We start from the raw sequence: 70,620 nt of genomic DNA, 5'->3' as shown, positions 1-70,620 counted from the left end.
AGATCCAGGCTTCTGCTCAAAACACAGTAACTAGGAGGCAGCCAGAGGGAGTGTACCAAAGAGTGGTTTCAGACACTGGACATCAGGCAGTGAAGGACAGTGGTCAGTCCCCGAGAGAGGGAGCCAAGGAGCTGAGCTGAGTTGAGAACCCACAACTCTACTGCGTTTTCATGCTGTGACATAGGGAGGGGACTGAGGCAGAGTGGAGAGGGGGCACCCAGAGAGGAGGAGGTGGAGGTGAAAGGGGCAATTAGCAGGCCAGAGTAGTGGAGAGGAGAGGCCTGGAGAGAGGCCAGCCCCAGATGAGCAAGAGGGTGTGTGGCAGAGCAGGGCTTAGCGTGTGTGAGAAAACCTCCCTTCGCTGGAAAAGCCGATCTGAGAGGATTTAAGAACAGGGCCTGACGTTCACCAGGGGCTGGGACTTGTGCCTGTTTCCACCAGCCAGACTGGAAAAATTCCTCAAGTGGCATTGTGCAGAATGCTCAGGAAGGTCTTACTTTAATCATGGTGCATAATGAGCCCCAGACGGAACACTCTCCTGGACCTGCTTTTGAAAAAGAACACAGTTGGACAGCTGACTCGACCTGGTTTCAAGACTTATAAAGCGATAGTAATCAAGACAGTGCGGTGTTGGTATAAAGACAGATAGATCAATACCAGAAATAGACCCACATGTATACCGGCAACTGATTTTGGACAAAGATCCAAAGGAAATTCAGAGGAGAAAGAAGAGTCAAAAAGAACTGTGATCTGTATATCGCAACCATACACGAAAATAAACTCAAAAAATTAGAGATTTAAATGCAAAACTTAAAAGTATAAACTTTCTAGGAAAACATATTTGTGAGGCTGTGATCTATAATCCTATAATCCGAGCAACTGGGGAGGCTGAGGCGGGAGGATCTCAAGTTTGAGACTGACCTGGGCAACTTAGCAAGACCCTGTCTAAAAACAAAAAATTTAAAAAGGGTTGGGCATATAGCTCAGTGGTAAAGTGTCTCTGGGGTCTATCCCCAGTGAAACTATTGTGACCTTGGACTAGGCAAAGATTTATTAGATATGACACTGAAATCAGGATTCGTGAAAAAGCAAGTTGATAAGTTGGACTTGATCAAAGTTAGGACTTCTTTTCAAAAGACAGGAACATGAAAAGGCAAGCCACAGACTAGGAAAAATATTTGCAAAACACATTGTTGGAAAAAGAACTTGTATTCAAAATACACAAAGAACTCTCAAAGATTAACAATAAGAAAACAAACCAATTAAAAAATAGGCAAAAGCTCTGAACAGACACTTCCCAAAGAAGGAACACAGATGGCAGATAAGCCGAGAAGAGCTTCGGCATTAGATGCCGTCAGGGATGTGCAAATTAAAACAGAAATGAGATACAATTACACACCTATCAGAACGGCCAAAACTTCAAAAGTGACCATGTCTACTGTTGACCAGGACACAGAGCAAAAGAAATTCTCATTCATTGTTGGTCGGATGCAAACAGTGAAGCCACTTTGGAAGACGATTTGATAGTTTTATATAAAGCTAAATCTATGTGACCCAGAATCAGTGCTCCTAAGCATTTACCTTGCTTTCAGCAGCTTTGTTTGTAATTGCCTAAAATTGGAAGCAACCAAGATGTTTCTGGAAGTGAATGGATATACAAGCTATGTACATCCATCCAGTGCAATATTATTCAATGACAAAAGAAAAGGCATGGATGGATTGTAAGTGCATACTTCTAAGTGAAGGAAGGGTGGGGGTGACCAGAGAGAATACAGAATGTGACAATCCAATCTATCACAGAGGTATGAATGATCTCACTAAAGGAGGTAAGGAGAAAGGTGCCCATCCAGAAGAATTTGAGAATTCTTCAGCAGCATCTGTAATATTAAAGTCAAGAGAAATTGTACTGAAGCGCTACACTCTAGTCAATAAAGACATTTCCCACGGGGGTATAGGTAGCAATCTGACACCACCATACATTTGTCCTAGAGTTAAACAATCATGTAAATGGTGGGAGCCAGGTTTCTCACAGTTCAGGGGTAGTTATAGGTGGGCAAGGAGAGTGGGTGAGAAAGACAGAATGATCTAAAGATTAGAAATGAAGACATCAGGCTGGGGATATAGCTCAGTTGGTAGAGTGCTTGCCTTGCATGCACAAGGCCCTGGGTTCTAATCCCCAGCAGCACCAAAAAAAAAAAAAAAAAAAAGAAAAGAAAATGAGTGTAAACTCATAAAGATGAGATAAATATAAATACAGATAAAGATGCATATGTGTATTTCCTTGCTCTGTCAGCTGAGAAGGCCTAGAAGCACCCATACCCTATTAGAAATGAGCCTACCTAGTGCTTGTTAGAAACCTATTTGGTTAAGGGGCTGCGGTTGTGGCTCAGTGGAATGGGCTCGCCTAGCACGTGTGAGGCACTAGGTTCCATCCTCAGCACCACATAAAGGTGAATAAATAAAATAAATGCATTGTGTCCATTTAAAACTTAAAAAAAATTTTTTTTTAAAGGAAACCTATTTGTTATTTTTTTAAAAAAACTATTTTTTTCTTTCCTTTTTTTTAGTTTTTGGTACTGGGGATTGTACCCAGGGGTGCTTAACCTCTGAGCCACATCGCCAGGCCTTTTTATTTTTTAATTTTGAGACAGGGTCTCTCTGAGTTGCTTAGCACCTGGCTAAGTTGCTGAGGTTGGCTTTGAACTTGCGATCCTCCTGCCTTAGCCTCCTGAGCCCCTGGGATTAAAGGCATACACCACTGCACCCGGCCCTATTTGGTTTCTAACAAATAATTCCAATGAGGAATCCTTGGAGAAATGGACAGGAAACACACAAGATGTGCCTGGAGCATCTTGCAGTGGCAAAGAGCAGAGATAAGCAAGCAAAACAAACAAACAAACAAACAAAAACCCCACAGTGGTGGGGATACATCCAAGGAACACAGGGACCAATGGAAAGAACTTCTGAAGAGAGCTGCTGGGCCAGGGTGCAGCTCAGTGGGAGAGCACTTATCTGGCATGCTCAAGGTCAAAGTAAATAAACAAAAGATTTCCCCCAAGAATCAAAGCTGAAACAACTTAAGCAACAAAATAAAGGAGTATTGTGTTAAAACCCAGTGTATAAAATAAAGATCTGTGAGTCTTCACTCTGCTGTAAATAAATGTTTGAATAAATAAATAAATAAATGGAGGAGAGGAGACAAACCTCTGGTATGGAAGAATTTCAAGTAATATATGTAATATATTACTTATATTATTTATGTATAATTTATATAATATATATGTAATATATACATATTATATTACATATAATATATGAACATATTATTATCTAATATGCATATTATATATGCATTATATATAACAATGTACATATTATTATGTAATTATATGTCATATAATTATATTGTTAATTATATAATTATTATATAATATATATTGCATATATATTATTATATAATACATATTACATATATTGTATATGTGTGGGTATATTCAGTCTGCCCTTCATATCCATAGTTTCTTTAATCTATGGATTAAACCAATCACAGATTAAACATATTTGAAAAACTTGTGTCTGTACTGAACATGTGCAGACTTTTTCTTGTCATTCTTTTTTTCTTTTTTCTATTAATTTTTAAATTTGTTCTAAGTAGTTATACATGACAGTAGAATACATTTATGCATTTTGATAAATCATACATAAATGGAATATAATTTCTTAATTTTCTTATTGTACGTGTTGTAGGATCACATCGGTCATGCAGTCATATATGTACATGAGGTAATAATGTCTGTTTCACTCTACTATCCTTCCTACCCCCATATCCCTTCCCCTCCCTTCAATCCCCTCTACCTAATCTAAAGTAACTCTATTCTTCCCTAGTGACCCTCTTATTGTGAATTAGATTATTTCTTAATACACCATAACAACTATTTATATAGCATTTACGTTATAATGGTTTGGATGTGAGGTGTCCCTAAAGCTCATGTGCGAGACAATGCAAGAAGGTTCAGAAGAGACCCTTGAGTTATGAGAGTCTTAACCCAATCAGTGAATTAATCCCCCTGATGGGATTAGCTGAGTGGTAAGAAGGCCACTAGGGTGTAGCTGGAGGAAGTGGGCATTGGGGGCATATCTTTGGGGTATATATTTTATATCTGGCCAGTGAGACCCCCCCCCCCCCCGTGCTTCCTGATCATCGTGTGAGCTGCTTCTCTCTGCCACAATCTGCCAAGATGTTCAGCCTCACTTTAAGCCCTGAGAAACGGAGACTGCTGGCTATGAACTGAGATCTCTGAGACTGTGAACCCTCAAAATTTCCTCCTCTACAATCGTTCTGGTTGGGTCTTTTAGTCACAGTAGCGAAAAAAAAAAAAAAAAAAAAAAAGCTGACTAAAACAATTTTATTTGGTATTGTAAGTAATCTTGAGATAACAAAGTCTACAGGAGGACATATGTAGGTTGTATGCAGACACCAAGCCATTTTATATAAGGAACTTGATCATCCTTGGGTTTTGTATCTGTGAGGTGTCCTGGAACTGATCACCCATGGATACCAGGGGGCAGATGGACACCACTCCTGAGCTGGAGCTTAGCTTTCTTCAAGCTTCTTCCAAGGAGTACAGCATGGAAAGGGGAAAGGAGTAATTTGGCAGTGGAATCACCTGACAAATACCTCAGCCAGGTGATCAAGGTCAAAGTCAACAGTGGCAAACACTGTTAGTGGTATGTACTCTGGATATGTGGTAAAAATGGCCCTGGCTGTGGGGTGTGGTGGTGCACATCTGTAATCCCAGCGGCTCAGGAGGCTGAGGCAGGAGGATCATGAGTACAAAGCCGGCCTCAGCAACTTAGCAAGGCCCTAAGCAACTCTGCCAGACTCTGTCTCTAAATAAAATAGAAAAAGGGCTGGGGATGTGGTTCAGTGATTAGGTGCCCCTGGGTCCAATCTCCAGTACCACAAAATAAAATAAAAATAAAAATGGCACTTCCTTCCCCAAGCCCATAGCCCCGGACTAATCATGAGAAAAACATCAGACAAATCCCAATGGAGGAACATTCCACAAAACCAGTACTACTCAAAACTGGCCAAGGTCATCAAAAACAAGGGAAGTCTGAGAAACTGTCACAGTCAAAGAGGTCTAAGGAAAGATAACTACTAAATGTAGTATCCTGGATAGAGTAGCAAAGGAAAATAGGTAAAAACCTTAGGTATTCAATCTGAATAAAGCAAGGACTTTAATTACTATCAATGTACCATATTGGTTCATTGCACCAATGAAACAAATGCACAGTATTAATGTAAGATGTTAATAATAGAAGAAACTGGGTATAGCTTACATGGGATTTACTGTCTTTGACATTTTTCTACAAATCAATCACTTATCTAAAATAAAAATCTTATTTTATTCTTTTTGGTAGTAGAGATTGAACCCAGAGGTACTTTGCCATTGAGGTAAATCCCTAGCCCTTTTAATTTTTTATTTCGAGACATGTTCTCACTAAGTTGCTGAGGCTGGCCTTGAATTTACAATCCTCCTGCCTTAGCCTCCTAAATCACTAGGATTACAGATATGCACTACTACATCTGTCTCAAAATAATAGCCTTAGTTTTTAAAAAGAGATAAGCTGTAGACTGAGAAACTATATATATATACACACACATATATATGTATGTACATATATATTTATATTTATATATGTGTACATACATATATACTATATATTCTATATATGCATATGTGTATGCACATACATATATATACTAAATAAATAAATAGTAAATACAATGGCACAACTTACCTTGTGGCATAGCCATTCCACTCCTGTTTATCCAAAAGAAAAAAAGACATGCACGTCCATGGAAAAACTAAACACGAATATTCACAGCACCTTCACTTTCGATCGACAAAATCTGGAGGAAACACAAATGTCTCACAGAGCAACAAGTGGATGAGTGACCAAGTGGTGGCACATCCTTACAATGGAACACTATTCAGCAATGAAAAGGAATACACTGTTGATCAAGGCAACACAGTGCGGATAAATTCTAAAAAAAAAAAGAAAGAAAGAAAGAAAAGAAATGCAGTGTGAGAGAAGCCAGACCAAAAAAGTGCACGCTCGATGATTCCTTTCATAGAAAACAAAAACTAGCTCATAGTAACAGAGAACAGCCCAGTGGTTGTAAGGGAAGGAGAGAAATTACAAAGTGCAAGAGGAAACTTGGGGGTGACAAATACATTTGCTATTGTGTTGGTAGTGAATTTCACAGAATTATATATATATATATATATATATATATATATATATATATCTCAAATCTACTGAATGATAGGGCTGGTGGTGTAGCTCAATGGTAGAGCATTTGCCTGGCATGTGCAAGGCCCTGCGCTCAATCTTTAGCACCACACAACAAACAAAACTACCAAACTGTATACTTTCTGTGTAGTTTATTATGTCTATTGTAGCTCAATAAAAGAAAAAAAAGTCTTAAAATTCAAAAAATCCTTCCGTCGAAACTTCTAATTAAAACAATTCATTTAAACTTTTTGTTTTAATTAAGTAATGAATGCATTTGGGTTAGAAAATTAAATAGCCCAGCAGGGATTAAAGTAAAAAAACAACTCCCTGTCCCATCTGGCATCCAGCTCCCCAGGGAAAACTTTTAACCGTTTTTATTTTTAGAAATTCTGGTGATTACCTTCTTATCTCTAATTTTTAATACAGTTTAAAAATTTTTTTTATTTACTTCTCTTTCTGGACTTGTCAGCGTTAAGCCTTATGGATTGATTGCCTTTGAGATTGAAGAGTTAGCTCTCAAACCCTGGGTTCCTCTTCTCCTCCCCCCGTGTTTATACGCCGTTGTTCTCAGACCCTTGCTTCTCACTCTTGCTATATTCACATCCAGCATCACATAGCAAAACCTCCATTTCTTGCTCAACCCACCATCAGCAGTATCTCTTTCATCTTCCCTTTGGAGGTGGAGTGCTGTTCCCATCTCCCCACTCTCCTTTCCACCTCCCAGCAAAGGCATTAACATTCGCCTTGCAGGATATAACCATGTACCCATCTCCTGTGATTTGTTCAAAAGTTTTTTTTTTAACTTTTTTTTATTAGTTGTTGATGAACCTTTATTTATGTATTTGTATGTGGTACTCAGAATCAAATCTTGCTAGGCAAGCACTCTACCACTGAGCCACAACCCCAGCCCCATGTTCAAAAGTTGATAGTGCGTCCTCCTTAAAAATAAATTTAAAAACAGCATTTAACTATGTAAATGTTCACTGCTGAGCCAAGTGTTAAGCTATGATGACAACGTGACGGTCACAACCAATCCTCATCATTCTGTGGTTGGGGAAATTGTGATCAGAGAGGTTCTGAGTCTTGTTGAAAAACACGTAGCTTGAGAGTGGTAGGGATATAAAAACTTTTTGAATCTCCCCGTTATGGTTTAGATGTGGTGTTCCCCAAAAGTTCACGTGTGAGATAATGCAAGGTTTGCAGGAGAAATAGTTGGGTTATAGCCTTAACTTAATCAGTAAATGGATCCCTGATGGGATTAACTGAGTGGCCACAGGAGGCAGGTGGGTGTGGCTGGAGGAAGTGGTTCACTGGGGGCGTGGCTATGGGTATATATTTTGTGTCTGGAGAGTGGAGTCTCTTTCTCTGCTCTCTGATCATCATGTGAGACACTTCCCACTGCCACACTCTTCCGCCATGACGTTCAGCCTCACCTTGAGCCCCAAGGAATCGAGTCTGCTATCTTTGCATTGAGACCTCTGAAACCGTGAGCCCCCAGATATACATTTCCTCCTCTACAATTGTGCTGGTTGGGACTTTCAGTTGCAGCAGTGAATAAGCTGACTAAAATACTCCCCAAAACCAGCTTCTAAATCCTCAATTGCCTTTGCGGGAGGGAGACTTGAATCAAGATAGTTGCCATTTGCAGTTTTAGGTAGAGGAGAGGGAGAGTCAATGATAACCAAGATTTTGAGCCTGCTTGGGTAACAGGCAGTACTAAAGAATAATAGGCCTGTATGTAATGAAATTGGATCAATAGTTAATAACCTTCCAACATACAAATCACCAGGCCCTGTTGGGTTTACTGGTGAATTCAATGAAACATTTAAGGACGAAATTATACCAGTTCTCTACAGTGTGCTCCAAGAAGTTAGAAGCAGAGGGAATTATTTCTAACTCACTGTAATACCAAAATCAGACGAAGATATTTCAAGAAAAGAAAAACTACAGACCAATATCTTTCATGAACATAGATGCAAAATTCTCAACACTATATTAACAAAGTGAATCCAACAATGTGTAAACAATCTAGTGGAATTTACCCCAAGGATACAAGACTGGTTCCATGTTTGAAAATCTGGTTTTTGTTATCAGTGTTTTGGCACAAATGGCAAGTAAAAGATGTTTATATGAAAAGATGTTCAAGGTCGTGTTTCATTAGGGAAACACAAATTAAAACTATAATGAGATACCACTCCACACCTCACAATTTAAAAACATAACATCAAATGCTGTCAAGAATGTAGAGCAACAGGAACGCTCCTTCACTGCTGGAGGGAATATAAAAATGGTACAGCCACTGGGCAAGGTGTCACACGCCTATAATCCCAGTGGCTTGGGAGGCTGAGGCAGGAGGATCGAGAGTTCAAAGCCAGCCTCAGCAATTCAGAGAAGCCATAAGCAACTCAATGAGACCCTGTCTCTAAATAAAATACAAAATAGGACTGGGGATGTGGCTCAGTGATCAAGTGCCCCTGAGTTCAATCCCTGGCAGCCCCTGCCCCCACAAAATGGTACAGTCACTTTGGAAGACTGGTGGGTTCTTAAAAAAAAAAACAAAACACATTCCCACCATATGATCCTGTCAAGTGAACTGAAACTTGTGTCCACACAAAACCTTCACACAAATGTTTATAACTGTGTTTTGTTTTTGTTTTGTTTTGTTTTGTTTTTGTTTTTAATGATGCCAGGGATTGAACCCAGGGGCACTTAACCACTGAGCCACATGCCCAGCCCTTTTTATTTTTTATTTTGAGATAGGGTCCCACTAAGTTGCTTAGGGCCTTGCTAAGTTGCTTTGAACTCTCGATCTTCCTGCCTCAGCCTCCTGAGCCTCTGGGATTCCAGGCATGCGCCACTGAGCCCGGCTGTTTAGAGCTATTTTATTCATAATTCCCAAAACTTGGGAGCAATCAAGATGTTCTTCAGTAGGTGGGAATGGGCAAGCTATAATACATTCAGCAATGGACTATTATTCCTTGCTAAAGAAATGAGCCTCCAAGTCATGAAAAGACATGGATGAAACTTAAATGTTTATTACTAAGAGACAGAAGCCAATGTGAAGAGGCTCCACACTGTATGATTCCAACTATATGACATTCTAGAAAAGGTGAAACTACAGCAACTGACAGGGGGAGGGAGAGAGAGGTGAAGAGGTATAGCCATGTAGTATGGGTGTTCTGTAGAGCAGAGAAACCATTCTGAATGATACTCCAGTGGGGGTAGAACTCACTATAGGTTTGTACAATGTACTTCCTGCTTCATTTTGCTGAGTCTAAAACGTGCTCTTGAAAAATAAAGTTTATTAAAACACAACCACAGAGCACCAAGGGAGGAACTTTTGCGCTTGTTTTGCTTTTACAGGGGCGATGCGGATAAAGCATGAACTCTCACGGCATGTGGAACATGTTGGGTTTGAGGTGTATCTAACAGGCCACCAGGAAATTAGGTCTGGGGAGAGGTGTGCCCAGGTGGTGGGCTTGGGAGCAATCTGGAGTGAGGAGAGGGGTTGCTAGGTAGTGGGTTACTGTTACCCAGGAAGGCACTATGGCCCAGAGGGAATAAAAGGCCAAGAAGAGCCCTCAGAATCTCTGGCCTTCTGTGGTGGGCAGAGGAGCAGGTGAAAAGGTGACTGTGTCCTGGTGGCTTAAGATGAGATGGGAGCACTCAGGCCACCCAGGCTTGGGCTGGGAAGGAGGCTTGGGGGTCTTGATAGGATTCCACAAGGAGAGGGCCCAAGCTTGGGCAGGAGAGGAGTGCCAGGGTGTTGGTTGAGGGGGACAATGGGGTGAACCTCTGTTTTCCATAGTCTGGATTTGGCAGTCGAGGCAACTGTGACAGAAGTTTGAGAGTGCAGAGCTCAGGGAAGGTGTTTATAGGATGAGGGAAGTGGGATCGTGTTTATAGACTGACGGGGAGGGAGTCCTCGGAGAAGCCAGAGCGCAGGTGGAAGGAGTAAGAGCCTTTTTTCGTGGATTACTTGGATTTATTGTAAAAAATGTATTACACTATTAAAAGGGAAAGGGAGAGAGAAATTGAAAACACCCAGAATTCCATCTCTGGATGACCCGCTCAATGGTTTGGTTTTATCCTGATGTCGTCTTTCCTGGCAAAGAAGGGGAAGGGAATCCAGGAGGTCCGCCTGCTACTGACCAGGAGGCACCCGCGAGGGGCAAGGGGGACACTGGGCTGGCGAGAGGGGGTTTCACGACGAATCCATCAGAAATGAATGAAGGATTGTCCTCCCCTCTTCCCCGGCCTGGCTGCACGTCTGTTCCCCTCTCGCCTCCCCTCTTCCCTCCAGCTGCTCCTTCTGGGGAACCCATCCTGACCCCCCGCGCGTGGAGGGGGCGCGGAGGGCCACGACGGCAGCGCAAGTCGGGGAAGCTGGGCAGTAATTGAATCCAGGGACCTCTAGACAGGCAGAGGCCGATGGCTTTTCCCGGCCTAATTAGAGGGATTTTTTTTTAAACCCAGGAAACAAATCCATATGGTCTGCGATTCTTTTCTCAGGCTCTTTACCCTCCTGAAGTCGTAAATGTCGTGGGCTTTTTAGCACCGGGGGATTGGGAAGGGGGAGGGCCCACAGGCTAAGGTTTCTCCACTGGAGCTGGGTCCAGGATCCCGGGCCTCCAGCGCCAGGGTCTTTACCCCCCACCCCCACCCCAGCCCCTCAGCTCCCCCTGCTAGGCCTGGCAGGCAGCCTCCGTCCCCCACCCACGCAAGCCTCCCCTCTTCCCAAGGTCGCTTCTCAAGCCAAAAACTCTCCCTTCAATCCAGTCCTTCTTTCCCTATCCACCCTTGCGGCTGGTACATGTCACCTTCTGTCTGCCCCTACCCCCACCCACCACCAGGCACTGATGCTTAGCCTGTCTCTCTCCCCTCCTCCATGTGACCTGTTTCCATCGTCAGACTGGGAGCCTCTCCCATCAGTTTGGGGGGCTTAAAGGTTGTTCAGAGCAGTGTTTATATGCTGTAAATAGCAGAAAGTAGGAGGTTAGACCTGAGGCAGGTAAAAGGGAGTGTGCAGAGCTCTGTCATTTCTCTGGTGATGGCTCAGAGTGCAGAAAACAGTAGAACCTGGGACCAGAGTCCTGAGCCCGCTCCAGGATGCACGGTGGGCTGGCCGCACCTTCAGGTCTGGGCTCCTCTGCAGAAGCAGGCAGGGCAAGCTTTGAGTAAAACCAGGAAAGAGAGGCTTCTCTGATCAGTGACCGAGTGACTTTGCTCAGAGCTTTCTAAGCTAGGAGGTCACTACTGGAGACCTGGGGGTGTGCACATAGTGAGGAATGTGTCATCTTTCCAATTCTGAGTCCTCCAGAGCTAGCAAAGCTTTGGGAGTTTATTTGCAGAGTATCTTACCCCTGAGACCTTCCTCCCACCCCATGCACACACACAAGGACATTGTGAGAAAAATCCAGAAGTTCCTAGGTATCCCTAGAGGATTAGTCCTAGGACCCCTGCAGATACCAAAATCCATGGATGCTCAAGTCCCTTAGGTAAAACGGAGCAGCATTTACATACCACCTATGCACATCCTCCCGTATACTTTAAATCCTCCCTAGATTGCTTATCATACCTCATACAATATAGATGCTAAGTAAATGTTTGTTGTACTCTATCATTTAGGGAATAATGTATGTTTTAGGGAATAAGGTTTAGGACTTGTGAAGTTTTTTAAAAAATATACTTTCAATCCATGGTTCGTTGAATCTGTAGATACGGAACTCTTGGATATGGAGGGCCGACTGGATATCCACGTGCTCAATGGGTTCCCACTTCTGTTGTGCATCCATGATGTGGCCTAGGGAAAGTCACTGTGCCTCTTTGAGCCTTGACTTCCTCATCCGTACAATGGGGTGACTGTACTAATAGCATCCATCAGGTGCAGCATTGAAGTGGAGGATTAATTAGTAAAAGCCAGTCCCGTGTTCTCAGGAGTTGCAGGCGAGATGCTTAAGGGACTTCTCTGCAGATCTGATGGAGGTTGGAGTGGGCGCCATCAGGGAAGGGCCTCGCAGAAGGCAGACAGGTGTCTGAGGCATTAGCCTTTAGCCCTGTCAGCTGCCCCAGGCTCAGCAGACCTCCCTTTCCCAACCCCCAGCCCCCAGGCTTCCTCCAGTTCCCGCCTGGAGGCCCAGGCTGTGTCTTTCTCACAAATTGGTGCCTGTGGGTGGCTTCTTCTCCATGTCAGCCAAGAATGGGGGAAGGCTCAAGCTGCTGGCCTGGCTGGAGCCGGAGGGACAACCGTGAATGGCTTTTGCCAAACCGTGTCAGGCTGGATTAAGTCACAGGACTGCTCGCCACCCCCCTCGGTTACTATGCTTTTAGCTCTCTGCTGTCCCTCTTTCTTTATTTGTCTATCAGAGCGCAGTGGGGTCTGGATTCTCCTTGAAAGGCAATGCTTAGTCTTCTCTGGCTTACAAAGCCCTCCTGGTGTGAAGGCTGGGGTGGAAGTGGACCAGCAGGCAGGAGGGAGCTGGGCTGGGCTTGTTCTCTGTGGAAGAGGACGATCAGCATCCCCAGGCTTTGGAGCACCTACAGAGCTTGGGGCACTGGGTGGGGAGCTTTGGGGGTGGGGAGGGTCACAGAGATGAGTTAGCATATAACTAAATAAAAGATATAAGGCAAGGATCCAAAAGAGAGTAGAATCTTTTCTATGCGAAGTGCTAAGGAGGTCCCAGAGGCTAAGCGAAAGGCAGGCCCAGCAGGCTTCCCTGAGGAGCCACAGAGCTGAGGTGGCTGAGGAGACGGCTGCCATCAGGGAGGCGTGACAGTAAAGACCTGTGGGACTGAGCTTAGGGAACAGGGTCACCAGCCTGGCTGCGGAGAAGCGTCTAGGGAGGGCAGGGTGGGCTGCGTATGGGGACCTCTCATGCCAGGTTGGGAGTGACAATGATTCAAGTATAATTTAAAATGATTATATTAATCAATATAATTTGACAGGGTTGTGCTAGATCTAGCCTCATATATACAGTATTAGTTTTAAGCTTTACAGCAAATTGCCAAGGTAGCTCCTGTTTATCCCCATTTTACAGCTTAAGAAACAAGGGCTCAGATAGGATTTGTGACTACCAGACCCAAGACTCCAGATCCAGTAAGTGGCAAGGCCTGGCTTTGAGTCCAGGACTGACCGTGTGACTCTTAAGGCCCACATACTTTCCCCTTGTGTGTGTGTTGCGGGGAGTGGATGGAGCCAAAATAACCAGCAGGGAGATGGGAAGAGTGTTCTGGAGGGTGGGCCTGGAGACCTTTTCTCAGGGGCCTGGGGAGGGTCCCTGTGAGGCTACCCAGTAGGATCTAGCCTTGACCAAGGGAGAAGGGGTGGAGGGTCTTGGAAAGGCAGACTTTAGGATCCCAAAAGAAGGTCTCGGGCACTGGGGAGGCACTGTGCACAGGCAGAGTGGTAGGCGAGTGAGGACGGGAGGAATGGTCCCCCAAAGAGTCGAAAGGTGGGAATCAAGTGGGGCTGACAGCATGGCCGTGCCAGTGTTGTCCTCTGGCCCTCCCCACTAGGCCTGGCCTTTGTGGCTCTGTGCCAGGCTTCCAGGATGTCAACCTCCTGCGGAGGCGAGGGGGTGCTGGTAGAGGCATCGAGGTTAAGGCGCCAGGCTCTGAACTGGGATCCCCTTTCTCTTTCCCCTCATGGACTCCAGCTGTCCCTGCCACTCTTTGATGGAGGGGCAGGGGACACTGGAAGGGGAAGAAGCCTTTGGCTACATTGAAGTGGAGTCAATTTATCCTGGACCTCCACCCCCTTTCTGAATTCCAGTCCTCGCCCCAGCTCCCCACTCCCCTGATCAGCTCCTGGCCTCAGCTCTCATCTTTACGCCACCTGCCACCCGGCAGCTCTCCCTCCACTGCCACCCTCAGCCTGTTGGTAGCAGAGTGGCCTGGCCTAGGGCAGAGAGCAGGAGTTTAGGATGCTGGGAGGCTCACTGGGTTTCCAGGCGGGCTCTGTCACTTATTCTTAGGTGACCTTGGACAAATCTCTGTGTTTCAGTTGTCCTGTCTGTAAAGTGGGCCCAGTGATACCTCTCTGGCAGGACTAATGAGACCATCAAATGAAACTGCAGCTGTGACAGTGCTTTGTAAACTTTAAGATGCTGGATAAACTTTATCTGGTGTTTTTTGTGGTGCTGGGGATCGAACCCAGGGCCTTGTGCTTGCAAGGCAAGCACTCTACCAACTGAGCTATCTCCCCAGCCCCTTATCTGGTATTTTTAAGCAGCATATGCAGGGGCCTCGATTTACAGGCATCTATCTTAACTCCCAGTCCCTGGGTTTTCGGGCCCCTTCCCCTCCCTTGAAGCCAGACTCTGGGCCCAAATGTAGGGAAGAAGGCTATAGATCCCACTGACAACCTCTTTCTGTTCTCTGTTGAAGGCCTAAAGGAAAGGGCCCCAGGCCTGGATGGTGGCTACCCTTCTGTCCTCCACAGAGGGTCTCATCTTTGGAGGGCTGCCTGAAATTGAGGCATCAAGTCCCTGTTGGGTTGCATGGGACAGCCTCTATGCCTGTCTGCCAAGCTGACTTTCCTCCTGCCACTTTCCCAGATAGGCAAGCCACGCCTCTGCCCCCATGGAAGGTACCAGTCCACCATGCTCCTTCTCCTGTCCTTTGGCTAGCCAGGCACTTGGTGGGGTGGGTGTCACAATCTGGCCTGGATTAGAGCCTTCCCTCACAGCTCCCACCCCTCACTGAGTCACTCTTCTGGGTTTGCCCAGCTCCAGGGCTTCTGGCAGCTTCCCGGGAGGAGCGTGAGGCAGGTCCTGGCCTGACAGGCATGTGGCACTCTCTGGGCACGTGCTCAACCCATGTGTTACCCCAGGAAGGGGGAGCTTGGTGCCCAGAGCTGCTGAGGTGGCTTCTGCATGAACCTAATGTGATCCTGGCAGCTTTCTCAGTCCTGCACTGGCTTCTGGCCAATCATCCACCCAGAAGGGATGTCGTGAACGTCTCCCTGGCTGGCAGGGCCTGATGGCTGCTTATTCAGTCTCAAGTCAAGTCTCTCTCTTTTTTTAAATTTAGTGCTCAAGATTGAACCCAGGGCCTCATGCCTGCTAGGCAAGTGCTCTATCACTAGGCTACATTCCCAGGCCAAAGAGGTGGCATTTGACAGGGGATCTAGGTCATGGTTCTTCTGGCAGAATGCAATTTCATGGAGACCTTTAGATGATTTTTCTGTGTTAAGTAAACTTGGAGCTCCTAGCTGCTCATTCCTGCAGCAACAGCAGTGGAGGGAGGAGCTTGAGGGAGGAGCCGGGCTGAGCAGGCAGGGTGTGATGGCCTGGGTCATAAGAGTAGGATCCTGGGGACCAAAGCCACCCCACTTCCACTCACTGAGCCCCTGAGGCTGTGGAATTTAATGGACTGCAGAATCCAAGAGAGAGGGCGTGGCTCAAGGTAGCCCCACTCTACTCCCCCCAGGACCTGTGTGGGGAGGGAGTAGGTACCCTCAGAGGTGTGAGCAGGCTGGAAATAAAAGCTAGGAAGTAACATTAAGAAATCTACACAAAAGGGCTGGGGTTGTGGCTCAGTGGTAAAGTGCTTGCCTAACATGTGTGAGGCACTGGGTTCGATTCTCAGCACCACATGTAAATAAATAAATAAAATAAAGGCACACTAACAACTAATAAAGTATTAGAAAAAGAGAAATAAACACAAAAGACAAGAATTTTATATATAATAAATAATTTTGATCCATATATATATGGATCAAAAGACCTAATGGGTCTGATCCTAACAAAGCAAAGAACCATGAATGCTTTATTTATAGTGGAACATGCCAAAGGGATTCAGTTAAGAAGCTTCTTCAGGAAAACAGGATAAGAGTGAGGCAGGCAGGTTGTTTGGGGCTTGGCAGGTTACGCCTTCTGCCGTCTCTGGGTGACTGTGCTTGAACCTAGGGCTGTGAGCTAAGGCAGGGCACCCCAGCATGATCTGGGCTTTCTCCACCTGGGGAATTTCACCTGGGAGTTCCCAGAAAAGCAGCCTCCCTGCCTTATAATGGCTCAAACAAATCCATAGTTCACATATGACTTCCAACACTTTACAACCAGAAGCTCGCTGACCATCAATCCCATTCTCCCTGGCTCTCCACAATAGGTCCCTCCTCCTCTCAGGGAAAGCCCTACCTCTCTCCTTTCCTTCTCGGAGAAGTTTCTAGAGGGAGACTTATGCACAGATGCCTCTGCTGTCTCACCGGTCACTCTCCCCTGACCATGCCATCTGTCTCCTGTACCTTCTGCACAGGACAACCAGTGGGCTCAGGCCAGCTCTCTTTCTCCTGGGCCCCTGCACTCCCTGCTCTGGGGATTTCCTGCTACCTCCTTTTAGAAACTTCTCCTTTCTAAGGCTTCCTCCAGGCTGCAAGATCCACCTCCTGCCCAGTGCTTTGCGATCATCTGCCATGTCTTTTTCCTCTGGTTACCTAAGCAGACCTATCCCAATGTAGCAGAATGGAGGTGACATTTGTTGCTTGTGGAGGGACCACTTTTGGTAACCTTACCTTCTCTGTCACGTGGAAACCTCACTCAGTGGCTGAAGAGGATTCAAAACTGTTCCACTGGAACCCTGGAATTCCCCTGAGCTCCTGACAAGCCCTCCTGCCCTTCGCCCCTGCATGGCCCCCAGCTCCTCCACCCCAAAGTGGAATTCTCAGTCTTCCCTGAAAGCCTGCTCCTCCCCAGGGCTCCCTGTCTCTATGAACAGCTCTGCCAACCCCTCCATTGCCAAGGTTGAAGCTTTTACTGTTTCCCATTGGAGCCGGTGCCAAGGCTAGTTCATTGCCTCTTCCTAATGTTTCCTGAATGGCTTCCTGCCTTCCTCCCCACCGCTGGCTCCTGTGCCTGAAGCACCAACCTCACAGCTGGTTTCCTGCTTCTAGCTCCTTCCTTCTTCCACTCTCTCTTGTTCAGACAACCTTAACAGCTCCCATTCATGTCCGAATTTCTCGGCCTGGCACTGAGACCTGGCCAAACCTGGCCCCGTTCCCTGCCTTGTTCGCATGACTCTTTCTGCGGGTCAAAACTAGCTCCTTCCTTCTCCCCTTCTCATGCCTTTGTTCCAGCCGTTTCCTCTGCCTGATGTCTTCTCCTGGCTCTTCCACTTCACAACCCAAATCGTGACCAACCATGAAGGCTCAATTCAAGTGCATCCCCTGCAGTATCCTCCCTGAGTCCCCTGAGCCATGACTTCCTCCATCCTTGGAGCCCCCTTGGTGCTCTTGCATGACAGTATCCATGAGGTTTTCTGGTGATTCTGACTAGAAATTCAAACTCTCAGTTTGCCTGGTGAGAAAGAAGGAGCCCAAGTGTTGAGCTAGGATGGGGCTAGCTTTGTCGTTTTGGGGGACCCCTTTTGGTAACCTCACCATAGTTTACCCCTCTCCTCTCGCAGTCCTCAGGCAGTGGGAGTGATCATCCAGGGATGAAGTGTGTGACTGACACCTTAGCAAACTGGTGATCACCTTCCCTGATCACAGGGATGGGCCCATCAGAACCAAGGACAGCTGGGGATTTGCTGGGATTATTAGGACCAACCCAGTCTCTTCTCCACAGCCTTGAACTTGAAGCCCAGCAATGGAGCAGCCTTTATGAGCAAATGGAGGCAAAAGGTGGAGAGAAACCTGTGGAATCAGAGAAAGCGGGTCCTGGGCATGCTGTTTGACCCAGTCTGCCCTGGAATTTCCACTTCCGATGAACAGAAGATTCCTCCAAATTGCCCCCGGTTGGGTTTTCTCCTTATTGCAACAGGAAGATTCCTAACTAGTATACAGGGTGAGGAGAGGGGAGCTCCCGCGCGGCCAGCTTCTGGGCTCTCTGCAGGAGGTTCATGGTGTGGCCTCCCTTGGCTCCAATACTGAAAGATGGAAGCCAAGTTGCTCTGTGCCCTGTTGCACATCCTGTGAGAACAATGGCATCCCAAGGTCAGTAGGAATTGAATGAGAACCATCTGGACTGCTGATGGAAGCCTGAGGCCCTGGGGTGGGCCTGGGCCCCCAAAATGTGGGTGCTGAGCCCCAAGCCAAGGGCTTCTCAGGCCCTTGAATGCTGAGTGACTCAAAAGGACCCTTAAATTCTGAGATTTGCTAGAATATGATAGGGGGATGGGAGCATTCCTAGACTTTTTCAAAGGGAACACTCCCAGTCAAGGGAGGAGACCCAAACCCACCTCTCTCAGGCGCCCCTTGAGAATGTTGCCGGAAACAGTTGGAACAAAGATTGCTGGGAAGGGAGCACCAGGATTGGAAAGTGCCCAAATGTGGTGGGAAGAGGGCAACGCTGAGTGTCCTGGGAGAAATAGAGGATGAGAATTGGAATGTTCCTGAATGTTCTTCCATGATGGAAGCTGTGGGAAATGTTCCTGCCCTATCTCTTGGGTGGTTGTGGGACTGGAAGAAGCAGATGCCCCAGCTGGAGCATCATAGCAAATGGGGATTACTGTGTAAAACCCTGTTGGGTCTGGGAAGAGACCCTGATGAGAGCCACTGGGGTCTGAATGGGGTATGCACTGGAGCCCCCAAGACTGTGTGCTGAGGATGCCCAGCCCACTCTGTGGAAAATGGAGGGCAAGCTGGGTCCAAGGTGCAGACTGCAGAGGGGGCTCTGGTGTGGCTGGGAATGGTGAGCAGGAGGGCCATGGTATTGGGAGGAGCTGGGGGAGGTGTAGGGACAGGAGGCTGAAGGAGAAGCCTCCTTGCCTCAGCTCTTCTGTAGCCAGACGCCTGGAGGCCCAGTCTTGTCCCCTGGCCTTCTGCCCACCAGCTGCCACAAAGCTGAGGAGGAATCTGCTTTGAATTATCAGAAGAGCTGCCTCCCCCAGGCATATGGTCGGCAGACCCCCAGTGCAGGGCATCATGGGAAATGTCATCTCTTGACCCCAGCTCTGGCCTAGTTCCTTCTTCCCCTGGAGCACTGGCTAGGGGTTCTGGGCCCCCCCACCATGGCCCTCCCCTCTGGATGCTGAGGCCATTCACGTTATTCCAAAGCCCATCTCGGCTCCACCTCCCTGACTGAAAGAGGGAGAAGGCACAGGGGAAGGGGTGGGGCCCTGTGGCTGGCAGAGATGAAGAGCTTTGGCCTCCAGCCCGGAGAATGAGGGAGGCAGAGAGCTGAGGGGAGAGACACCTTGGAGGTGGTGGGCAGAGGGCAGAGGACAGGGGAGCCAGAGGGGAGGACTATAGGCCTGAGGCCTGGGGACACCAATGACACAAGAAGAAGCAAGAGAGTCTCCATCTGTTCACTGAGCACCCTGAGGGCTCAGAATGAGTCCCTACCCTGAGAGGGACCAAATCAAACCCTAGAGCTGAGCTGCCCAGTATTGTAGCCACCAGCTGTGGTGGCTATTGAGCACTTGAGAGGTAGCTGATTCAAACTGAGATGTGTTATAAGAATAAAGCACACATAGCATTTTGATGATTTGTGGGACAAAACACACACACACACACAAACAAAAAAACCTTAAAAAAAACCAAAGTATTTCATTAATAATTTTAAAATATTGATTATATGTTGAAATAATACCTTAGATCTTTTAGGCTAAATTTATTAGTAAGTTCATCTGTTTCTTTTTGTGCAATGTGTCTACCAAAAAATTTTTTTAAATTAAATGTCATTTTAATTACATTTATATTGGACAGAACTGCTTCAGAGTGCACTCATGCGTTTTTTCAGTCTTATTGTGTTGAGTGCCAGCTATACGCCAGGCAAGGTGCAAAGGGTTAGAATGTGAGCAAAACCAGAGCTTGTATCTGGTTTACAATAATCAAATAATCACTCAGAAGGGTACCTAATTACAAAGGGAGATTAAGTGAACTAACAAAAAGGAGTAGAACACAGTATTCTCTGAAGCTGGAATCAAGAAACATGATTTGGGCCTAGGTTGTGTTTCCCAAAAAAGCACTGGACTGGGCAACTTGGGAACAAGTGTTTTAGACAGAAGGACAGCACATGCAAGGGTCCTGTGGCTAGAAAGAATAGTAACGTTCGAAGAATTATAAGAAGATTGGTTTGGGGAAGCAGAGAGCAAGGAGGATGACTGAATCAAGGTGGTAAATCTGGGGAAGTTGGCAGCTCTCTGAGACCACAGCAAAGATGGAAAGGTAATAAAGCGTTTTAGCTATCGAGGGGGAAATAAAGGAGGGATAGAGATTAGACTGAGAAGGGAAAAAAGGGTTTCTCTACACGTTGGGGAGGGGTGCAGAGGGACTGTCCCATACCCCTGAGAGCCCTGGGCCTGTGTCAGTCACTTTCTGCCCTCTACCCTCCGCGGTCCCAAGGGCTCAGAGGACCTGTCATAGTGAACCCTCTGTTCCTTGACTTCCACTTCCTGGTCTGTCCTGCCCCGCCCTGTCTACCGCTCTGCAGCAGCAGCTAATGCTTCCTAAAATGCAAAACTGGAGGCTGGGGTGTGGCTCAGTGGTAAAGCTGAGGCCCTGGGTTCAATCCCCAGTACCACAAAAACAAACAAACAAACAAAAACAAACAAAACAAACCACTAAAAAGCGGAAAACAAAACACAAAAAAGGCAAATGTAAGGGCAGCAGCTCACCGCTTGCACCCTCTGTCATTCCTAGTGTTCCAAGAATGCAGTCCAGACCCCTCAGCCAGACTCCTCATAAGCCCTGGCCCATCTGGCCTGCTGCCCTCCCTCCCTTCACTCTGGGCTCCACGCACAGGAGCCTTCCCAGGCCAGCTCTGTCCCCTCCACCTCCAGGGCTCTTGCTCCAGCTGTTTCCTAAGCCAGAAACACTCTCCTCCCCTGGCTTGTTAGCTCACTTATCCTCAGGAGCTCAGCTTCCATGTCCCTTCCCTGACCCCGGGTGCGGGTAGGTCTGGACTGAGACCCCCCCAATCATCCTAAAATGGCAGTGATATCACCCAAGGCCCTTCTGCTCTCTATCCTCCTAAAGAATGTAGAGTCACCCTCTGGCTTGTTGGTGTGTGCCTAGCAACGTGGGAGATTAAGGCCGGAGGATCACTGAAGCCCAGGAGTTCAAGGCCGGCCTGAGCAACATAGCAAGACTCCCATCTCTAACTAACTAACTAAATAAGCAAACAAACAAATAAATAAAATGAGCTGAGCCACAGTGACTTGCCTGTAATCCCAGCAACTCGGAAGTCTGAGGCAGGAGAATCACAAGTTCAAGGACAACCTTAGCAACTTGGCAAGGCCCTGAGCAACTTAGCCAAGACCCTGTTTCAAAATTTAAAAATATTAAACAGAGTTGCAGACACATGTAGCTCAGTGATGAAGCACCCCTGGATTCAATCCTCAGCACCCCGCCCCACAAAAAAAAAAGGCACAGGCAGGGTTGGTATAACCCTACCCCACTGTTCAGCATCTGGCCAATCCCTAGCAGACAAGAGGCTCCTTCAAGGCAATGACTATATTTCTTTCATGGGAGAGTGGGTTTCCCTAAGGACAGGAGTCCTGCCTCTCTCATCAGATCAGAAATATCCTCAGGTCCGAGACTCTCTCCTCCATCAGACACGAGGCACCCTCAGGACAGACTTTCCCATCACACTGGGGTGTTTCCAAGTACCAGGATCCTTTCTCTTCCTTCGTCTGAGTCCCTGCCTGCCACATCCAGGTCTTCCTCTCCTCCCTCAGTGTGGCTGAGGTGGGAGACACAAACCTTCCCCTCCACCCTTTGGCTGGACCTAGCTGGCCCCTCTCCCTGGATCTGGAAGTCAGGAAGGCTTTGTTGTTCTTCCTTGAAAGAACAAGACTCCCAGAACTTATCCCCGTGACCACAAGCCAGTCCCATGAGAGGACCTGGACAAATGACCAGCAGAAACTAAGCAGTTCTGACGACCTGCGCAGCCAGCCTCAGAGTCCCGCACAGGCCAGGGGCCAGGAACCTACAGCCCCAGGAGCTCCCAGGCCTGAGCCAGGCAGGGCCCACAGCCAGGCAGGCAGAAGCCTGGGGCTAGGACCTGCCTAGGAGAACCGGGAGGGAGGGACCTGCCTATCTGACTCCAGGCCAGGCCAGACTGCCTCCCACTAGGCCATCTGGAGCCAGATTCTGTTGTGTGTGTCTCACAGGCCATGTGGGTGGCTGGGAGCTGTGGGGTTGTGACCTGGCCTTCTTAGCAAGCCCCTGGCTCTCCTGTGGTCAGTTTTACTTCTGACATCTGGTCAAGTTCACAGCTGGCCAGCTTCCTGTATGGCCATTTTTACTTTCCCTCTCTGTGATTGGGGGGTCAAAGGGCCTCCACTCCTCCCCACCCCCACTGAACTGAGCTTCATGGCTGTACATGTGAACTTGTGGATTCCTGATAAAACTTCCCCATTTGTTGGAGACACGGCACAACTCCAACCAACTTCAGCCACGGAGAGTCCCAGGAAATCTCTTGGCACTCTTTTTTTTTTTTTTCTCTTTGCTATTTAATGTTCATCACTTATGTTTTCGGTGTAGATTTCAGGAGGGCCCAAGAAATGATTACACAGGATGCAAAGAGGAGGTGACAGGGAGGGTGACAGGGGTCTGGAGCTCAGTCCCCAGCTGGAAGGTCAAAAGGGTTTAATCCCAGCCCAAAGGGAGGCAGGAGGGGCTCCAGAACCAACTCATGCTAAAACATACTGGTGGCTCCCCACCCCCTCCCCCCCGCCGCCAGGAAGGAAAATAAATACATTCCAACTGTCCCTCTCCCCCAGGTGCTCAGGTGAGGAGGGGCCAGCAGGTGGGGTCCCTCCTCTCATTGCAGATTGAGGTCCTCGAAATGCCATCACGTGCAATGCTCCCAGTCCCTTAGGCAGGGTCGGGAGAACCCTGGATGGGAGAGGGGTGGCGGTCCCAGCGCACCTTGCCTGGGGCTCCTTCATGCTAAATATAGGGGGAGCCACACTCATTCCAACAGCAAGCAAAACACAAAAGGCCAGGGAGGGGTGAGGACGTCCGTGAGACCTCGTGGTCCCTTTCTGGCTACACTAAGGAAAACATTCCCTCATAGGGTCCCCCAAACATGGGAGAAACCCCTTATGGGCCCCAGTCCCACGGGGTCCCTTCTCGTGGCTTTGGCCTCCTGGCCCACTTTTCTTCACTGCAAGCTTCTGGGCCCAGCCAAACCCGTGCTTTGGAAAGGGGAGGACGGGGGTGCATTCCTCCACGCACAGGCCCCTGGAAGTCAGACGCCAGCTCCAGCCTCCGCGGTCTGTGGCCCGCCAAACCTGAGGGCACAGGGAGACCGCCCCAGCAGAGCGCGCTCCCTCTCATACTTCTCTGGCAGTGGCCCCGGCAGGGTTCAGTCTCAGCTCAGGAGAGAAAACTTGTGGAGAAAAGCAAGATGACCCATCCTGTGTGTGTGTGTGTCAGAGAGAGAGAGAGCACACGCACATTGCAAAGAGGGGGTCCTTAGTCCTTGACCCCTAGGGCTGATTCTAGGGGCCAATGTTGGCTCCAGGTCTGTGCCAGGATAAAGGACACCAAGAGACTAGGGTCACTTCACATGGACAAGCCTGAGCGGAGACAGGAAGAGGAGATCAAAGGCCTTTTCCCGGCCCAGACCTGATTCCATGGGGATGTCAGTGGACAACTGTGGGCAGGCATCCCGTCTCCACAGAGGTCCCACAGCGGCCTGGAGATGGTGGAGGCTAGAATGAACTTGGCTTCAAGACATTTCCCTGAAGGTCACCTGATCCCCCTCACCCAGCCTCAAGTAAAACCCAAGGTCCCTCCTTCTGAGAGGGTGGTGTGAGCCTGTATTTGATCTCACCATTGCTGGGTGGCTTTGGGCAAGCAGCTGCCTCTCTGGGCCTCACTGTCCGATATGTAAAAGGGAATGGACTGGTTTTCAAACCTGCTTCCAGCACAGACAGGATTCTGATCCTCTTCCTCTTGGGCCAGAGGGGAGGAACAAGGGGGCTGTTTGGGGGGGGGGGGGGCTTAGGCCACTAGAATGCTCCCTCGTTCCCCAAGTTCACAGTGTAGAGTCCATGGCTCTGGTTCCTTAATACCTCCTCCTGAGTCTCTGGGGGCTTGTCACCACCACCAATACCATTCCTGGTGTCAGACCCCCAGATAGGACACCTGCTAAGGTGGGAGGGGCTGGCCCACCCAGCAGTGGGAGAAGGAAGCGAAGGCCTAAGATGGTGAGAGGCAGGGGTGGGGAGGCTCCCCTCTCTTGCTCGGGAGGGAATGTGATCAGAAGCGCGGGGGCCACACAGGAGCAGTGACAGGGCTGTGGTTTGGGGGCCTGGGCTCGAGGCCCTGCCCAGAGGAGCTCAGCTCTGCCAGGCTGGCCCACCCCAGAGGGGATGGGCTCCATGGGGGTTGGCGGGAGCATCCATCCTCAGAACGTGGGGGCAGGGCGGGGGCTCCCTGTGGGCTCACACAGGGGACGTGGCCGTGGACTCGCTGCACAGGCTCTCGGCAATGTCGGAGCGCTCGATGCGGTGCAGGGCATCCAGGAGGGCATCGAGGGTCGCGCTGTCCTGGGCAGCCCAGCTGGCAAGCAGGGCGCGGACAGGGCAGGCCTCGTGGGTGAAGGAGTCTATGTGTTCAGGCTGGTAACCCAGCTGGCCCGCCAGGTGCCGCCAGGTGTCCCCCGCAGAGCCGTTGAGCAGCTTCTCCACCTCCTCCCTTTTGGCTGGGGGCAGGCTGCTGTAGAGGCCTCCGTCCCCCTTGAGTGCTGCCAAGAACCCAGAGCAGTCAGGTCCTGCCCCAACGCCCCCACCCCGTGGGCCTGGGGGCCTAGAAGACATGCTCACCGCAATCTGGGGCGAGAGGCAGAGGGATGGCCAGGATGAGATCCTGGGAAGGGGGCAGGGCCAGGAGGGGGCTGGGGGATGCTGACTCACTGTCCCTTCCTCACCCACAGCTCCCCTGCCCCCCAGCCCCTTCCCACCCCGCAGCAATTAACCAAGGCGGAGCGGGAGACAGGACTCTTCAGCTCCAGACAACTGCAGCAAGTGCCCTGGAGCCTGGCTGTGGGCCACTAATTAGGGGACATACTTAACCACTTGTTCCCCAGAAGTCCAGGGCAGGAGGCTAATTGCAGCTACTTTGGGCAGTAATTAGCCCCCAGGGGGGACAATTAGCTTGATGAGTCTGAATGTTCAACTAGTAAAAGTCTCCATTTCCCAACATGCCCCATTGGAAAGGACCTCTCTTTCCCATTCCCCTTTCCCAGCCTCTCCTAGCCTTCTACAAAGGCAATTAGCCAGCCCCTCTGGCAGTCCCTCCTGTAGTCTAATCTCAATCATGCCAGGTGTCTTGCTTGCCTCAGTTCCCCACCTGCCCTGCTCTAACACTTACCGGGGCCTGAGGCTGTCTGTGTGTGGGGCTGCTGGTCATGTAGGCTCTGGCTGTCCACAGAGATGCCACTGTCACTGTGGAGTTTTTCTCCTTCCGGTGGGGGTGTCTGGTTCACCGGCCGACTGTTAGCTCCCTGCTTGTTTTGCTTACAGCTGTTCCACCTGGAGCCAGGAGAAGCCCACACCTCAGGGTGAGTGGCTGGACTAGCCAGTGTGGCCGAGGTACCCTGATGTGTGGAGATGGATGTGGGGACACGATAGGTCCCCACAGTGTCCTTACATATTTGCCCCCCACAGACACAAGGAAAGCTCCAAAGAGCAGGAGACATTTCTGCAAGCATCCAGTGAATATTCAGGAATCAACGGGGCAGACATACATGACTTTCCAGAAATTCTACTTTTCCCAATCTGCCCTTCTAAAATACTGTGAGCAGTGATATGTACCTGGATTTCCTCTGCATTTATAAGCAATAACAAAAAACTGGAAGCAAACCCAATGTCCATGAAGAGGAAACTGACTAAGTAAATGACCGTCCATCCATATTACTGAATGAGTGGTTACAAATGATCAGATAATCTATGTCCTGAGGAAAGTTCTCCTGAGGAGGATTAAGTGAAAAAGTACATCATAGAATATGTAAAGTTCGATTCCCTGTGGCTTTAAAAAAAAAGACAAAACCCTGTGTGTTTACCTGCAATTATAAGAAGTTGTGTGTGTGTGTGTGTGTGTGTGTATAAACATAATGCACAGAAAATGGTTGGGAAGGGTACATTCCAAACAGATTCCAAAGAGGAAAGGAGTAGAATTTTAGGGAGATAATGAAGGGGGGTTACCCTTTGTTTTAGGACATACTGGTCTTTTTTGCAGTTTTCTAAACAAACCTGTATTACTCCGGTTTAAAAAATGGAAAATATAGTTAATGCTTTCCAGGAGTTCTTATTCTTCCTAGGTTCCTGGATATGAGAGCCACAAAAGCCCAAAGGTGACACAAGAAAGGGAAGAGCCACATGCATACCCAGGTAGCTTTAGCCAGAGTGGGACTGGGAAATAAGGACACCAGCAGTTGGGGGTGGGAGGAGTCAGGGAGGGAAGGGAACAGCTGGGAACGGGTGGGGCCACTGGAGCCAGGACACCACAGGGGCATCCCTTTCCCTCACCCTCCTGACCTACCATGCCCTGCTTTGGGACAGTGGTAGGTGAGTGAGGACGAGCTTGCTTTGGGGTTGAGACAAAAGGGTTCATGTGCCAGGTGCCATGGCGCACACCTGTAATTCTAGCAATTTGGGAGGCTGAGACAGGAGGATCAAAAGTTTGAGGCCAACCCTAGCAACTTAGTGAGGCCCTAAACAATTTAGCAAAATCCTGTCTCAAAATAGAAAATAAAAAGGGCTGGGGATATGGCTCAGTGGTTGAGCGCCCCTGGGTTCAATCCTCAGGACCCACCCCCCCAAAAAAAGGGTGTGTGTTTTCAGATCAAGAACAGAGAAATCCCTCCTTGAGGACAAATGTCCTTGCTCTCTGTCCCCTGGTGACCCCCTCACCTCTTGAAGGCGATATAGGCCACAAGGCCCACAACCACAGCGGCCAGGATGGAGCAATAGACAGGGATGAGGTTGTCGGTGGTGCCTCTGGTCAGTACGGGTTGGGAGCTGCCCATCACTGTAGTCACCACATCTGCCACCGTGCTGGCTATGAGGTCTTGTTCTGGAGGGACCTCGGGCTCCTGGGTGCTGGGGGCTGTGCTGTCTGAGCCCTCTGGGGGCGTGGACCGTGTAATCCAACGACCAGGGATCTCTAAAGGAAAAGGGCACAGGAGTGAAGGCCCTCTCCCCTCCAGACCCTTCCCCTTAGGTCTGACCCACTCCATTGCTTCTTTCTGAGGCCCCACCCTGGGTTCTGGGTGCTTGGGCACCGAGCTGTCATGCACCAGGGTGGGAGCTGTGCATGATGTCATGCTGGTGGAGAAAAGTGAGAGCTACAAGCCAGGAGATCTGGATCCCCATCTGCTCTGTCCCTGGTGACACCTCAATTTCCCCACCTAGAGAATGGGGCCATTAAGAGGAACAGTCACTAAGCGCCCTTGTATCTTGGGTTGTGGACGGAGAACTCTATTCTGCCCCTCCTGAGCACCCTGAAGCCTGGTGTGAGGTGAACACACAAAGATGCCTGAGCCTCAGGGAAACATCAAACTGGCCCCAGAGTGCCTAGATGACCACAGCCCTAAGGAAGGACAAGGGCACTCAGGCCTGGGTGGGGAAGTACACCTCCCAGAGGGGCCCGCTCAGCCCCTTCCTGTCTCTGAGGCCTGGACTGGGGGTGGGGTGCAGCTTCTCTCCAGCCAGCCCTTCGTCAGTGAGTAGCCTCTGGTTCCTGCCCTGTCCCCACACAGCCTGGCCCTGCCACCCAGAGAAGACTGTGTCAGGTAGCCAGGACCCTCCTTGGCAGGAAGCAGGCTGCTGGTAGAAAGAGGTCTGCAAGGCAGGTGCTATCCACTGCCCTAGGGGAGGGAGACTGTGCCCAGCCACCCACTGAGGCCTTCTCATGCCAACTAGGCACTGCAAGCTTCCCTGGCAGGGGCCTTGGCACCTCCTGGCAACAGTGGGTGGGATTTTCCATTTCACCGCCCATCCCGGGCCAGTGCGAGGGGTTGTGGCTCTGGACAGCCTGGGGGTACTTGTCTGGGCAAAGTTGCCTACCCCATCCATCCTCACTTCCCACGCCTGGGGCAGGGAAAGAAAGCAGACGGGGCATGCCAGCGGGGTAAAAGGGAGGGCACCTTGCTTTCCAGCTCAGCCCCACCCAGCCCCCTGTGTGCCCACCCAAGTTGGAGCCTAAGCTGTCCACCAGTCTTCTGGGCCTCCTAGGCTCAAGACCAAGATGCTTCAAAGGCCTCCAGATGTGAGTTTGGGACCCATCTGACTGGCAGCGGGGGAAAGGGATGCCATCTGCCCCTCCATCCCACCCCTCCCCCATCCCAGTCCTGGGAGTGGGTGGAGGGATGGGGGTGGGACGTGGAGAAGACACAGCCTGTCTTCTGGGAGTCCCAAACAGGGTGTTGGACTGGGGAAGGTCTTCTCATGACCTGTTAAGGGACCTGGGCAGACCGGGTGGCAGATGGAGCCCAGGAGCCGCAGACACAGCTCAGCTCAGGTGGACACCCTGGACCCAGAGGCTGAAGGTGCATGAGGGTAGGGTGGGGGTGAATCGGGCCATTACAGAGATGAGAGAGTAGCTGGGAGAGGGCAGTAAAGGGACAAGCCAGGCTAAAGACAGTGCTGAATGCCCAGGGCACTTTCCCTTGCCTCATGATGGGGGTGGGGGATGAGATCCAGATGTGGCCAGTCCACTAGCATTCCAACCCACTAAGCCCTTGGCAGGTCCTGACAGCCATTTCCGGAACTGGAGCTATCAGACTTGGGGGTGGAAGGAGGGACCAGGTTACCTCTCCTAAACTTCACTGGGAGCCTTCTGCCCTGAGGGTGGGTGAGTCACCTTGTTGATACCTGAAATGTATATGCAGGAAAGTATGGTATACTGGAGGGGAGGGGGAAACCAAGCCAAGAATCAAATTCCATTTCCTGAAACAGACCCTCTGCCCTGGAGCTGACATTTAATTCAGCAGAGGCTGGAGCTGAAAGAGGACCAGAGCAAGGAGACCCCTCAGGGGCACCTGCTCCCTTCCATGACTGGGAAAGTGGGGTAGCATCTGGAAGGACGTTGTGAATGTCCCAGAAGGCAGAGCTCACCCTCTTCCTGCTGTCACCTTTCTTTGCTCTAACCGCACCCTGGACTAAGTGGCCCCACTGCTGGCCCAGACTTGCCCACAGAACAGTGCTGCCCACTAGCCTGCTGCCTGGCTGCTGAAACCCTCCCTGCTCCGCCTGGAGCCAGCTGCCTGTCTCCGGGTCCTGGGCAAGCTCCACCAGAACCACCCACCCAGGGGTCTACACCTCGTTCCTCCTTCACCCCCCTCCTTTATGCAGAGAGCGTCACACACATTCCCTGCCTCTCCCCAGGTTGACAGCCTCTCCACCCTCCTCTCTGGGGATCTTCAGCAGCCTGTCAGAGCCCTGGACAGATCGGAGGCTGCCCAGGGCCAGGGTATCCATATGCCATCTGACTGGAGGCTGGCCGGGAATTCTGAAGCTGGGACCCTGCCTCCCTCATCAGACTGGAGTCCCAGCTAGCTCTCTCCCATCAGACTCAAGACTCCCTGGAGGGACACTGTGTTGCTGCTCAGAGTGAGGGCAACCTGAGGTCAGTTCTCCAAGGGAAGCAGCTCAGTGGGTGCATGGCCACAGGGTGATGGGAAGAATGAAAAGGCACTGCCAATATCTCTTGGGGGTGGCAAAGTCTCCCATCTCCCCCTGAGATGGATGTCACCAACAAGAGAACAAAACAGTTCTGCCCTGATTCCCAGGGTACTCCCTCCTCCCTCTCCTTGAAGCTGTGGGGCTAAGGTGGGCACACCGGGCTCTCCTCTGTTTGTACCCTCCCTTGTCCACAGGCTTCCATGCCTGCCACTCTCCTTCTTGCAGCCACAGAACCCCTCCCTCTGTGATCTTCTTGTTCTCTGTATCCAATCTTATGCTGCAGAAAGTTGCTACAGGAACTGTTGACTGCCCCCCCCACACACACACACAACATGGTAAGTGCCACCCTCCACCGCTGTTTCCTAACCTTCATTGACCCTGGCAGCCATAGGCCAGGGAGGAGACTGAGGTCCAGAGACAGGAGTGACCGCCCTGAGATGACAGGGTAAATTCTATCCCAGGTCCTAGAGCCTAAAGCCACCATGGACCTAGACCAGGACTGAGCCAAAAGGTCCAACTCCAGTGGGCCGGTTCCAGTTCCTGAAGCTTGCCTCAGCATGGAACATGCCCTGTTCTGGGCTCTGGAGGTGGTGGCCCTCTTCCAGCCACTGTCTACGGCCCATCCAATACTGGCGGGCGGCCACAGATGAATGAGGTCCTGGAACACGAGTTACAATGTAGTAATTGCTCCTAGATGATAATGCCGGCTTTCCGAACCCTTTGCCCAAAGAAGCAAATAGTGAAAGGGGTCGTGTGGGGAGATAGGTTCGGAACCACTTCCTCCCTCAGGTCACACAAAGGGACAGGCTGGGGAGGGTGCCTGCTGGCTGGAAGTCACACAGCCGCCCTAGAAGACCAGGCGGGGCCCTTCGCGACCTGCAGAGGGCGCCCTTCCTCAGCCTCCAGCGGCGCTGCACGCGAACGGCGCTCACCCTCGCACTCGGCGTCGGCCCAGCGCGTGCACTCGCGCAGCTGGCGCTCGGTGTCCTCGCACACGGTGCAGGGCAGGCACGGGTCCACGTGGTTGGCCTCGTCGGAGTACGTGCCATCAGGGCACTCCTCGCACACGGTGTTCTGTTTGCCCTGGCACGAGAACACTAGGCCCGAGCCCGCCTCGCACACGCTGCATGCCTCGCAGAGGCCGGTGGTCTCGTCCTGGTAGTAGCCATAAGCGCAGCGGCACACGGCGTCGTCGGCCTCCACGCACGGCGCCAGCATGCTCTGCAGGCCTACGCACTCCGTGCACGGCTTGCACGGCTCGGTGGCACTCGCCACGTCGGAGAATGTCACACCTGAGGGCCAGGGGACCGGCAGGGAAGCAATGGACAGAAACTTAGTCACCTGCTCTTGGGCACTGGGGATGCAGGGTCTGGAGTCCGCCCCTTCCCATCGCCTGCCGGGTAGGTGCTTGACTCTCTAGTTTTGAGTTTCCCCCTCATCTATTCCCACCCTCTTCCCTAGAGTTCCTGATACCAGCTGGTGACAGTGACTGGGAAAGGTTCCAGGAGCCCCATCCTCCAGGCTCCAGAAGCACTGGCCCCGAGGAGTCCCCAGTAACCCAGCTAGTGCCTGTAAATTCCTTGGCAAATCATCTTAGAGAGTTTTCAGCCCTGTACCCGGTCTTCCCAGCGTGATTAAGGAATTATCTGAGCCTGGTTCCCACCCAACCCTCCCCGCAGGCCAGAGTTAGGCTGTGAACCCAGCCCAGGCAGGAGCCTTCCACTAGGGAGCCTCTCGCTTCAGCTGTCCTACCATCCCTCTCTGCAGGGGGGGCTCAGGTGTGGCCTGATGGGAGTGACTAGGGTTAGACAGTGGAATTTCCCACCCATGCACTATCTACACTACCTGCCCAAGGGCTTGGTTCTTGAGGGTGGAGATGGCACTCCAAGCAAGAAAGTTCAAGTACAGCAGGAGGGGTTGAAGTTAGAACACAAGAAGGACTTGCATATACAGTCCTCTACCCTTTCAGCTGGCATAAAGGGAGGTTTCCAAACTCGTACTTGACTAATAATTAACAAATGAATATGAGCGTCAGAATAAGGGGAGGTGGGGTGCGCCAGCGTACTTGTCTCCTTGTGTGGGGGTACGGGTGGAGCTGGGTGGAGAACTCTGTGCCAGTTTGAATCCAGGAGAACCTATCCTTGTTCCAAGGGCAGGAAGAGCATAGACTGGGGAACCCAGAACCAGGGAGGGGCAGAGTGCTCAGAATGTGGAGGCAGAAGTAGAAAGACTATGGGAGGGAAATGGGTGCCTGCTGGAGGCGGGGTCTCCACACCACCCAAAGACTCCAGAGACCAGGTGCAGCACAGGGTCATATCTTGGAGAGGGGATGGGGACACCAGAAAAGAAAATCTAAAGAGAAGCGAAAGGGGCAGAAATGGGGGCAGGAGAGAGAAGAATGGAGGGAGGGAAAGGGCCTGTGGAGAACCCTGTGTTTCTCTTCCTGGGGAGCAGGCAGATCTGACTCAAATTTGCTTCCATCAGTTATTAGCTGTGTGACTCTGAGTGTTTTACTTAACTTTTCTGAGCTTATTCCCTTTTTTTAGGGAATAATATCTCCTCAAAGGGTTATAGTGAGGAATAAATGGAGTTCCGTGGAAAGAGCACGTTATGCATAGCAGGGATCCTTTAAGGATGGGCCCCATGGGTAGGCACTGGTAAGTACAGTGAACTTGGGTGGTGGAGAGACAGTTGAGCAGTTTAGAAAGGACTTCTAAACCCAAACAGCTGAGGCAGGATGTCCCATCTGTACAAATAAGAGGGTCCTATCCGGCAGGCATGCAGTCGGTGGGGGCAGGTTCTAGTCACACTGGAGAGGAAGAGGAGAGCCCTGCTCCTGGGAAAATACAGCGATTAGCAGAAAACTCCTGGGAGAGGGTTTTAGGTGGTGTGAAAAATGTGGTCTTTTTTGGCAGAGCATGAAGGCAAAAGCTTAATAGGTTTCCTTGTGGAAACGTTTTGAGGATAGAGGGAAAGTCCACTGGGGTCTCCATCCCATAAAGTGGGCTTGTAAAGGCAGCCTGTTAACACAGCTGGAGGAGGCAGGGGTGGTAGAGGGAGGGGGAGAAGGGCGAGGGAGGATGGGAAGGTTCCTGCGAGGCCTCTGAACTGCCTCTGCTCCTGCCTCTCCTTCCTTCACAGAGATTCTGGACTTCCCTGTCCTGTCCTCACCTGACCTCCTCCGCAGATTCCCTACAGAAGACAGTGGGGTCCCATCCGAGGGGATGGGTCCAGAGAGGAGAGCCCTGAGCTGGTGTCTAGGCAATGAGAGAGGCAGACTTTGGCAGTTCCAGGACACCCATGTGACTAACCCTGTCCTGGATTGGAGACCAACTATGTTTAACCAAGGCCAGGGCAGGTGCCAGATGGCAAGGTGGGAAGACAGTGTGTTTGAGTTCAACGTCAGCCTCAGCAACTTAGCAAGACCCCAAGCAACTCAGAGAGACCCTGTCTCTAAATAAAATATTTAAAAGGGGCTGGGGATGTGGTTCAGTAGTTAAGCACCCCTGGGTTCAATCCCTGGTACCTGCCCCCCCAAAAAGGGAGTAGGTATCGAATGCCAAGAAGACAGTAGGATCTAATTGGCAGCAGATATGGAATGGTCCCTGAGCCCACGGGCCCAAGGCAGCAACTGAGCACAGGGGTATCCAACAGAGACCCAGACTTCTGACTGAAAAAGGCACAGAATTCAGACCCTAGACAAGACTGGGGCCAAGGGGCCAAGACCCATCATCCCTCTGTTTTCCTCATCCAACAGCCCTGGAAGACAGGGTTCTCTTCCCTCCTGAAGGAAATTCCAGGAAGGAATGGCCACAGTTCCCCACTCCCCTCCCCCACCAGGGCATCGTGGGAGTGCTCCAGTCCCCATCACTGCTGCCTCAGGAAAGCTCTGCTTCCCTGATCAAAGCTGGAGAACAGTTGTGGGGGAGGGAGGCAGTCACACCTTCCCAGGATCCCCCAAGGTCAGTCTCCAGAGCAGCCAGGATTTGATCCTCCTTCCCCTCCCCGCAAATACACGGAGGGTAAGTTGCAGCCATTGATTCTGCAGTGCAGAGGTTATTTTTAGCTGGTCTTAGCATCAGCTTCTCCTCGCTGCCTGGCCACACTCTTCTACCGGCCTCTCTGCTTGGGATCTGGGAGGGGACACCCCTGGGGGTCCCCCACCAGGCCTCCCTCCTCCCTCAGTACATTTCCCTCGTCCACTCTCTGCCTTCTATAGGAGTCAGACCCACTTCTGGTATACAGTGGTGAGCAGGGGACCTCACCAGGAGGCAGAGCACTTGCAGGCTCCCCTAGTTCCCCTCCTGACCCGCCACCCTTACTCACTGTCCAGGCAGGGCTCACACACAGTCTGGTTGGCTCCGCAGGGCTGGGCCACGCCCTCTCCCACGTTGCAGGCTTTGCAGCATTCTCCACTGTGGGTGTACAGGCCCGTGGGGCACGCCTCCTTGGCACCTCCGACCGACACCTAGGTGGGGGAGATCAGAGGGTCAGACTGGCAAGAGGAAGGCGGGTGTCTTCCAAGGGGGGATCAGACAGCCCCCTCCTAATACCTTCTATTGGAACCACCTGGGCTGGGATGAGCTCACCAGGGAGGCATTAGGCACATCAAAGCTGGCGGGAAGGAAGGCAGTGGGGGACAACACGCTCCTGCAGGCTGCTGGAGTGTGAGGTCAGAGCCTCGGATGCAAACCTTTGGCAAAGTTCACCTTGGGGTTACAGCCCCACCTGGAATCCTATGGACACAGCACATGGGGAAGGTGGCTTGAGACTCAATGGAGGGCCTTCCGGTAGGGTGTCATGGATGATTGGACAGGTTGCAGCCTGCACAGAAACCCCAGCTGGGGGAGCGAGCAGAGCTGAAATCTGGCCCAGACTCTGCTTGCTAAGCTTCACACCTGCAAGACTGTATTTACCCAGAGGAGGACCTTTTTCTAACACAGGCTAGCAGGGCCTTCCTCAGGGTCTTAATTCCACATATTAAATATCAAAGGGGAGGTGTCTGAGCCCAAGAGAAGAAGCCAGAGGGCTAGGGTCTTGGGTTCAAATCCTGACTGCACTAGGGGTTTCATCCTGTCCCGATTTTCCTCTTGGAGTTATCATCTCTCCATAGATAGAGATGGCGACAGCACGGTGCCAGAGCAAAGAACCAGCTGATGGTAGGAGTCTGGCGCCAAGACAGAGAGAAAGGGATGCCTGTTATCAATGAGACAGCGACTGCTCTCACCATCCAGCAGCCCTACCCCACAGGGTTTGATTTCCAGCCACTAGCCCTCCCCATCTACACTCCTCCCATGTGGCCACTGGGAACAGAGCAGGAACCAGGGGAAAGGGGAGTCAGATTCCTGCCACTGAAGCATCTTTGCTCATGGATGGAACAATTTAGCACCAGACTCCCTAGAGGGAGGGGCTGCTGGAGGCTTGCTTTAAATTTCTGTTCCTTAAAAAAAAGGCACAACTTAATGTCTAATAAAACTCCAAAGACTGCTTTGCTGGCTCCAGACGGTGCAGCCCCCATTTGATGCTGAGAAGCATGGGCTCTTGGATGGTGGGACCAGCGGGGAGCTTTACAAGGTCATTTGGGGCACTCCTCTACTTCCATGTTGGTTAGATCATGGTCAAGACACTCCGTGCCCTCCAGTCTTTTAAGACATCCTTTTGTCTCACCAGAGTTTGGTGGGGAAGGAAACAGAAGAGGCGGGAGATGCACAGGTTGATCAGCCTAAGAGGTAGCCATGGTCCCCATGAGTCTGGCAGTGAGGACACAGACAGAGAGGAAGGGAATCACGGGTGCTGCCACCATCTTCTCCCAGGTGTCAGCAGCACAGAGTGTTGAGAACATCCGCAGACCAGGAGCCTGGGGGTCCCAGCTCTAGGCTTTCCCCTGGGAGGTGAGATTCCAGAACAGTCTGTTGTGATTTCTTTTCATCGCTTAGAGCTCTGCTTAAACGCCACTTTCCTGAGGAAGACATGGTTTCACTGGCCCTACACTTCCCACATGAGGCAGAACTGTGTTGCTCACTGTGATACTTCACAGACTCCCTCGCTAGACTGTCAGCTCCCTGAGGGCAGGGGATAAGCTTGTCCCAGTGCCTGACACAGCTGGCACATTTATAGACACCCAAGGTACCTATATAATGTTCATGGACTATAAGAACATGAAACTACCGCAGGACCTCAATTCACTAGAACTCTGGGAGAATTCTGAATGGCTGAGTCCCCTTGAGGGCCAAGGTTTCTGCTGTAATCTCCTGAAGTTTTTCATCCTCACCACAGAATCTGCGCACTTCTTTGTGTCAGGAACAAGCCTTCGTGGTTTCCCCAGGACCCAGGGCCTCACGAGCTGCTCACACCAGCAGTAATTCCCGTCTTCAGTACAGCGGATGCTCTTTGTGTTCTTTATCCCAAATTGCCACACTTTTGTCTTTTTGAGATCCCCTGTCAGCTTTTTCATAGTTTTTTTCTATCTCTCCCCTTCCTGACAAGGTATCAGTTGTCACTCCTTGCAGCTACCAGAATGTGACCTGCAACAGCTCCTCCCCCAGCATCCTTAACTTGTTAGGCCTAATTGAATCTTCAGAGTCCCTCCGCAGGCCTGGGGAGAAAGGTGTGAAGTAGGAGCTGAGCAGGAGGGGCAGTTCTCTGAGCCAAATGTGTGAGCTGTAGGGCCTCCCTCCTCTGCTGTCTCCATGGCTCTGAATGCTGGCTTGTCACTTAGGGGCTGTGCCTAAGTGCCTCAGTTTCCACACCATTTGGTACTCATGACAGCACCTGCCCCATGGGTTACTGCAAGTAGGAAATGAATGAAGTGACAATACTCTTTGCCAATGTCCTTCTTGCTGCCTTGTGTGGCTTCCGGCCTTGTATCAGATAATTGAGGTCAGTAGGGACCTGAGCTGTGGATAGCTGAGGAGGGTCTGTCTGTGGTATTTGTGGGTGGTATGTTGGCTTAGGACAAGCCCCTCTACCAAGAAGACTGCTCTCCCTCCTCTTGGTTCTTCTCTTTTCTCAAGACTTGCATGTGGAATGGGGGGCCACATAATTAGTGATTGTGTGTTTCCTGTGCTTGTTTTATGTTCCCTGTATCATGAAATCCTAGATCTGCTACTTATAGCTCTGTGACTCTGGGCACATTACTTAATCTCCCTAAACCTCAGCTTTCCTACCCAAAACACTGGGTTCATAACTACAGTTCAGGGTTGCTGTGAAACAATTTATGCAAATATTTCTCGTGTACAGTGGAAATTCAGTAAATGTTAGTTATCAAAGAAATAGCTTAGCCAAGCATGGTGGCGCACGCCTGTAATCCCAGCAGCTTGGGAGGCCGAGGCAGGAGGATGGCAAGTTCAAAGCCAGCCTCAGCAATTTAGCAAGGCCCTAAGCAACTCAGCAAGACCCTGTCTCTAAATAAAATATAAAAGAGGGTTGGGGATGTGACTCAATGGTTAAGTACCCCTAGAGTACAAAAAAGAAAAGAAAAGAAATAGCTTATTTTGGGGAGTTTGAGTGGCTGACCCCAGGCAGGACATAGTAGGAGGGGGGAAGGTTTCCCAAGCAGGGAGGGGTGACTAGAGTTCAGGCTAAGTGCTCCAAATCAGATCCAAAATGACTGATTTATCAAAATGACAGACATGTTTGTCTGCAGTTTGTTTTTATTACACTTATTCATCTCAGAGTTGATGGAAGGAGTTATCCTTTTCCAGAATGTTATACAAACTTTAATTTCTGCCATTTCAGGGCTTTGGGAAATGCCCTTAGATGAATTGGCTCTTTAAGAATCTTAACTTTTTTAATTGGATTAAGAAAAGGAAACACAACAAAACTGTTAAAAGCATATGGCTGCTTCCATGTGCTCAATCCTAACCACTCACGACAGCTTCAGCAAAAGCTGCGCAGTTGAGTGAAGCCATAGCCCCTGCCAGGGGCAGGAGAGGTTTTCAAGTATCTGGAGCTTCTGCAGAAGTCGATGCAAAACCCAGGGAAGCACTGGCAGAGGCCCCTCACCCTTTGGGATAGTGGTTAAGTTGTGGGTGGAAGATAAGAGCTAATTACCTAGGATGATGCCATGTGGAGATTGAGAGGGCGGGTGTTCTGCGTGGGGAGAAGCAGTTCTATTCTAAATTTGTGGCACCAAATACAGGATATAACCTCCTTGGCTAGTGGAAGTTCAGGGCCACACCTCCTTTTGTGATTTAGAAGTTGCGGGGCAGCCTGAGGCGGGAAGAACCGAGTAAGCGCCAAGTCAAGCTTCCAGGCTGCCAACAGGGGAGGCTCTACTTACTAAGTGGGGGAGCCTGATCTTTTGCCTGAAAGTCTGCGAGGTTCCGCTACCTCCACTGTAAAACGGAAATGACTAAATTTACCTTGCTGGTACCGTCTAAGGATTAAATAACATAGGACAAAGTATCCAGGGCAGTTCGAGGCAAGTAGTAGACTGGACTGGCACAGAGGAGTGGGGGTTATTTATCTCCCAGAGTCGCCTCCCTACCCACCCTCCACCCAAGCCGGGCTACTCACGCCCGCTCATTTGCTGCGCGCCCTGCTGCATCCCTATTAGGCACATTAGCCAGCCCAGCGTCTCCTATTACAGACGTCTGAATGACAAAGTACCTCCATTACCGGCGCGGCCGGCCAGCAGACCCGCCGGGACGCGCTCTGGTTTCAGCACTCTCGCCTCGGCCCAGGAAGAAACTCGGATGGCCGCGGTGCACAGAGCCCGCCCATACACAGCAGCTCAGCGTGGAGGCGTTGGAGAGAGCCGCAGGGGCCGCGGTCGGCAGGTTCTGCGCGTGGTCCACCTTCTCAAGCCCCCAGGACCCCAAGGCCAGCTCCTCTCCTTCTGCGCCTCTTCTTTCCACCAGGACACCCTCTCCTGCCCAGGTTCACATCCCGCAGCCTCACCCTTCCGAGATCCAGATTACAGGCTGCCCGTCCTTCCTCCCTGCCTTTTCCACCTGCCGCCCCCACCTTCGGACAAGAAACATTCCTAACCAGCGGCGTTAGTCAGCAAATGCTCCCACAGTCACTCCCACACCCCCAGACAAAGCCACAGGTACAGACAGCTCCAAGTAACCGGGGCTGAGCTTTAGGAATAGGGCCAGAGCCGGAAGAGCATCTCAGTTCACCCACTACCATATTCCACCGCCTGTCTAACTAGGGGATGGTGTCAACCCTACCCAGTCATGAAACTCAACTCGTAGATGGAGCGGAGAACTCCCGCTGCCTCCTGAGAGGCGGGGGCATCAGGTGAGGAGGAATCCAACCATGACTGTAACCCCACTTGCTTTTTGATCTTGGTCAAATCGTTCAAGCTCTCAGAGCCTCAGTCTCATTATCAGTAAAATGGGCACTTGAACGTGCAATGCTCAGACAAAAGATGAAGGTATCAGGAAGAGTGAAGAGGGCAATTTTATTGCCAACCTTCCAGGGCATTCAATTCATGGCTACACACCATATCACATCTCCTGAAGATCTTGTTAGAACTTGACAACCTTTGCCAAGTCAGTGCCTCTGGACACAGTCGGACAGAATCTGAGGTGTGGTGGCCTCCAAAGCTGCGCAGGACCCTGGCAGGATCTCAACACGGCTGGGCTCGAGAACCCAAGGAACCAGGTGGGTGCGACGCTGAGATCTTGTAACTTGAACGACGCTGTGGTCTTGTAACTTAATGGGAATGGGGGTGCGGTGCGCAGCCCTAGGAGCGCTCACAGCTGCGGAAGGCAATCCCCCGCCCCGCAGTGCCCCCTGCGGGCCGCCTCCTGTCTGCGCAGCTGGGAACCCCGCGCTCCCGGGCCGTCACTGCCTTGTGCTTCCCAGCACTCCGAACCTCAAGATGTGGCCGCGGACAGGCGGAGTCAGGGAGTCAGGGGGATTGTCTCTCCATCCCACCCGGTCCGCCACACTGCTTCAGACTATGCCTACTTGCTCGTCGGAGCCCGCTGGCTGCAGGGGAACGCGGGGAGCGGGTTCGCCCAGACGCAGTGGGCGCTCCCTTCCCAGCCCGGGATACTCAGCCGCAATTCCCGGACTGGGCGAGGCCGCGGGAAAGAGCGCTGGAACACGCGGGAAATGTTTGTCCCTCCGCTCTTCTTCTTCCCACTGTCCGTCAGTGGGCAGGCAGGGCTCCCTACCACTTTAGAGTCCGCGATCGCGTCTCCCTCCGCGTTCCTTTTTGCATCCATCCCTCTATCTCCCTTTTCGTTGTCTTTTTTCTGCACTCCTCGATTCACTTCTATTCCTTCTTCAGAAACCCCTCTCTGCTCCCCGAACCTCTCCTTCTGACGCCCCTCCCCCCCATTGTCTGGCCGGTCCCCATTGTCCATTCCCTGTCCCCTCTACTCCAGTCCCTCCAACCTCCTCCCCCATTGTTCCATCCCTTCGTCTCCGGTCCCCGCCCCAGCCCCGCTCGCCCCTCACATCCCAAGTCCCCGTCTCATTACTCCTCCTCTCGCCTGGGTTCGGTCCCACGACTCCCTAGAGACCTTGATGCCGAGGCAGAAAGACCCTTCGGGATCCCAGCATTCAAGTGCCTTCTTCCAAAGAACCCAGGCATCCAAGAGCCCCCTGACCTCCTCCTGAGAGACCCCTCCCAGCTCCCTCACACAGCACCCAGCGGTACCAGGGACTGGCATCCGTACGCGGGTCTTGCCCTGGGACTTAGGGTCGCCTCTACCCTTGGAATCGTAGAGCCATGTGGGTCCCGGCTTCGGAGCTCCTCTCCCGTCTCCCACTCCCAGCATCTGGGACCCTAAGGTTCTGTTCTGTTTCCTGGGTGGTGGCGCCCGGCTCCCCTTGAGGTTGCGATCCGGGGAAAGGGAGTAGGCTTCCCTCAGACGCACTCACCCCTAGGAGCAGCAGCAGCAGCAGCAGCAGGCGCGGCCAGTCCATGGTGCGGCCGGCAGCACCTGCCTCCATCAACCGCCTTCGGCGGCAGCACTCGGCTTGCAGCTCAGTTCGCTCTAGCGGGCAGGGCTGAGCTGCGCTGCGCTCTTGCGCCCGCCGCCCGCGAAGCTGGACGAGGCTCGGCTCGCTCTGGCTGCGAGCGGGAGCGGCTGGGTGAAGCCAGTGCCGCGGCCCCGCCTCCTCCCCTCCCAGCCCGCCCACCCCCGGAACCGCGCCCGCCCGCCCGGCAGCCTCGGGGTGGGGAGCCTACAGGAGGGGAGGGGAGGCTTGCGGGGAACCGCGCCCGCGCGCCCCGCTGCTGCATCTCGGCGCGCTGGCCCACCCCGCCCGGGCATTCAGTGACGGGGTTGGGCTGCTGCGCATAGGTCTCGGACTCTGTGGGCCCAGGGACCTGGGCGTCCCCAATGCGTCTCACATTCCTCTTCCTCTGGCTGCGGCCCGCCGCAGGGTTCACTCTCTTACACATCTTCCTCTGTCTCTGGCTTCAGCTTATTCCCAGTGCCTGGTTCCCTACCCAGCCGTCATCAGCAAGAATGTCCGCTGACCTCCCTGCCCTTCACATCCAAGTCCACTCTTTACTCTGCTTCTCCCCTCCCCTTCCCAGGGCGGGGATCTCTAGGCAAAGGCCAAGGGGGAGGGAGGGGTGCAGGTGGCCTGACCAGATGATGTGCAGCGGGGCTGTTCAAGCTGGAGTTCATCCCAACATCATTTGAATTTTCAAATGATGGGTATGAAGGGGTCACAGGTGTGCAAGTAAAATCCGGGAGTACACACACACTCTCATGCTCACCTGCATATGTGCTATGCACTCACATATGCCCACATCATCCTCATGCACTCCTGTAAACCTGCTTGTCTTACATGGGCATCTCCAGAGGCATACATACATACACATGTGATGTGACATACACACCTACACACTCACATGTGCACATGTAGTCACACAAGTACACATACATACATCCATAAACACATACATCTGTACATAATAAACACCTAGATGCATCCTCAATAACATAGTCTTCGCTAGACTGTTTCTAAGAATTTATGAGCTTCCTTCCTGCAGGCAAAAACTGTCTTCTTATCTGAAAGCCTGTTACACGGTAGGTATTCGGTAACATTGTGTAGAACGGAATCAATGGGAAAGTGGTTGAATGCATTTACATCCGTGTACCCATCCATGTACTATGTACATATTCTTAGCATCACCCTTGTAATGCTCTAGAAATCTTGGCAGGTCAAATCACATGTCCAACCCATCAAGGGTACCATCAATCTTTTGTGGGAAGCACCCTACCCCATAGAGTCACCCCTGCCTGTTCCCACCCTTTCCTGATTCGGACATCAAGGAAGGTCTGAGGCACAGAGCTGGTGGAACAAGGGGAAGACGTAGAGCCCTTGCAAAGAGGGCCTGCTAGCCAGTGGTAGGCAATTTCCTAGATCAGCTGAAGCTATTCATCCATGGGGAGCAGGAAGCAGGAATCCATCCTGTGAATTTTTCATGTGAAATCAGTGAAGTCCAAGGGAAAGCACAGGTAGACATCATTGTGGCTTTGAACATCAATGTTTGCAAGCCACCATGGCTGGGCAAAAGAGGTCAGGCAGTGAGCACCTCTTCAGAAGTCCCTGAGGATGCCCTCCTCCCGGATGGGGAACTCTTCTAAATGTCTCCTCCTCCCACTGCTTTTATGGACCTGCTTTCCTCTCATGGAAGGCAGGAAGGGGCAACATTAGTACTAACAGCAGCATTAAGCTGCTTACTACCAAGGGTATTGACAGCGTGGCATTAATTTAAATACTCCTGTTATTAATTTATGATCCCAGTTACTATTATTGCCAAGGTTATCCATCTCAACACAATTTAATATGACCCACACCACCATGGCTGGGCCTGGGTTATTAATAATTTCCATGGTCTTGATCATTTAAGCCTTACTTGAACAATTACAAACAGCAATTGTTACTATTATTAGCAATATTTCTATGATTAAGCCAGAGCGTAAAACTACGATGTACTGTTGAGCGCTGGTGGGGAGAATGGCTGGGAAGCGTGTGGAGGAAAGAGTCCCACACTGGAGATCCATAGGCCTGAGTAAGAACCCCCGCACCGTCACTTAATCCTGTGTGGACATAGGCAGGTGATATCATCTCTCTGGCCTCCATTTTCTCATCTAGGAGATGGGGATTGTGAAATGGGATGGAAGGGGTCAGATGAGATAATACAGTGTTCATTGTGGTGTGTAGTATTCAACCCCCTCTTCATTCAATGTGCATGTGTTGAGCACCTACTACAGGTCACATAATCTTCTAGACACTGGGAATTTAGAAGTGATGAAAAGCAGCTGCCCACATGGAGCTCATGTTCTGGTGTATTATTTGATGTGAGGGTTGCTTTTTAATGTGGCACCTTGTCTTGATTGTAGCATAGCTGTGATCAGGATATGCCTTTGCTGGGACACCCATGTCACCATGACCATGACCTCCTTTACTGAAACCAGCACCACTAAGACCACCATCATCATAACTACCACCTTCACTACCACTGTCACCATTCTAGCCTCCTATATCATGACCACCACCACCCATGGTTACCAAGACCATAACCATCATTACCATCATCGTGACCACCTACCTACATCTATACCAGCACCACTGTCACCGCTGTGACCATGTCACCACCATCAGCATCACTGCCACAGTCACCCCCACTACCACCACTACTGCTGTGACCATGGTTATACCATCGTTACCCTGACTGCCACATCATCATCACTACTACCACCACAATCACTGCCATCACGTCTGCCATGGCCTTGGCCACGCCACCTGTTTCCTACATCTGCACCACCATAAACTGCAGGGAGTCCTGTTCCTGATGAAAACCGGATGTTTTGGTTCGTTCCTTTTCTTAGGAAGCATGTTGGATCACTGCCTGACTGAACCTGACTTCCCAATGTCACAACTCTTAGTTCCAAACATAAGTAGTTTTTAGAAAGTTCTCCTCTGGTCCAACAAAGGACTCTCTCTGCAACCACTTTTCCCCTAATATTCAGCTCTTGCAGCCACAGCTAAGGGATAGGGCAGAGGAAGCAGCCCCTTAGGAGCTGACCAGCAAGTGGGACCAGGCAGGAACACTAAGGGAACAATAGTTTCCCTGGAGGGTCCCCAGAACCAACTCCCATAACAGAGCTGTACATAGACAGGTCCTCTCTCCCCACACACGACCCCTCAGGCTTCCTGGACCTACAGGGGCTTTAAGGCAAAAGGGAAGAGAATACCCAGGCAGCTCAGCATGGAGCTGAGAGGGGTCAAGGTGCATTGGACTCAGCAGTCCAAATAGGGGGTGCAACATCTTCCCCATGCCCCACTGTCACCCTGGCCCTCCAGGAAGGGAAGCTCCCTGACTCACACTCCCTGTTCTTCCATTCCATTCCAGCCTCCTCACCTCAGTCCCTCTGCAATGCCCAGCTTGCAGCTCCCTGTGACTGCCACATGTCCCCAGCAGCAACTGGAGACCTGCCTGCAGTTTCAACCACTTCCAAGCAGAAATGGGAGAACAGACAAGAGAACTCATATTTTTAGAGCTGGGCACAAGACTCACACGACTATCTCCCTCGTCCTCTCTGCAATCCCATGAAGGCAGCATTGGGATCATCATTTTATAGATGAGGAGACTGAGACTTGAAGAGGTTAAGCCACCAGCCCAAGGTCCCGCCACTACCATGGAAAAAGTAGTACCTGCTTCTGGTGCTGTTCCACCGTTCTATACATGGCCCTCAATGTCCCTTCTCACCATTACTCCACCATTCCCAAGTCACTCCTGCCCACCATCCCAGCTCCTTTAGCCTCACTTCACTGGACCATGAGCAGCCACTGTGTGGGTCAGGGAGACAGAAGCTCCATCTCAGAGGGGCTGAGCTCCGCCTCTGGCTGCCACTCACACATTGTTCCCTCCTTTATAGAATTTGTGCTTGAGGTCCTGGTGGGATGGTGGAAGCAAGGTAGGAGACTGATCTTTGCCAGCTCTCCCTTCTCTTGCCTTGAGGGGATCACTACCAGTCAGTCCCTCAATTCCCATGTCCAACCAGAGAGGGGGTAAGGGGAAGGGGGCAAGGCGACAAGAATTTCGAAGGGAGAGGGACAGAGGAAGTGCTGGGCCTCCCCAGCTGCCTCCCATCTGCCCTGGGCAGGCGGCCAGGCAAGGTAAGTGAAACCCACTCCCCCATCCCCCGGTTTGGAGCCTGCTTGCTGGCTTTGAAGCGTGATGCAGAGATTGCTCTGAGCTGCTCCTCCTAGGCTGCAAGGCCGGGGACAGCTGTCCAATGAGTGGCCAGGGTGGGGCCCGTGTTGGTTTGGGATCAGCAGGTTTGATTCGGAGCTGAATTAGTGAGAGGGTGGGAAGAGTTAGAATTTTGGAGTCCAGTTAATTTAACTCAAGCATCAAAGTGGGCCAATTGTGCAGTGCCCTCCCCCTCCGCGTGCTCCAGTCTCAGGCCAGTGCACCTTCCTACCTCCATCCTGTCCTGCAAGGAGCCCATCCAACCCCCATTCATCAACATCTCCCACCTTCTGTCCTAAAGCTTCCATGAGTTACGCCCCCCTGAGAACTGTCTTCCCTCTTCCTGTGTCGTAACAGTAGAATAAGTCGAAGACTTACCCTCTACAGTCTTTCCTTAAAGGCCACCTCTTGCCTCCTGTTGTACCCCTGCATGCTGCAAAGGAGCAGCAAGATCTGATCAAACATAGGTGGTGGGGATTCCGTTTTCCCAGACTTGGAGAAGGGGTGACCGGAGTGGGCAGTGTTATCCCAAGGCCTTGAATCGAAAGTTCCAGGGCTTGTGGTAATGGCATAGGGGAGGGACGCAGGGACCCTGGCCCCAGGACAGCCCCCTCCCTGGCTGACTCTAGGGCCCAGCCTCTCTGTCTTCTCTGAGCACTCGTTTCTCCTCTAGGAGGTTCCTCCCAACTCTCACCTCTGATCCCTCCCAGCAGCCCCCAAGATCACAGAGTTGCTCTGCAGTTCTGAAGGATTCAGTCCTCTTTCTCACTTTTTTTCCCTACCTTCAAGGACAGGCAAGAAGTTTTAAAGAAAAACCAGCATGGAGCATAGTGGTCAGCAAGTGGGAAGGTAAGAGGATGTACAATTGGAAAACTCAGCTTTCCGTTTATTTGCTGTGTGGCCTTGGGCTTGTGCCTTCCTTGCTCTGAGCCTCAGTTCCTCATCCATAAAATGGGCCTAAGACATGAGCTTCACAGAACAACCCTGAAGAGTCAAGTGAGTATTGAATACAAATGTGCTTTGAAAGTCAGGGGAGCTGGAGAGATGTCAATTAGTCTCATTGTGTTCCGTACTGTTGCTGATTGGCGGCTTCTGGCCTGCAGGCTGGAGACCGGATGAGGGGTGAGATGACATTTCATCACTGGAGATTGGGCCCAGGGTCCTTCCTGCTGCAGATAAGAACCAGAGCTGTGGCAGGCCTTGGGCCCCAGTGAAATTCCCACGGGAATTTCTGGGGGAGGAGATGTCCCAGGCTCAAGCTTATCTTCACTCCAGCATGTCTGGAAAGTGGGGTCAAGTGCAATTGTCTGGGTTGGTTTCCAGCAGGGGAGGGCAAAGGGCATGGATGCAGAGTCTGGACTAAGTCATCTCACCCTTCTCCATTGAGGAAAGAACCCTTGGAGGGTCGGGAAGGGAGAAGCTGAAGGAGGAGAATCACTTTCCAGTCCCACCCATCACAAGGCAGGGTCTGTTCTTCCAGGAGACCTGAGAGGCAGGGTTAGGAATTTCAGAACAGCAGATTTAAGGCATCAGTTTCTCTTGCATCAGTTCTTCCGGTGTTACTAATTGCCCGTGCTGCCTGGCCACCTTCTTGGAGGAGGAAGATGTGTGGACCTGGCTGGGGGACTCTTCAGTCTGTGGGGGACAGAGCCCTTGCCTGGGCTCTCGAAGAGGAGACACAATCTCTAGTCCACAGGGGCTCAGAGGTGATCTGGAATGTGGAGAGAACTTCAGCACAGCTTCCTCTCCTCTCTCTCTTCTTTCCTCTTTACTGGGGCAGGACCACAGCCCATGGCCTTGGGGATCTTCTAGTCTACGGGGTTCTTAAATCAAACAGGGGTGTTTCACACTTGGGACACAAGGTTCCCAGTTACACATTCTAGGCCACCAGTTGCATTTCAGAAACAAAAGGCAGCCCAGAAGGCCGGGCATGGTGGAACATACCTGTGATCCAGCAGCTTGGGAGGCTGAGGCAGGAGGATCGCCAGTTCAAGACCAGCCTCAGCAACTTAGTGAGGCCCTAAGCAACTCAGTGAGACCCTGTCTCTAAATAAAATAGAAAAAAGGCCTGGGAGTGTGGCTCAGTGGTTGAGTGACCCTGGGTTCAATCCCTAGTCCAAAAAAAAAAAAAAAAAAAAAAAAGGAAGAAAGAAAAAGAGAAAGATCGATAAAAAGAAAAGAAAGACAGCCCAGAGGTATCTATAGTTGGGGAAACCATGGCCAGCAGCATGCACTGCATATTCCAGTGCTTTTAGTGGAGCAGTTGAGGGGAAGGGGGGTGTGGAGCAGCTCTGTCTGGGAAGATGGCATTGGGCAGGAGGCAGGTGACGGGATTCTCCCTCAGCCTTGCCCCAACTCCTTGGGTCCCTCCAGGCCTGTTTTTCCACCTGTAACCAGAGAACCATCTTTCCCACACTGCCCCTGCCCCTACTTCTGCTTCTGGGGCCTGAGTCCAGGTTCTTGTCCAGCGCACTGGGTGTCCAGGAGTGGGGGCGCCTCCTGGAGGATCCAGGAGGATCCAGTTCAGGGAGGAAGTGCTGCGTTGGCACTCTGAGCCCAGCCTCCACCTCCACCTCCACCCCTGCTCCATTATTCATCCCTGCAGAGGCTCTCCCTCCTGCTTCCCGACCCGGGCCCAGATCAGAAATGCCTTTGCCCCCCCCCCACCGCCCCAGCGCTCCCCCCTCAGCTGGAAACTCTTAAGCAAAAAGGTCGTCAAGATGATTAAATGCGAACAGATTTTCAGCTCCTTTTCCACTTTAATTAAAAATGTGCTCTCCTTTCAAAGAAAGCTGGAGATGGAATAGCGGCTCCCCAAGGTCACTAGGCTAAAAAGCAAGGGGAAAACACTCCGAGGTGTCTGAGGGTTGGCCCCTGGTGGCCTGAGGTCAAGGTCCTGGTCTAGAGCATTCCCATACCCACAGGCCCTGCCCAGAGAGGGAAGCAGGGACCTGCAGGCTCCTGAGCACTAGGGACAGAGAAGGACCGGCAGGTGGGTGGGCATGTGGCAGGCTGGGGCGAGGAAGAGAAGGAAGCCATTCACAGACTCTGCCTACTGGGGAGTCTCCCACCCGGGCAGGGAGGGATCAAGTCATTCTCCTCAAGGAGGACTGAGTTTAACAGGATTCAGGATAGAAAACGGACAAGTAACTCCCTGCACAAACACAGGGGTGGCTCAGGGTACCAACATGTAGAGGTGGGTGACTGAGAGAATGGGAGGGCCACGGGGCTGCAGAGGAGGTGTCCCTCAGGAGGACTTTAGATGCAACTGGGGAAAAGGCCAAGTGCTGGTGAGGGCCAGTGGGGGAAGGCCAGGGGCAGGGGGAGCACACTTCGGAAAATAAAAAAGGCGCGAGTTGGAAAGCAGGCAGCAGGCAGCAGGAGCCCCCCCCCCTCCCCCAGGAATCAGGAACTGTGAGACAAGAGGAGAGTGGAAGAGGCCAGGGAAGGGATTTGGTGCAGACACCTGAGAACATCCGCAGGGGGCGGAGGGAAGGAGGAGGCGGAGGAGCTGGCACGGGCTGCAGGAACAACAGGAGCCTGTGGCCCTTGGTCATAGATCCCATTTCCGGTCTGGCTCCAGTCCTTGGCAGGCCCTGGAGTGGAACTTCCCTCCAAGAGTGAGGAACAGGACAGTGGCGTTTGAAGTTCCTCTCCATGTTCGGGACCACCTCTGTGCTCCAGTAGGATAATGGGAAGCTGCCCAGGGAGAAAAGCCTCCTGCCACTTCCTGTACCTGTGCTGGGTGGTCCCACCTGCTCTTCCCTGGTGGTGGAGAGTTGGTCTTTGTGGCTGCCTGGGGAACCATCCTGGTGTCAGAGGGTTGCCCGGAGCCCAGCCTAACACCGGTTCCCAAAAAAGCAGTTCCTCCAGGGAAGGGACCACACTCCACAGAGAGGCCTTCAGGACCCTTCAGAATCCAGCCCATGTTTCCAGGCATTTTGTTTACCACCATCTCCCCCTGCCACCCGGAGAATTCCACCAGCCAAACGTAGGGTACACTAAGAAAGGGAGGCCACCAATTCTACAGAGCCCAGAGGAGGCAGCATGTGAACTGGACCTTGAGCAAGGGTGACCCTCAAAAGGAGGGAGTGCAGATGTCCCCAGCAGAGGGGGCCCTTCTGGTGGAGAGCATGGCATAAGGGTTCAGGGCGCTGGGGGTGGAAATGCTGACCAGTCTATTTGGGAGCAGCCTGGAGGTGATAGAAGCAAACGGAGAGAGAATGAGGTGGCCAGACAGGTTGGGAGCAAACTCTGAAAGCCCCTGTCCCTTATAGGTGAGGGATCACTCCTTCCCCTCAAAACTCCTTTCCTGCCCCAGGCAGGCAGCAGGTTCTGCATCAGAGCCCCGCACCCACCCCCCTAGTCAATCCTGTTTTATCTTCTCTCTCCTTCCAAACCTCAGAAAGGTAGCTGTCTGTCTGTCTCTGGTTCATGTCACCTTAGTTAGTCTGGCCTCTCTCTCTGGGTGTTTCAGCAAAGCGGGCATCTCTCTCCAGACCTCAGGTACAGCTTCTCCAGCACCCCCAGTTCAGTGGGCTACACTGCATGATATCACCCAGACCAGCAACCTGGCACCTCCTGAAGGACATTTGACCAGGAGAGGAGACAGTCATTGGCTTGATGCCAGATGGGTGGGTGGGAGACCTGAGACATGGGTTCCCAAAATCCTGAGTCCCTTGCGGCTCCATGCCTTTGGCCTTCCCTCCTTTGTTCTACTTTTGGAAAACCCAGGGACTCCGCGACAGGGAGTAGCCTATTTTGACAGAGTCCAAATGGAGCAGCATGGGGCGGGGTAGCCGTCGGGGCGGGAAGCTGTCTCTGTTGGCGGGCACCACGTTGCCCGGAACTCGCTATTCCTTCCCAGTGTTAATTATCAAAATTAACCGAACACTATAAATAACTCAACTCAGAGACTTGAAGAGCCTCACTTCTAATTAATTCATTTCCAATCAAGACACTTTTACGCCCCCCTACCCTAGAATCCGAGGGATGGGAACCTCATTGTGCAGCTTTTCAAATATCGAATCCCACCGTTGCCCTCGCTGCTCCTGAGCGGTAGAAGCTTAGAGAAAAGAGAGAGGAGGAAAAACCAGTCTGCTTTCTTAGAAGGGGGTAGCCTATAAATAACCACATATTGGTGCATTTGATGGATGACATTCGAGTCTAGATTGGCTTTTGTTGGGGATGAGGAGATGTGGAGGGTGGGGGTGGGGTGGCGGAGACTTCCATCTGCCGCCTCGTTTACTGGGCAATAAATTTTAAAGCAAGTCTGTGAGTACTGTCCAAGGCCTCGGTGTTGGCTCGGGCTGGGGAGACTGATCGATAGAGGAGGAGGAGGAGGGATGGGGCAAGGGAGAAGAGATGGAGAGAGAAAATGCAAGCTCTGGAATAAATGCAGGGGTGGGGAGGATGAGAAGGGAAGTGAAGAAAGACAGGAGGTGAGAAGGGAGGGAGGAGAGGAAGAGTGACAGGGAGAAGGGAGGGCGGAGGGCGGGCATTCCCAGGCTTGCCATGGACCTAAGACCCTTGCCAGGAGGCCCACTGGGCTGCTCCAGGGCTGTACTGCCTTGTGTCCAGCTGCCCCACCCAGATCCTCCCTGGACTGTTGATGTCCTTCGAAAAGCCAGGTGGCCCATGTGCCCCACACTAGTGCCCTGGAAGCCCCTAGCAGGCAGGTCCTGGCTCCTGCTCCCAGCCCTTGGGGAAGGGCCTCCGGCCAGCAGCATGGAGGTCCCCTAGGGGTCTGCTCCTCACCTTCCTGGACACCTGTGGGAGTGGGCTTGGGGGCAGAGGAGGGGACAGAGACTAAGACACAGGAGGCAAAGGGAAGGAGAAAGGAGAGTCAGAGAAGAAAGGGGCTGTGGTCAAGAAAGAGGAAGGAGAGAAAGACACAGGCTGAGCAGAGAAGGGAGAGAGGGGAAGGAGGGAAGAGATGGCTGGCTCCCTGGTCCTTGGTCCCTCTGTATTCAGATCACAGGGCCAGCTGGTGCCCAGGCTGGGAGGCCATTCTTCTGTGAGTTCCCCAAGGGCTATGACCTTGGGCGAGTGACTTCCCCTGTCGCAGCTTCAGTTGACCCTTCTGTAGAGCAGCCGGAATGTCAATTCTTTCTCCTCCTAAGCTGCTTGTAAAGATTAAATGAGGTTAAATGGGGGGCAAAACTCTTAACCAGGGGCCTGGCATGAAATGAGCGCTCAGTTCAAGACTGCCCTTGTCGTCAGTGACTAGCAGTACTAGCAGCAGGCGTGCTAATCCCGGCAGTAAGGGAAGTGTTGTCTTCTTTATCTCACTCCTGGTGAGTGCTTCCAGGTGAAAGGCATCCTCCTCTCCCTTAGTCAGGTGGATCTTTGCATCTGCCACCTTGTTCATAGCCTGGTGAGGAGGAATCCCCTGAGGGCAGGGTGTGTCCCCCACCCCAGGCTGGGGGCTTCCTTCAGTAGGGATTCCCCTGGGGATTCAGCCCAGCTTCCATCTTCCTGTGAGTACCCTCACCCCAGCCCCTGGTGACCAGAGTCTGTGCATGGGCCAGACTGCTGATTGTCTGATTGAGTGGCCACCTGTGTGGCCTAAATCCTGGGGGGCTGACCTTTGTACTCTCTCCCCACCTCCAGCCACCTCCTGGTGCATTCTGTCCACCTGGTCCTCCTCCTCCAGCTTCAGCTCTCCTGACTCCAGCAGAGATTAAGGAGGGACCAGGTGGGGAGAGTGGCCCTTTCCCACCTACACATCCTGTCCCTGGCCTCTCCTTTCAGTCCGTTGAGGAGGGGCTGCTGGAGGCAGCCCCTGGGCAATCTGATCTCCTTCTCTGGTTCTCATTACTGCAGCCCAGGCGGCTTCGGAAACATGTAATTTCCCCCAGCAGCTTTTCTCTCCTTGCTCAGCCTTTTGAGGTCCTTGTCCCATCCCCTTCCTCCTTTGAGGCCCCTCCTTCAGTGGGCCAGCCATGGGGGTGGGTATGGAGTTGCCCACGCTTTGTGGGGGGCCTATGGTGAGACCATCAGTGTCAGCCCAACTCAATCTCGGGATCCAGAGTGCCACCTTTCCTCCCGGAACGCTCCTCTCACCTGGCATTGCCCTTGGCCTTCCCCTCTTCATTCCCCACTTTCAGCACACACCCTGAGGGAGAGCTGAGGGGCAGGGCTTCAGTGACCTGGCCCCACAGTGCCCAGCTTTGTGTGTAAGGTGGGAGGAATGAGTGAGCTGATGGACAGTCAGGCAAACCAATGAATGAAGACATGTCAGCAGGGGAGGAAGGGAACTCCGCCAAGTAGAAAACTCCCAGCCAGGTGCTCAGCACCCCACCTGTTCCTCCAGCCACACCACTCACTTGTCTTGCCACCCTGGAGACTAGCTCCTTCCATCCCTCAGGTTGCACCTGCCTCACCCCCTCCAGGAAGTCCTCCATGCTCCCCAACTTGGGGGACCCATACGGACCTCAGGAGCCCTGCGCTTGTGCCTGTCACCAGCCTGCAGGTCACTGCTTTCCTCTCCTCTCTGCCTGGGTGCTGAGCCCCCTGGGAAGTGGGGCAGTTGTGTCTGTCCTCTGGTGTATTCCCGGCCTGGCGCGGGCCTGCCTGGCAGGTGCGCAGTGGCTGTGGGTGGATGATGAGTGGGTAAAGGAACACAAAGAAGGAGTGGATGATGGGCTGGGGGTGTAGCTCAGTTGGTAGCGTGTGCCTCACAAGCACTATAGACCATGGGTTCAATCCCCAGCACCCCACACACACACACACAAAGGAGTGGATGAACCAAGAGCAGCTTTACCAGCTACCGGGGAGGCTCATGGATGCAAAAGAAGGTGTACCCCTCTCTGCGTTTTTTGCAGCCTATTATCAAGTACCCTGGAGAAGCAGTGGCAGTATGGAGAGAGTTGTCAGTAAGGAAAAGAGTGAAATTGCAACTCTATCTAAACTCATTATACCATGTGCTCAAAGGACCAGGAGGGAGCAATTGTATATTGTTTTTCCTTTTTAAAAAGCTCTCCTTTAATGTCGAATTATTATGTTTACAATTCACAAGTGACTTTTTAAGGACCTCCTGATGTCAGTGTGAGGAGGGAGAAGTCCCCAGAGGAATAGGAGAGATTGCGGGCAGGGCCCATCATGTCTCTGTCTCCGACTTCTCATTGCGCTCCACCTCCTTCTCTTGACAGGACAGTGGCCTGGCCTAGCCCAGATCTGCTGGGGAAGGGAGGAAGCACCCTGCTTGCAGGGGAGGGCGGCTGCAGAACCCAAACAGCCTTGATTAAATGTCTAAATGGACAGACCTGAGCAGTGCCCAGATGGAGCATGGCAGACATTATCCCTGCCCTCTGGGGCTTCCAGGATGATCCAGACACACAGATGGGGACAGACACGGATGGACAGCCAGGGATGAGAAATCAAACAGGATGTGAAATCAGACTCTGTGTGTGTGCATATGCATTTAAGGTGACCTCTTCTACCTGGGGAACTCCTATTCACCCTTCAAGACCCAATTTATTTATCTACTTATTCATACATTCATTTGTCGTGACCATCTGTAGCCCAGCACCACCTCACCATTTTTCACTTGTGGGAAACCTCCCCTCCCCTTCTCTTTTATGGAGAGAAACTTATTTTCATTTGACCTTCACTTCTTTGCTCACTCCAGGTGTGATCATGTGACCAAGGCATAGACACAACATCTGTGGACATTGGATGGTTCAGGGATGGGCATATCATTAGGTCTACCCAATAAGAGTCAGCCCTGGACTCTTTGTGCTGAGGGTACAGAGCTGGAGCACTTTAGCCTCCTTCCCAAGTCTTGGGGGCAGCCTGACTGAGGATAAACCAACACAAGAAGAGAGCAGACCAAGAGATGCTCAGTGGCCACGTTTATCATCTGCACTTAGGTCTGCCTGGACCATGACCTTAGCTCTACCCCAGGAACTTAGGTTATACTGAACCATCAATTCTCTCTCGCAAGTCAGCTAGAGATAGCTTTCTGTCACTGGCAACCCAAAGGCTCCTATGGCATTATTCACTTATCCAATGCTTGCCTTGCTCCAGTTCTGTCCTCTGGAGGTTGGAGGGCCTGACGCTGGACACCTCTTCTCTCCCTCTGGCAACGATCTCCCAGGCTAAGTCTCCCAGTGGTCCTCCTGCCCTTCCACTGTCCCCGCTCCTCTGAGCGTAGCTGGGCATCAGTGGCCTGGGTCTGGCCACTCTCCTGGGCAGCGTGGCTTCACCGCTCTCTGTGGGGTTTCCTTTTCCCTCCCCTCCTTCTCTGTCTCTGCCTTGCTCACTCTTCCTTTGCACCGGGCCCTCTACCCTCTGTGGTTGCTTCTTCCCTTCCTCCTCCAGTCATCTTCCTCCTTCCTCTCTGTCATGCCCCTCTCCTCCCTGCTGCCCCTTCTCCACCCTTCTTCCTCCATTCCTCTCCCCTCTCCTGACTGACATCTCCAGCTCTCCGGTCTTCCCCACGGGGCCAGTCCTCCTAGCCCATGTCTGCATTTTGGTAAATTTCTATAAACAATTAAGTTTGTAATACATGCAATTGTATTACATCCTTATTAGGCACTTAGAGCATTTGCAAGGACTTGGGCGGCTCAGAGGCTGATGGTCTCTCTGCCAGCAGAGCGCCTGGGAGTGGAGTGCTCCCATTTTCAAATTAACTTGAGCTCCACATATTTCATTATCTCTCCACATTTCCCCGGTCAAATGATCCTGAGCATCTCTCTCTCTCTCTTTCCTTCCTTTCGGCCTGAGAGTTTCCTCCTCCTCTACCTTCCTCCAGTCCCAAGAGATAAGCTGTTAAACAGCGGGGAGGATGTAAGTCATCCAGCAAGAAGGACTTCCCAGCTGATGGTGCCTGAAAGAAATCCTAGGTCAGAAGGAGGAGATCTGGGGAAGGAGAGTCTCCCTGAGTGGAGCACTGTGGTCATGGGTGGGAAAAGGAAAAGTCCAGACCCACCTGAGGATCTGGGACCCATAGAGCAACTCCAAGCCCACGACAGGGATAGGGAGTGGGAGAAAACAGCTGCACACATCTGGAAGAAGCTTGCCCAGCTCCCTTAGCCCAGGCACCAGGCGGCAGCTTTTGATGTCAGATCTTGCCCTCCACTCAGGGAGGGAACCAATGAGATGACAAGGACTGCTCATGGAGCCGCCCCCTGCCACCAGCCAGCTCCCCTTCCCAGATCCCCTGACAGCCCACACCGACTTCCAAGGCATAAATGAAATGCCAGAAAACCCGAAGGCTGACACCCCACCCCCATCCCCATAACAGTGGAGCCAAAGCCAATTCCCTGGGGGTGGGTGGGGGTGGGGCGCGGAGCCTCCTGCCAGCCGGAGCGTCCCTCCCCACGCCTTTCTAGTCTATCCCAGGCCCAAGGAGAGAGGCCAAGTGGCAGACCACAGTCACGCCTCATTTGGGTTCATTTTGCAGAGGGCAGGTAATTAATCGAGATTTTTTTTTTTTTTTTTTTTTTTTTTTTTTTTTTTTTTAATGGGGAGGGGAGTGAATCCTAAAGACCTATTTGAAAGAGGATGTGTTTGGGGACAGCCAGGAGAAGCAGCAGGTAGGGCTGGAATGTAGACCAGGGAAAGCAAAGCAGATGTGCACTTATCTAGCGCCTATTCTAGGCGTACGTATGGAGGTGAGGAAGACCATCCACCACGGGGAGATGGATATTACAGGTGGACATGAGTGGGGTGACAAGGACTGTAAAGTCACCCACGCAGAAGGCAGAAGCATTCGTTCTGCCAGGAGAAGAACTGAAGGGCTTCACTGAGGTGGGGACACGAGCTGAGCTGAGAAGGATAAACAGGAGCAAGCCAGGCGGAGAGGAAAGGAAAGGGACGGAGGAAGTGACTTAACGTAAGTGACTTAACGAAGAGTCGGGGTGTTGGGGGAAAGCTGACTTAACCCCAGACTGGGTCCAGCAGTTCGAATCAGAAATGCTTAATCTACTAACCCTTCACAATTTAAGATGCTTTTCAGTCTCTCTGGTATTCTCACCGCAAGCCAGGGGAGGCAGGTTTTAGAGGACTGTGGTAGGAATGAGGAATCGGAGGCTCAGAGAAATCAAGTGATTAACTCAAAAATCATGCCACTGCTTTCAGGGCTGCATCCGAACTGAGTATCTATCCCCTGATCGGTCTTTGGCCCTGGTGGATCCTTTATACTGAGGCAGGAGGGATGGGGGAGGGGGGCACCTGGACAGACACACCTGGCTGGGGGTCCAACTTGGACCCTGGGACAGAGAAGCAGGAGCAAGAATGAAGGGGTCGGCTGGGCAGGCTTCCTGGCAGAGTTGGGTTGGGTGCAGAGGCAGACTCAGGGAGTCGCTGGTGTGAGAGTTAGCGAAGGGGTGGGTTGCCAGACATGGAGCACTTGCCTAGCACAAGGAATCAAACTGGGCCACAGGGGGATGAACTGGGGGTGACAGTGAGCAGTCCTCAGGCAAACGCCAAAGGGGATGATCCGATGAGGGCGGCTGCCTGTGGGAGGAGGTGTGGAGAAGGGGTGAAGTGTGGTCTTTGGAGTGGGAAGGAGCTGGTTTACAGTCCCGACTTCACAGCTTTCTAGAAACAACCACTTCAGAGGAGGAGTGAGATTAAATAGACTCATGCTTGGCACAGTCCTTGATGGCAAGTGTGTTCATTATGTGGTGTTCCTTGAGAAGATAAGGGTGGAAACAGCTTTTGAAAAAAAAAAAAAAATTTACTGAGTAACTATTATATACTAGGAGCTGTATAAGAAGCTTCTACAAAAGGTAGGGTTAAGGTTAGGGTTAGGGTGTGATGGCACACGCCTGTGGTCCTAAGGACTTGGGAAGTTAAGGCAGGTTAAGGATCCTTAAGTTAAGGATCGTGGGTTCAAAGCCAGCCTCGACAACTTAGCAAGGCCCTAAGCAAGTCAGCAAGACCCTGTCTCAAATTTAAAAAATTAAAAAGGGGGGCTGGGAATGTGGCTCAGTGTATAAGCACTGCTGAATTCAATCCCCATGCCAAAAAATAAAATAAGAAATAAATAAGTTAAAAGTTCTCCCAACTTTCTGGTAAAAGTTTGTTTTTCTCTCTGAACTTTCTCTTGTAGGCAATGGAAACTGGGAAGCTACCCCAGCAGCTTGGTGGCCCAGGTGGACACCAAGAAAACAGGGATTATGACATGTTCTCTAGCTAGCAGAGACTAGCTAAATATATATTATTTGTATCTCCTGGCTTTTGTTTCTGTAAATTGTAACAGCTTCTACAGGACCAGCAGACACAAATTAGTCACTTCTCCCCCATTTGGTCAAACTGCATTAAATTCATTTTTACTTTTTCATTATGAAAAGTAAAAATTTATTTATTTATTTATTCTACTTTTTTTTTTTTTTTTTTCTTCTTTTTTTGTACCAGGACTGAACCCAGGGATGCTTTACCACTAAGCTATACCCTCAGCCTTTTTATTTTTTATTTTGAGACATGGTCTCACTAAGTTGTTGAGTCTTGTGCTAAGTTGCTGAGGCTGGCCTTGAACTTGTGATCCTCCTGAATTGCTTAACCTCCTGAATTGCTGGGGTTACGAGCCTGTGTGCCATCTTCGCCTGCACATGTGTTTATTTCTTATGTGGTCAGGTGACCAAATCCAACCAGTCAGGATGGAGGCAGATTCCCTGGCTTGGCTGTGGACAGAAACCCTGTCTCAAAAAATTTTAAAAATAGATGAAAAAGGTTGGGGATGTAGCTCAGAGTGCCCTTAATTTCAATTCCCAGTACTGCCACAAAAAAAAAAAAATAAATAAATAAATAAATTTAAAAAAAAAAAAAAGGAAGAAGAAGAATTCCAGAGCTGCAGAATCATGAGACTGGCTTTGGGACTCAGACCTTCTAAGGAGACTATGGATTGTTAACACAGATCCCTGGTGATTGTTGGGCTCAGGCAAATTTGGGAAGCACTAACAGGCGAGAAGAGCTAAAGAAGGCTAATTCTTCCTTACAGCCAAACCACCCTCAATGTGCCTCATCTTGTCTGAGTTTGGAAGCAAGGCAGAATCAGGGCCAGTTAGTACTTGGATGGGAGAAGGCTGGTTCTAACATCAAAGAGGTGGCAAAAATTGGACAGGGGGTGGAAGGCCCATGGATGAGTAGGGCAGCTGTTGGAATGGTCCAAGCCAGAGGAACAGTTGGGGTCTATTAGTTAGTTACCCATTGCTGCAAAACAAATTAATCACCTCTACAGTTAGAGCCTGAAGAATTTCAACCATTATCTCAGTTTCTGTGGGTTCAGCAGCCTAACTAGGTAGTTCTGGCTGGAGGCCTCTTAAGAGGTTGCAGTCCAATGTCACCTGGGGCCCCAGTCTCCTGAAGGCTTGATGGGTGGAGAATCCCCTTCCAAGACTGGGTACTCACCAGGATGACTACCTGATGCTGGCTCTTGGCTGGAGGCCTCAGTTCCTCAGCACAGAGACCTCCCCATAGGGCACTTGAGTGTCCTTACGGCATGGCGGCTGATTTCCCCTGGAGCACATGATCGAGGAGAGAACAAGGAGGAAGCCACAGTGTTTCATGATCTGACCTCAGAAGCCACACACTGCCATTTCTGCAACATTATTAGTTATACACATTACCCCTCTACAGTGTGGGAGGGGACACAGGGCACTGACACCAAGGTTTATTGGGGGACAATATTGGTGACTGGCTGCCACAGGAGAACTGGTCACTTCCTACTTATCAATGGAAAAAAAGAAGCTCATTAGTTACTCCAGAGGCTAGAACCCTGATCTTCCCCCTCTGAACCCAGCGACTCTCCACCACCCCCAGTTTCCTGGGAGAAGAAACCGCTGGTGGTGGAGCCCAGATCTATGTGACCCCAGCTGGGAGGAGGGGAGTGGTGACAATCAGGCCTCCCAGGTCTGTGGAATAAATATAATCACATGTTTGCCTTTGCAGAAAGCAAGCTCTCGGGCTGCTGGGGGAGGGAGGGACTGTCTTCATCTAAACAAGCTTCTGCCCTGCCGGCTTGTGTTTTCCATTTAAAACCACACTCAGATGGCTGAGAAAATATGCTCGGTCCTGGTGCATTTTTTGGAAACTCAACCTGTTAGGTTTCTTGCCCCTTCTCTGATTCCCCAAGAATGGTCTCAGACCCCCCTCCCAACCCCAACCTTCATGGCTCACTTTCAGGGTGGTCCCAGACCCAGGTCTCACCCTCTCTGAGTCCCCAGAAACTGGGGCGGCTGCCAAGTCTCCTAGTGCTGGTGAACTCGGTCTCCATGTCTTACCGTCAGTAGAGCATGGGGAAGAGTGACCGTAGGCCAGAGAGACCTCTGCTTTCAATAGGGTCTGAGACCATGGCCTCTGCCATTAAACTGGAGCTTTCAGAGGATAGTGAGTGGGAGAGAGATGGTCAGTGACTGACAGAGCAGGCTGGGCAGGTGGCAGGGTGGGGGTCCCTCCCTTCCCTCCCTTCCCCCACTCCTTTACCCTGGAGACCCTTTCCCACTTTCCTTTGCGCAGTTAAAAGAGTCAGGCATGGGGAAGAAGATTAGTAAAGAAAGAAAATGAGGACGACCGGTGAGTGCCCAAAGAGCTAAATCTCAGAAGGGTACAAGTCCTCACCCTCCACCCCGCTTGGGGGTGCACCCCATCCCCTGTGTGTATGTTCACCCCTCCCCCACATCCCTAGCTAGATGGACTTTATAGAACAAAAAGCTCAGAGCTAAATGGGAGCCTTGGGCTCATGTGGTACAAATGGAGAAACTGAGGCTCAGAGAAGGAACAAAATTTGCCTCAGGGTGCCCAGAATTCAGCAGTCTCCTCCAGGTGTGGGCATTACATAGAGCCAGCAGTGAACATCTCAGGGTTAAAGGTCACCACACTCCTGTCATCCTGAGGAAAGAGAAGGGAAGTGGGGGGCAATTCCAGGGGGATTCCCCGCTCCCCTGTGGTGGGAGCTTGAAGAAGGTGGAGTCCTCACCTGGAGGGGAAAGCAGAAGCAACAGGAGGAACTTTGTTCCAGGTGACTGGTGGACCTCCTATCAGGCCTCCATTTTTTTCTTTCAGAAAATGGAGATTGCTCTCCTCCAGTCTGGCCCCATTGCCAGTTGTAGATTAGAACATTTTCCTGTTGGTCTTGACCTCCAAGCATGGAGGACATGAACTTGGCCTCCTCTCTTGCCCCCTAACCCCTGGCTTCCTCTGTGGTGGGGTGGGAGGAAGGGAAATAAATCCTGTGAGAGAACTAGGGTCGCTGAGGTCAATTTGAGCTCAGATTGCAGCAGGGTGAATGGAGGTGAGGTTAGAGGGACTTCTCAGCCAACAGGCAGTGGCCCTGCAGGGAGCACCCCTCCCCAACCCTTTCTCCCAGGACAGCCTCCTCCCACTCCTCCTCCCTGGGGGCAGGGCATGGGTGTGGTAGTGTGGAGACTTCACAAGCCCACCAACCACATGTCCCAGTACAGAACCAGGGAGACCCTGAGCAAGGAGGAACAGCTTCTGGTGACCACCTTCCCTGTAGAGCTCTGGACCCCAGGTGGTAGGGTGAGGTGGTGCGGTGGGGGAGACAAGGTAACTGTGGAGAGGAGTCAACCAGGGCAGAACTGGGGTGGCAGAGGGGGTAGTGTTCCTGGACAGAGGGACACTTCTGTAAGTGCGAAAGACCCTGAAATCCCTGAATGAGAGTGAACTTGATAGATACAGAACCAGAACAAAAAGAGGGGTGCGAGGCTGGCTGGAAATGGGGTCCGAGAGATAGCCAGGGTCTAGACTACAGGAGACGTTTGTAAAGTAAAGCAAGGAGGTCGAATTTTCTGCTAATGATGTGATGTAAAGCCACAAGAGGAATTTCAGTAGGGGAGTGACCAGACCTGGTTTATGTCTCTAAAGCATCCTTCCGGCTGCTGTGTGGAGGCTGGGAAGGGAGACTGGAGCGGGGCTGTTGCAGCCCTGGTGGCAGTGGACCCAGTGAGAAGAGCCTATTCTGGGCTTGATTTAGAATTAGAGCCAGCAGGCCCTGCTGACAAGTGCATGTGGCTGAGGTCAAAGGGAGGAGTGGAGCTGACGCCCGGGGCTTTGGCTGGAGCTGCCAAGAGGCTGGCGGTGCCTCACTGTGGACTGGACTCTCCATTCATCTTCTGGTGCTGTAAGCCCGGGTCTCCCTCTGCAGAGGCTGCAAAGCAGCTGTTCATTCATGGATTCCGGAAGATCTTTCTTGAGCTTCATCCAGGCCCCTTCCGACCCCTAGGCCTGCCCTGTCCATCCAGGCCCTGCCATTTTTTGACAGTGGGGTGACTGCTCTCCCCCTCCAGGTATGGCTTCATATGCTGCTTCATTCTGATATGGGGAAAAGACATGAAGGGTCTTGAGGAGTTTGAAAATCAGTATTTGTGCTGAGATGCTCTGGAGGAGAATGGGTGGGGTTCCTGCCCAAAAGTGGAAACCCCAACCCATCCTTGTACCCAGAAGGCAGGCACCAGTGGATACCTTTTGTCATTGTGAAGTGTGATAAAAGAAAGACAATACGGGGGTCTTTGGATGCCTATATCCAAGGAATATTCCCAAGAGTGTTATGCCAATCATAGGGTGAGTCTCTTGGACGACAAGTTCTGAGATGAGGAGGCTCAGAATGAATAAGTGACTTACCAATGGCCACACAGCAATTTCTCAGACAAAGCCTTGGGTCTCTTTTGTTATCTGCAGTTTAAGATGAAGCTTTAGAGCACCATGCACCCAGAGCCATCACCCTCATCTCTCACAGCCCCTCTTTATTTTCTAAGTCTGTGCCCAAGCCCTTCTTCCTGAGCTAAGAGCTCTTCACAGTTTCCACCTGCGTTCCAACTCTCCCTGCGCTATGAAGCCACCCCTCACCACTCACACCAGCTTGGCTGTCCCCTGGGTCTCTCTATAGGACCCAGCCCAGGATCCAGCTGCCCTCAGATGCCCCTTGGTGGCTGGGGTGCCCGGGTGGGGTTGGTAGTATTACATGGCAGCCCCAAGTCGTCCCTGCCCCCACCCAGGAGCCCCAGTCTGTCAGCAGTGATGGATGCCGGGCAGCAGTCCCTTGGAAAGGATCCTGGATCTAAAAGCCTCACGCAGCCATCCTGGGCGAGAGGCGGGGGGAGGGACACCGGGGTCCCCCAGAGCCCGGCTCCCTGCCATGAATCAGTCGGCCGGCAGAGCCAATTAGCGCAGACAAGAGCCCAGCGATGAATCATGAGCCCATTAGTCCTGCCGGCTCGCCCCTCCCTGCAACCAAAGTGGGGTCCTGCCCCTAGCAAGGGTGCTGCTTCTCTCCGGACGGACTTCTTTCCCCTCCCCAGGGCTCCTCCTTCTCAGAACTGTAAAGAAGACCCTTATGCTGGCGAACTGCGGCGGGCAGGGCTACGCTTGAGTGATTTGCATATAATTTGCATGGCCCAAGGGCACTGGACACTCCCTGACGCCGTCCCTCCCACTTCCCTCTCCCCCCCACCCCCCCGCCCCCGGCTGGGCCTACCCACCCTGCCAGACTTGTTCAGCCAGAGTAAACACCTGGCCTGTGACCCTTAACCCTGTGCCGAGCAGGACAGCCTGTCCTTTCCTCCACCTTCCAGAGACATCCAGGAAGAAGTAGGAAATAGAAGTACTGGACCAGGCTGCCAGGGCCACCTAAGCCAACCGCTCTCATCCAAACGGCCCGTCTGCCCACAGTGGTAAGGGGCTTTTGAGAGACCTGGCTCCATCAGGTACGGGGACAACCACACCCAGTTAGTGGAGCCAGTGCCCAGAGCCTCTCCTTGAACCCTGTTGCGTCATTCACAGCAGGCGGAAGCCTCAAAGATGGACTCCAATGATTGGTTAATGGCTGACACCGAGCACCTGCTGGGCAATGGCAGGGGAGGAAGGGAGTGAATCTGACTGGACTGACTTTCACAGGTAAAGTCAGAGCTGGAGAACTGAAGGTTCCACTGTGGGAGTGAAAGGTGGAGAAAGAAGCAACCAGAGCTTGCGATACTGCGAGTCCTGGTCAAAGACTTTGTCTCGTTTGTTCCTGTTGCTTTCCCCTTTTATTGATGAGCTCTGTTGTTCCTGGAGAGGTTAAGGGACTTATCCAAGGTCCCAGAGCAAGAACATGGGAGCTGGGTTGGAGCTGGGTCTGTCTGACTTTAGCACTTCAGCAGGTAACCTCTGAGCCACACAGCTCTGAGTCTCCCCTGAGCTCAGCTCATTTGTTAGCTGCCTCCTTGACATTCGACCAGCTGTCCCACAGGGGCCTCTACACAACATGTTGAAATCTGAGCCCATTATTCCTTGCTCCCCAGCCCACTCCACTCTGCAAAAAGTGCCCTTACCTACTGACTGTCCAAGCCAGCAAAATGGGAATATTCCAACCCTCTCCACTTCCTCCTCCATAACAGACCAGGCATGCAAATGTGGAATCTGATCAGTTTTGTCATGAAATGGGTTCCTCTTGGGATCCCTACTCCCCAACTGTGTCAGCACAGGCCACAACCTCTCTTACCTAGAAAATCCTAGCACTTTCCTAATAGGCTTCTGGGGTCCTAACAGTTAATTCAGTCTTCTCCAGTGTTGCTTCCAGAGGACACGTCCTTGAATACAATCTAATCTATTATTTCCTACTTTTAAAAGGTGGGCTCCTCATAACCTTGAAGATGAAACATAAAGGACTTCCATGGGTGGGCTTAGAACATCTTGCTAAACCTGTCTCTGGTCCCTTTCACCTTCGCATCCAGTAAGCTACTGAATGTTGGCCTCATGAGATTGCTCATCTTGCCCAGGATCTGCCAAGGATTTTCACTCCTCCTGGCCTTTGCCCCTGCCATCACCTCTGCTAGGAATGCCCTTTTTCCCACCTCTACCTGGCAAACTTCACTGTCCTCCCGAGATCAGTAAATGTCATCTCCTTCCCGAGGCTTGCCCTGCCCTGCCCCGGCAGGATGGATGGCTCCCTCCTCTGTGCTCCTACAAGCACTTAGCTCAGACTGCTAACCTTGCACTTCCTCACACTGCAGTGCAGTTATCAGGTGTCTGCCCACTCCTTGCCTGAGGCCCAGGGCAGGGGCCATGACATGCTCAACTCTGCTTCTGCCTTCCTGTCAGGCATCTTAGAGATGGTCAATACAGGTTTGATGGATGAATGACTGCCTCCTTCTCTCCTCTCCAACTTCCTGTGCTTCTGGCTGTGTCCTCAGTCGAAACCATCCAATGAAGGAGTCTTGCTAGAAAGCCATGCTGGGAATTGGTCAGGGTCTATGTTACCCCTGGACTTACTCATATCTGATCTTGACAAATACATGCGCTAGCCATATGGGAAACACAGAGTGAAGTTGGGGAATCCAGATTCTGAACCGAACGGGGAGCCTGTGAATAAGTCACTTATCTTCTGTGGGTCTCAGTTTCCTTATCTGTTTAATGAGATAGAGGGTAGATTCTTCTAAGGTCCCTTCCAGCTCTGATGTTTAGGAATGTGTTGCTCTGATTCCACAGCCCCTGGAGGGCCCTAGCCAGACAGCATGGTGTGAGAATGAGAAGTGAGAGCTGTATCTGGGAGGTGGGCAGTCCTGGGCAGACATCAGCTCTCCCAGGAGATGGCTTCCCAGAGAATAAGGGACTGGCCAGAGAGGAGGTCCGGCAGACACACCCTGTGGGGGTGGCTCTTGCTCTCCTGAGTCAGCTAATTGTGAAAATCAATGGTGTAGCCAGAGGCAGAACACAGGGGTAAAGGCCCTGGGCTGGAGACTCCCAGGGAATGAACAGGGGAAGGTGGCATCCTTTCTGCAACCTTTCCCAGGGCTGGTCAGGGCTTAGGAGAGACAGCAAGTTCCAGGAGGACTGAGTTTAGGGAAAGGAGCAATGCAAGGGGAAAGGCCTGGCATTAGAATCTTTTGGAGAAGGACAAGGAGAATTTGCGTGCAGTGAAAAGTACGAGATACACGAAATATAGAAAATTCCATGGTCATGCATTTAGATGGACACATGGTGCCGGAGACATCTCCCTACACCAGATCTCAAATCCAGACTTGGCTTCTAGCCCTGGCTCTGCCACCGACTCCTGCGTGGTTGTGTGACTTTGGGCAAGTCCCCCTCTGCCTTTGAGCCTCTGTTTCACCATCTGTACACCTGTGAGTTGTTCTTGACCATCTCTAGGGACCCTGGGCCTGGCACACACATGGTGCTGTCACCCCGGGTCCTGTCGGCCTCGGTGTTCCCACCTCACTGGACTCCACCTCCATACAGGTGTCTACCATCAGGCCCTGGGCGCCTTCCATGACTTGCTGGCTTTCTCTGGGCTTTTCCCCAAAGCACCCCCTCTCTGCTCCCCACATCCTACTTCCAGGCATGTCTTCCAGCCCCTCTAAGATCCTGGTGAGGCAGGTCGAGGCTGGAGCACAGGCTGCAGGAGGCCACCCTCTCCCCTTCCTCTGTCCCAGCTGATGACCCCATCGGCATTCATTCTACAGGAGAAAGAGACAGACGCCGCCGAGAGTCCTGGGGAGGTGGAAGAGGCAGACCCTGGGGGCTGGGGAGTCAGTCCAAGGGGACCCTGTTTGAGGGGTTTGTAAGAAGCGGGAGGATGGGCTGGGATAAACAAATGGCTCTCCCAGACCCAGTATGAAATGCTGGGGCAGAAGGGAGGTGCCCACGCTGACCCAAGGAAGGAGCTCTTTTTTGCCTGCGCCCCTCTTTGATCACCCTCGCCCCGCTCCCTAGGAGGCTGTTAACATCCTTCTTTATGGTCTGGGGACTAAGCCAAGACTCTCACCTCATCTGGGCGCCCCTGGGCAACTGACTTTGTATTTCTCACCAAGGGGACTAGCCCCCAGCCAATGAGGACAGTAGGTGAGCAGTCCTCAACCCCAGGCTGGGTGATCTGATTGGAGGTGCAGCCTGAGCTCACAGGGTGCTCCCGTCTGCTGGACATGTAGAACACATTCGTCAGCTGACATGTTGAAGAGGCAAACAGTCCAGAAGGGCCTCTGGTAGGCTTCCTGGAGGAGGAGACAAGGAGAGGGCAGAGGAGTAAGGCTATGAAAAATGAGGGAGGGAAGGTCTCAGATTGGGAGAGGGAAGCGGGACTCACATGTATGGAGTGTGTTCGATCATCTGAAGCAGAAAGCCCAAGCTGAGTGTGGCAGAGGTCATAGCCGGGGGAAGGTAGACAATCTCAGAAGCTGAACTGGTGGTAGCAAACCTCAGTTGATTCATCTGTAAAATGGGCCCACTACCTGCCTCCTCCAGTTGCTGTGAAGATTAGCCAAGCCCCTGTACATAATGGCCCTGGCTAGAGATCACAGTCCTTTTCAGTCATTTCCTGTCCTGCATCCCTCCCCCCTCCCCCCTCCAAGCCCAAAGGGATCAGCCCCCTCCCCATTTCTCAGCATCTGGTCTTATCCAGAAACATCTGCTTCTGCTGCAAGAGGTCCCCACTAAGGCTCTGAAGGAAAAACTGGTGGAGGCCAGGGCTGGGGAAGAGGCGGGGGGGTGGGGGGGGGGCGGGCAGGCAGCTGGATGGATGGAGTGGAGGTGCATCTTCCTCACCCCCACCTCCCCCCGGCCTCATTCAACACAGATTTGCCATTAATCTCCTCCGTTTCCCTCACTGCACACTGCCCCCCACACACCTGTTTTTTCTCTCAAGTCCTCAGTGTGGCTCCTCCAGGGCCTCCAGGATGGGCCTCGGCTTCCTCGGCTCTTCCTTCAGTGACTGCCCCACAATGGATTCTCCAGTCAAGTTTCCAAAGTTCTAGCCAATTTTGTGTTCTACATAACATATCTGTGTTGTTTCTGTGTGAAGAGATCTTCTCTCTCAGTTAAATGACCAAGTTTTTCTTTGAAAAATCTTTGATTGAGAAGCAGTGTTATTTTCTATCCTTCTCCTTTGCACCTGTGAGAACCCTTTGGAGCCATGTCTGCAGGGGTCTGTGGGCTTACCCAGAACCCCCCAGTAAGGAAGGCAAGGCACCCGGGATAGAGGGTTCCTCCTTGCACAGCCTTGATCACGGGAGCAGCAGAGCTTTAGCCCAGTAAAGGGGCATTGGAGAGAGTCGGAATTAAAGTGGGGTTAGAATAGGTAGGTGTCACTCACGGCAGGAGAAGGAGATGAAGGTCTTCCTGCAGTCTGACTTCAATCCTTCTCTCTTCAGAGGTAGATCCTGGGCTCATAGGATGTCCCCTCAAGAAGACATAGGGAATCCTATGGTCTCCTCCTTCTGATTACAGATGAGGAAACTGAGGCCAGACCAGGGCCTCACCTCATTCTTCCAAAATGGACTCGCTCTCATTTTCTAGGGTAGGGTGAGCAGAATGATGATCCCCCAAAGACGTCCACATCCTGATCCCCAGAGCCTGTGACTATGTGACCTTTCATGGTAAAGGGAACTTTGCCTATGTAAGTTAAGGACTTTGAGATGGAGATTATCCAGGTGAACCCTAAAGCAACTACGAGGATCTTTATAAACAAAAGGGAGGGAGGAGAGTCAGAGATGTGAGGAGGGGAGCCAAGGTGACATGCTGAGGGGGCCATGAGGAAAGGAGCACAGGCTGCCTTTAGACTGGAAAGGGAGAGAGACAGGTCTCACCTCCGGAAGGAGCCAGCCCTGATCACCCATTGCAGACTTCTGACCCCTGAGCTCAGTTGATTTTGTTTGCCACTAAATTCGTGGCAATTAGTTATAGCAGCAATAAACAACTAATTGCTAATTACGAATTACCCAGAGGATTGGGGTGAGAAACTATAAAACTTTTCACTTTATGGGCTGGGGGGTGGGGGGCCTAGGAGACTTCTCCCTGAATTCTTTCATCCTTGCTCATCTAGCATTAATCGAACACCTATTATGTGACAGACTGATTCATATCAAATGGATTGTCATAGTCCTTGTCTTCAAGGAACTTCCAGCCTAGTGGGACTACAGATGTGCAAATGCACATGACCCATGTGGTAAGAGTGACTTTTAATGGAGGTATACATAAGCTGTAGTCTGCTTGGGGACAGGAGTAGAAGTAGGTGAATACTTGGGCTTTGGAGTCAGGAAGAAGTGAATCCTACTCCCCTCTGCTTAGTTTTGTGACCGTGGCAAGTTACTTATCCTCGCTAAGCTTTAGTTTCCACACTCATAGAATGCAGAATTGTCATAACTACCTTGTGGGGTTGCGAGGATTAACTGATGGTGTTTGAAGAGAGCTTGGCATGGTGCCAGGCACATAGTAAGTGCTCAGAAAACAAGGAAGATTTTTACAGAGGACAAAGAAATTGAGCCTAGACCCGAAGGTCAAACAGGAACAGGAGAAAGTCCTTTAGAGCAGAAAAAAGAGTCTGTGAAATGCATGGGGTGGGGGATGTGGACCTTTCAGGGAAACTCAGTGAGATTTGGAAAACTGGAGCCTGGTGTGGTTGTGAAGCAGGAGAGGCCTTTGGAGAGCAGGCAGGAGCTGGATAATCAAGGCCTTTGATGCAATTCTAAGGATGGGTTGATCCCGAAGTCAATGGGAGCCACTGAAGGTTGTTGAAGAGTAGAGTAACCCAATCAGTTTTTATGTTGGAACACAAACCTGTCACCTGAGTTGGTTCCAAAAAGAGAAGAGAGACTGGAGGAGGAAATTCCATTCTAATTCATGGGTGGAGGGGTGGGGAGAGTTCTAATGCCCCCAACGGTGAACCCAGAGAAGATCTCTAGGGGAGCTTGAAGATCATAGCAAGCCAGAGAACCAGACCCAGTGTCCATAAGAGGAGACGGAGGCCTAGAGAAGGCTGCACAGTAGGACCAGATCCCAGGATGCCTGGATTCCCAGCCCCAGAACTTGTTCCAAGGTAGCCTGGCAGTCCTGACATCTGAGCGGATATCCAGGCCAGAGACAGAAGTGTATGCAGAATGGGCATCTCCCATGTCACGCTCTTTGGAGGGGTGGTGAAGGGGGCTTTGCTTGATTTTTCTGGGGACCTGGTTGCTGCCTGATCAGCCCAGAGAGGTGGAGGGGCGATACATTAGCCCATTTCCCCATGACCTGGAGCTGCAGAGTAGGTGAGGGATAGCAGTGGGAGCCAGGAAGAAGAGGATGCAGAAATGACTATGTCCTGCCTCCCAGCCTGGCTGAACCTGAGCCATGCTCAGTGCCAATGGCTTGGACTTTTAGCAATATAATAGACTAAAAATAGCCTAGGCATTGCCACAAAAACCTTAGAACCCAGTCTCCCCATTTGACTCCCAAGATCCCAGCAAGATGGCAGGCTGACCCCACGTCCCTCTGGGTGATGAGTGCTAAGAATATCAACCCCATCAATGAAGGTAAAAGAAACAGCAAAGTGCCACTGACCTAAACGCCATCATTTATTGATTCCTGAAAAGAGAAAGGAGAGGAGGCTGGCCAAAGTCACAGGTGCCAGTTGAATACATCATCGCGCGTGTTTTCGGATCAGGCTTGTGGTCCAGCGTGTAGCGTTCAGTGCCTTCAGCTGCGGAGAAGAGTTCGTGGTGGAGGGGGTCTTCACCTCCCTCTTGACGGCAAGACCAGTGAGGGCAGGGACTTTATTTGGCATGGTACCTAACTAGCAGCAGGCCTGCTTCCCCTCCCCTCTTTTTTTTTTTTTAATGGTAGTGGGCATTGAACCCAGGGGCACTTTAGCACTGAGCTACATCCCTGACCTCAAACTTATGAACCTCCTGCCTCAGCCTCCTGAGACACGGATCACAGGCGAGCACACCACACCCAGCTTCTGCTCCTCTTTTTTTATTTTTATTTTTTGGTACTAGGGGTTGAACCCAGGGATGCTTAACCACTGAGTCACATCCCCTGCCCCTTTTATATTTTAGTTAGAGACAGGGTCTCACGGAGTTCCTTAGGACCTCGCTAAGTTGCTAAGGCTAGCTTTGAACTTGTGATCCTCCACCCTGAGCCTCCCAAGTCACCGGGGTCATAGGGATGTGCCACCTTGCCCAACTCTGCTCCTCTTTTTGATGCAGCCTTCTGAGCATCCCCTCTGCCTGCCTTGGCTCCTCCAGCTCACCCAACAGTCTTCCTGACCCTGATCAGAACCTCCGACTCTGCTTAAACACCTTCAGGGAGTCACGGAGGGGCTAGTTATCATTCCCCAAGTGTGACCTAGGGCTCATCCATGCCAAGAGATGCTTCTGTAAGCCTGGGAAAGGCTCTCCACTCTTGGGGATTCACATTGCCCATGAGCATAACAAAGGCTCTGAAAAGTCCTGCAAAGTGAGCCTGCGGCCAGGCTAGCATGCTGGACACAGCTTTCCGAACTTGTTTCATCACGTGCCGTCTTTTCTCTTTTGCAAGAATTTTCTATGAACAGCCCAAGACAATGTTCCACAGAGCGTATTTTGGGAAGCAGTGAACTGAATGGTCGCGTCTGAAGCGCAGACAGGGAGGGAATGGGCAACCGTGCCGTGGCCAGTCCCTGACTGCAGGGGCGCGGGTCTGTGGGAACTTTAGTTTTGGCAAGTGTGAGGGTTGCTGGACCTGGCACATCCTGAATGAATCTTGGCCTCTCGTGGGACCCAGCAGTCCCCAACTAGCGAGTTACTGAGATGCTGTGAAATTATGAGAACCATCCCCTCAAAAAAAGAATATTCCAGTCAGTGAATAGTCATGGAGGTCAGTGT

General features: G+C 51.5%; 1 protein-coding gene across 1 annotated transcript; it reads right to left on the bottom strand.

The window, feature by feature from the left end:
• Positions 1–21,040: 21,040 nt before the first annotated feature.
• NGFR (nerve growth factor receptor) lies at positions 21,041–40,924 on the bottom strand. The gene is made up of 6 exons (XM_079131154.1): positions 40,720–40,924; positions 34,204–34,345; positions 30,810–31,169; positions 27,106–27,358; positions 25,565–25,725; positions 21,041–24,938 (listed from the first exon to the last, which is right to left on the bottom strand). The coding sequence occupies exons 1-6, from the start codon at positions 40,789–40,791 to the stop codon at positions 24,637–24,639; spliced, it is 1,290 nt and encodes a 429-aa protein (XP_078987280.1). The 5' UTR covers positions 40,792–40,924; the 3' UTR covers positions 21,041–24,636.
• Between the last annotated feature and the right edge of the window lie 29,696 nt (positions 40,925–70,620).

This window comes from Sciurus vulgaris (assembly GCF_902686455.1).
Source record: "Sciurus vulgaris genome assembly, chromosome: 3".
NCBI classification, from domain to species: Eukaryota; Metazoa; Chordata; class Mammalia; order Rodentia; family Sciuridae; genus Sciurus; species Sciurus vulgaris.
The sequence above is the reverse complement of the archived record's forward strand: the minus strand, read 5'-3'. Positions and strand labels throughout refer to the sequence as shown.

Bases quoted from the DNA above. Each gene is read 5' to 3' on its own strand.
- NGFR (XM_079131154.1), bottom strand. From the start codon at position 40,791: ATGGAGGCAGGTGCTGCCGGCCGCACCATGGACTGGCCGCGCCTGCTG. The intron at 27,359-30,809 runs GTGAGCGCCGTT...CTTTTCCTTTAG, and splicing joins GGCCGACGCCGAGTGCGAGG to AGATCCCTGGTCGTTGGATT. The intron at 25,726-27,105 runs GTGAGGGGGTCA...TCCTGGCTCCAG, and splicing joins GCCTATATCGCCTTCAAGAG to GTGGAACAGCTGTAAGCAAA.